The 69,814-nt window shown below is 50.9% G+C and overlaps 7 protein-coding genes, 2 non-coding genes and 1 pseudogene across 9 annotated transcripts; 5 read left to right on the top strand and 5 right to left on the bottom strand.

Annotated features, from left to right (window-relative positions):
• Window positions 1-2,644, top strand: part of LOC142183176 (E3 ubiquitin-protein ligase Mdm2-like) — a 3,844-nt pseudogene extending 1,200 nt beyond the window's left edge.
• Window positions 2,645-8,257: 5,613 nt separating this feature from the next.
• On the bottom strand, window positions 8,258-8,363 carry LOC142183623 (U6 spliceosomal RNA). Its single transcript, XR_012711784.1, has one exon. It is a non-coding gene; the product is annotated as a U6 spliceosomal RNA (small nuclear RNA).
• A 4,188-nt stretch (window positions 8,364-12,551) lies between these two features.
• LOC142183565 (histone H3) lies at window positions 12,552-13,099 on the top strand. Its single transcript, XM_075258693.1, has one exon. It carries the CDS (start codon window positions 12,609-12,611, stop codon window positions 13,017-13,019), a length of 411 nt encoding a protein of 136 aa, XP_075114794.1. The 5' UTR covers window positions 12,552-12,608; the 3' UTR covers window positions 13,020-13,099.
• Window positions 13,100-13,743: 644 nt separating this feature from the next.
• LOC142183279 (histone H2A type 2-B) lies at window positions 13,744-14,231 on the bottom strand. The gene has a single exon (XM_075258307.1). It carries the CDS (start codon window positions 14,225-14,227, stop codon window positions 13,835-13,837), a length of 393 nt encoding a protein of 130 aa, XP_075114408.1. The 5' UTR covers window positions 14,228-14,231; the 3' UTR covers window positions 13,744-13,834.
• Window positions 14,232-22,224: 7,993 nt separating this feature from the next.
• LOC142183395 (histone H2B type 1-O-like) lies at window positions 22,225-22,691 on the bottom strand. Its single transcript, XM_075258472.1, has one exon. The coding sequence runs from the start codon at window positions 22,660-22,662 to the stop codon at window positions 22,282-22,284; it is 381 nt and encodes a 126-aa protein (XP_075114573.1). The 5' UTR covers window positions 22,663-22,691; the 3' UTR covers window positions 22,225-22,281.
• A 271-nt stretch (window positions 22,692-22,962) lies between these two features.
• Window positions 22,963-23,493, top strand: LOC142183249 (histone H2A type 2-B). Its single transcript, XM_075258275.1, has one exon. It carries the CDS (start codon window positions 22,991-22,993, stop codon window positions 23,381-23,383), a length of 393 nt encoding a protein of 130 aa, XP_075114376.1. The 5' UTR covers window positions 22,963-22,990; the 3' UTR covers window positions 23,384-23,493.
• Window positions 23,494-24,821: 1,328 nt separating this feature from the next.
• Window positions 24,822-25,321, bottom strand: LOC142183540 (histone H3). Its single transcript, XM_075258663.1, has one exon. The coding sequence runs from the start codon at window positions 25,319-25,321 to the stop codon at window positions 24,911-24,913; it is 411 nt and encodes a 136-aa protein (XP_075114764.1). The 3' UTR covers window positions 24,822-24,910.
• A 479-nt stretch (window positions 25,322-25,800) lies between these two features.
• Window positions 25,801-26,233, top strand: LOC142183424 (histone H2B type 1-O). The gene has a single exon (XM_075258507.1). It carries the CDS (start codon window positions 25,827-25,829, stop codon window positions 26,205-26,207), a length of 381 nt encoding a protein of 126 aa, XP_075114608.1. The 5' UTR covers window positions 25,801-25,826; the 3' UTR covers window positions 26,208-26,233.
• A 1,968-nt stretch (window positions 26,234-28,201) lies between these two features.
• Window positions 28,202-28,854, bottom strand: LOC142183367 (uncharacterized). The gene has a single exon (XM_075258431.1). It carries the CDS (start codon window positions 28,852-28,854, stop codon window positions 28,204-28,206), a length of 651 nt encoding a protein of 216 aa, XP_075114532.1. The 3' UTR covers window positions 28,202-28,203.
• Window positions 28,855-31,648: 2,794 nt separating this feature from the next.
• On the top strand, window positions 31,649-31,730 carry TRNAS-CGA (transfer RNA serine (anticodon CGA)). Its single transcript has one exon. It is a non-coding gene; the product is annotated as a tRNA-Ser (tRNA).
• The last annotated feature ends 38,084 nt before the right edge of the window (window positions 31,731-69,814 follow it).

The following is a 69,814-nucleotide window of genomic DNA, read 5'->3' as shown; positions in this document are numbered from 1 at the left end:
AAAAGCGCAGATAGAAAGCCCTAAGCAATGAGCATGAGTGGCCAATAGACCCTGGGGCCGAGGCCTAGCCCCGATACAGTCAGCATTAACCCCTAATAGCCCCGGAGATGTGAGCCAGGCCTTAGTGCACACTTCTCATAGTAACTAGATATCAGGCCACTAGTTTTTTGCATTGCTTACCAAAGTAAATGATGGTAAAGTGCAAGAGACAAGTAGCCATTCCCGACTTCTCTCCCTTTAGAAGAACAGACGGGGCCACTTGTTTGTCAGTGTGGGGGGAGGGGGAGCTGGGACACCTCTATACACATTAGATAATTGCTCCTTCTGGCTGACACTCATATGGCAGACATCACTTTTGTTGTCCACAACTATGGAATCGCTTTCTATGTGTATTGACTTGCATGCAGAGGAGGGAAACCATGAAGGTGACAAAGCTGGGCATCTGCATAAAGGGAAGGGAGTGTTCTCAGCCAGATATTGGTAGGGATTTCCTATTGGCAGATATTTGTGCCGCCACAGCTTTACTGCTGCTGTATTTTGGGCCACAATATTTCCATAGGGCAGTACAGCTAAGGCAGCTTTTACCTCTGACCTGATCCTAGAAATCCTCTTCCCATTGGTAACATGGAGGTTTTCTTCTCTGCTCTTGGCTTTATCAGGTGACCATATACCAAGCTGAAGAATCCGGAGACTCGTGTGATGAGGATACGGACATTTCTGACATTGCTGTAAGTGTGACTATGCCGAGCTCCCTCACAAAAAGAAGGACATTCCGTTTTAACCCTTTTTTATTCTGCGGCCATTTTCTTCTAACAACCATAACCTTTCCTTTTTTTCTCTCTGTGTAGACGGCTTGTTTGGGAGAGTTGTATTTCATTTCTCTCATTTTGGGGTCCATGCAGTGGATTAGAAAGCTCTCTTTTCATTACTGGGAGTGGAGCTGAAAATGCAGAACCACTAGAGATGAGCGAGTAGTATTCCATCGAGTAGGTATTGGATGGATTACTACGGGATTCCAAATACTCCTACTCCATCCAATACTATGAGCTATTCGCAGTAAATATTCCATTCAGAACCAGCGTTGATTGGCCGAATGCTATACAGTATATACAGTGTGTAGCATTCAGCAAATCAACACTGGTTCTGCAGCCGGCTCGTCTGTGAGGAGGCGGAGTCTGAGGTCGGACCACAGCAGTCTCCATTGTGGCCGATCTTAGACTCCGCCTCCTCACAGACGAGCCTCCGGCAGAACCAGCGTTGATTGGCCGAATGCTGTACACTGGCTAATCAACGCTGGCCAATTCATTCCTATGAGAAAAAGTAAGCTCCCTCGTAACAGCAAGCTGCCAGCTCTCCTGACTAGCAAGGACGAGCCTGCTGCTGAACCAGCGTTGATTTGTCGCAGGTTTATCTTTGCTAGTTGGTAGAGCTGGCAGCTTGCGGTTACGAGGGAGATTTCCTTTTGTCAGCGCAACGCAAGCGCTGAGCAGGTAAAGCGCACGGACCCCATAGACTATAATGAAGTCCGTGCGCTTTACCTGCACAGCGCTCCTCCTAAACACTCTCCTCCTGCTACTCCTGGACTTGGTGACTCTCCTTTAGTCGAATAGTGGATTCCCCTGAAACAGACATTTTCCCCATAGACTATAATGGGATTCGATATTCGATCGAGAAGTCGAATATTGAGGCTCTACTGGAAACGAATATCGAATCTCAAATATTTCACTGTTGGCTCATCTGTAATAACCACTGCACAGTGTATAGCAGCATCTGCTTCTAGCGCCCACCATTATCCGTGTGCCTGCTGGATGTTGGACCCCCGACCTATCTGATACTGTAGCGCCATCCTAAGGTTAGGCCAGAAATAGAAAATCATGGACACCCCCTTTACCCCATGTGTTTGTCAAGGAGGGGATGGGGGACAAATCTGCAATTCTTTCCTTGTTTTTTGGGCTTTGTTTTACAGCACAATCTTTATTGGGTGGGTTAGTAGGATTACACCAATCTCCTATTTATAAGGAATTCCTGTTTTGCAGGAATATTGTAACTTCAATATGTTTTTCTAAATGTCATTACAAGATTCCTGGAAATGTTCACAATGTGATGAGATGAATCCTCCTATTGCAAGACATTGTAAAAGATGTCGGTCTCTTGGTAAAGATCGGCTTCCAGACAAAACTGAGAAGACTAAGGCTTTAAAAAGAAAAGAGATGGAGGATTCCCAAGATGAAGGCATTGATGTCCCAGATGGCAAAAAAAACCAAACACACACAAGAGCTGCAAGATTGTGATGTCACTAAAAAACAGGATGAGCCAATAGAAAGCTGTGAATCCCGGGAAACGGAGGACTTCTCTCAGCCTTCCACATCTGGGAGCGTTGCATCTTGTAGTCAGGAAGAATACAGAGAAGTGGAAGCAGCTCACAATGAACGTTCAGAACAGAGTCTCCCACTTTCTAGCATTGCACCATGTGTAATCTGCCTGACTAGGCCAAAGAATGGATGCATTGTACATGGCAGAAGCGGGCATCTCATGGCATGTTTTCCATGTGCAACAAAACTGAAGAAGAGAAACAAACCTTGCCCTGTTTGCAGGCAGCCAATTCAGATGATCGTATTAACCTATGTCAGCTAAAAGTCAGGCCAATTCACGTCCAAGGACCCTTCATGAAAATGCAAGAAAAAAGAATTGAACTGCTTGGTCTCTAGGTGGATGGTGGGGAAAGGACGATCCGAATCTTAAGTTCTCACTTGACTTGAAGGAAGCCAAAATGTCTTCCCAAATGTTTCTACTACACTGGCTTATTGAAGCATTTGCACATCTGTAAATAGGTAACATGTATATAGGGCAGACATTACTATCTGATCTCCAGTAGACCAATGGCTTCAGTGTGTAGGAGTCACCGGCACCAGTCTAGGCCCTCATAGACTTTAGTAGAAAGTTCTAGGTACATGAAGGCTCAAACCAGACCTTGTCCAAATGCAGTTTTCTTTTTCGTTGTGGACACATAATGGCAAAACAAATGCTGTATTTTACTGTCCCAACAAAGTGCTGGAGATTATATTTCATCTCATCCCCACTTCGCTGAAATAAAATGTTGCGTTTTCCCCCTAGACTTATGAGGGTAGGCACAAATGCAAAACACAGCAGAAAAGTAGTGAAAGGCGCAGGCATCTTTGGGATTGTTTTTGCTGCTTTTATTCCATGGCGTTTTTTGGGCTACATTTTGCTGTGTGCTGCCTTAGCCAAAGGGCTCGTTCACATCTGCGCCCGGGACTCCGTTTTGCAGGTTTCTGTTTCCTGCGCAAAACAGGGCAGGAGACAGAAAAGACATTCAAAAGTGTCCGGCCGTGAGCGTTTTATGCTCTCCGTGGCGTTTCCGACCCGTGGGGCCCCGGCCTTAATGAGTCTTTTTTCCTAAAGCTAACTTAGTGTCTATCCTTACAATGTGTGATCAGCACTGGTGTGACCATAGGAACACCAAGTGCCAGGCAGAAGGGGGCAGCTGCTCTTTAGGGGGCTGTGTATTAGGCCCCCTCCCCCACGTGTGTGAATGCACTGCTGGTCCTGGGTGAACATTGGGGATACATTGCTTTCCTATTAGGGGGATACATAGAAACACTGCATACAGCCATCACAAAGCAGATCTCATCATTGGGCTTCAGCCATCGGCAAAGGTGTCTAATTCATGCCTGCAAATGTTTGTGACCCCGCTATAAGCAGGTTGTTATACTTCACATTGGTAAAGGTTGCTGAGACAACTGAGTGCCCTAAAAATCAATAAAAGCTGACTGAAAATGTTTGCCAGTAGCTGAAGTCTAGGCCAGGGGTGCTGACACTTTGTGAGCATGTGAGTTACTTTAGAAACTTACCAATGGATAAGATCTACTCTCCATTTCTTGTGGGCAGGGCGGAGCGTGAGAGCAGGAGACAGCTCTCCGGTGTCTGCTTTCTGACAGCGCAGGCGGAGAATCCTCTCCGGACACCGGCAGGCGGGGGCGCCCCAGCCCTGACTTCCAACGAGTGCAAGGCCCCGGCCTGCCAGTGTCCCGAGACCATTCTCAGCCTGCACTGTCAGAAAGCAGACACTGATCCCGCCATCGACCCATATGTCCTTCGCGATCGACTGATAGATGGCGATCGACGTATTGGGCACCCCTGGTCCTAGGCTCATTGGCTACCTGGTTTCTAGGATTTGTTCTGGCTAGTTTTCACAGTTTTGATGATGTCTTCTGTGTCAGTATATGAGTGTGTGTGTGTGTGTGTGTGTGTGTGTGTGTGTGAATGTGCACATACATACATACATACATACACTCATACATATACACATAAACATACACACAAAAAAAAAACAACAACATGAAAGTGAAGACAAAAATACGCCACCTGTTGGGCTGCTTCTGCATTTCAGGGCTTGTTCCCCTTACTAATAGCAGGAAAAGTTTTATAGAATTGTTGGTTTCTTTTGTGTTGCTGAAAATATTCTTTTTGTTTTCCCATTTCGTTCGCTCCTAGCCGAGGAGGTTTTCCGGGCACACATAGATTCCTGTCTATGGCCACTGCTTGAGCTGTGAGGCAATTTTGCTTTTTTTGGTTCCAAAATAAATAAAATGTTGTGACAAAATGCAGAATCCGCCTTTTATTTCCCTCCCAGCTGAACTGTTCTTGGTACAAAGTAACGGCGAATCTTCCCGCCACACACTATCATATCAATACGCCATGATCCCCCGGCACAAAAACAAATAAAATCACTCTGCCAACTCATCAAAATAAAGCTCCTTTAAAAGTAGAAAAAATATCTTACCAAGGTAAAAAAACAAGGAGGATGTTGCGTTCACACCGTGCAGTAACGCACAGCCCGGCTTCAATGTTATGGAGCAGTTTTAGAAATCTATTATTTGCTGGGCAGCAGAAACCAGATGAAAATCACAGCTTGAAGATTTTTGTGTCCATGATGGCCAAGACCAGTGCCCATCTACATTGGCAGAGACTGGGTGACCCTTAATACCTTAAATAAAGGATAAAACAAGTAAAATCTTTTCTCTTCTTCTTGTTCCCCTGACATGATGATGGAGACAAAACAAACGTAACTATAATGGCTTGTAAGTCTTCTATTCAATAAAGTCCTGAAAGAAAGGAAATGAGAATTGGATCTTATTTCTAGGCCATGAAGACATAATGGGGTCCTGGTAAATCTGCATGTAATAAATAGGCGGCCCTTTATAGGAGGAGGACATCCTCATAGAATCCGGTAAGGGGGCGCTATCATTCCGACTAAGCACATCCTTGCATAGCCTTTAGAAATGCTGGTCCACACCTACCTTTTGTATGTAAATCGCCTCAGTGGCTTTTGTATACGTCCGTTGTTATTCATATGCTAATTAGCTTCCAGCCAGAACAGGAAGTTCCCAGCAGCCTCCTCTCTGCTATTCTCTCCTATCTGTGTGTGCAAGCAGGAGGTCAGCGGCAGCAGCCTGTGCTATACATATAGATAGGAAAGAATAGGCCGAGGGTGCACAATGAGACTTCCGGGGTGCACCAAGAGGCTAATTAGCATATGAATAAAAATCACTGAGGCAATTTACATACAAAAGGTAGGTATGGAATAGCCTTTCTAAAGCCTATGCAAGGAAGTGCTTAGTTAAAACATGACTTTTCCCAATGATAGAGCCCCTTTAAGAGTGTTTATCCACACTTTGATATTGAGGACCTATCCTAAGGTATCAGATGGAGGTGTAATGTCCCGGTACTGCTCGTCCCATTCCCTTTAATAGTCCTTGCAGACCGAGATGGTATGGACATTTGCATATAAGGTAAAGAGTTTCCTCCCCCTTCATTCCTTCTATATATTACCAGAGCCAGCACACAGGGGGTCTATTAATGCGCCATCTTGTGGATGTTTTTGTGAACTACACCTGCCTATACTTGCCATTGTAATTTGAGTTGCCAATGTGAAGGTGTGTCCATTATGAGCAGGTGACCTTCAGGACCAATCAAGCTCCCTTGACTGGCCTGGAGGAGGAGGAGTTACAGCCCCCTCTAGGGGGGTTGGGGACCTTTTGGCTGGGTCTTGGTATGGAGCCATCGAACACATGGGAAGCTGAAAATGTCAGCCAAGTCTCAGGGCACTCCAAACAGAAATGTCTTTTCCTCTGTACTAAAGACTCTCCTCAGAGAGTGTTTTCCTCTGGAGCTCCAAGCCTACAAGCACTAAAGCTTACGGACCTGCTTATCCATACATCTGGGAACCTCACACGTATCTCTCTATTCAAGTAAGTCTTTGGGACAAATTTATATTTAAGAAGCCCATAGCTAGTCTGGCAGAATTCAAGGGTCTCCCGCTGCTGACAAATTGTAATTGCTCTTCTACATACGTGTACCCAGTTTGTTGAGGACTAACCCCCTGGATACAGGCCATCTTTACAAGTATATACAAGTTTAAGAGAGTTGAGATTTTGTGCACATTTGGGACCCAGGGACCCCCTGAAAGCCGGCCACATCTGATATATTACCCGTGATACCAGCCCTGGCCCTCCTGAGTGTCACAGAGGTTCCACACAATTCACTCTTTGAAGCGAACATGGACTTTTGGATGAGCACTAGGGCTTCTTACACAAATACTAGGCAGTGCTGTACTTTGGGACTGAGTTGCAATACCGGGCAATGTCACTATACATACACATGAATGGGGCAGAGCTTCAAGCAGGCCATGTAACATATGTGATCGCAACGTCACATGTCTTACAAATAGATCATAGATATCAAACTCCCAAAAAGAGGAACTCTTGTACTCACTGTAAAATCCTTTTCTCAACGTTTTCACCGGAGGACACAGTGGGCATTAGCCTGGTTAATGGGAGACTTCACACAAGGGGAATAGAAAGTCTGCTGGCTCCGCCTCCGGGCAATACCGCTCTCACAGACACTGTGCTAAGTAGTTGTACCGCAGCAGTAATGGAACAGCAACAAACATGTCCTGAACCCAAAAAGAACCAATCTGACTGGAACAAATGTTATAACCTGGGTGGGATCTGTGTGCCCCGGTGAAAACGTTGAGAAAAGGATTTTACGGCGAGTACAAAAATCCCTCTCTCTCGCCTAATTTTCAGTGGGGGACACAGTGGGGTGTCACAAAGCAGTCCCAGAGGGTGGGAAATACACAGCCATGCGAAATAGCTAGCACACAGCTGCTTGCAAAAACTGTCACCCAGCATTGGCACAAGCCAGAGAGCGGATCTTGTAAAAATTTTGAAAAGGTATGTATGGAAAAAAAAACAGGTGACAGCCTTGCAGATGTGGACAGCAGTAGCCTGATGCCAAACAGCCCAGGGAACTCCAACAGCTCTCATGGAATGTGCTGTAGCGTGGAAGGGCAGAGCTTTACCCAATAAGCTTCTCTAATGACAGACCAAATCCATAGAAAAAGGAAACCTTGGAAACAGGCAAACCCTTCTGAGGACCCTCAAGGAGGGCAAACAAAGCATTTGAACTTCAGAAGGATGGGTGCGAGACAAATAGACCTCAATTTGCCTGGACAAGAGCCAGGCAGGAAGGGGACATTCACGTGGAAGAGGAGACTTCCTTAGATAGGAAAACTGTGGTGGACGGAGGATAAAATTATCCCTGTGGATAACCAGAAGGGGAGGATGCCATAAAAAGAGACAGCCAGCCCACAGACCCTACAAATAGAGAAAATAGCCACCAGGAAAGCACCTTCCCAAACAGGAGGTGGAGAGGAATATCCACAAAGGGGGGAGCCTGAACTACCTTGAGGACGAGGTTAAGATCCCATGGTTCCAAGAGAACAGAACACTGTCCTTAAGGAAAGACGACCCAGACCAGATTGGAGGGAAGGCCAGGATCCTGGGAAAAAAAGAATGGAGAAATTCCTGCAGAGGAAGAAGCCAAGGAGCGTCTGCCAGCAGGTACATGAGATCTGCATATCAGGGCCAATCTAGCACCACCAGGATGGCTGGAACCTCCTCGGTCTTGAGTCTCGAGGACACGAGGGAGAAGAGGAAGAGAATGGAACAGGTACAGAAGGCAAAAGTCTGACCAGGGAATGATGGGAGTGTCGGTGGCAATGGATGAGGATCAGAGACCTGGCAGCATAGCAGGGTAATCTTGTGGTTTAGACTGGAGGCGAAGGTCACAGCGGTGGGCATACCCCAACAGAAACACAGATGATTTAAAAAACAACAAAATAAAAACACACAAAAAAAACCTGCCTATTGTCCACGTCTGGAAAGTGGACCACTGAGTTATGGAACGCTCCGCAAAATTTTGAGTCATCCTAACAAAGGGCCAAGATAATCTTCTCTGTATCATTCCAATTTTAGTTAATGTGCTGACGAAAGGAGCATGAGAGTTGGAACGTGGCATTCTGCCCAAAGACAATGGGAGGCCTCCATAACAAAACTATCCGGCTTCTGGTGCCCCCTTGAAGGTTCAAGTAGACCACCACGGTGGAGAAGTCAGACTGGACTAACTGGATATCCTTGGAGGAGATAGGTCCATTGACATAGGGCTAAGAAGATGGCCCTCAGCTCTAGCAGGTTGATTTGGTGGGAGGACTCTGCCTAGGACCACAGGCCATGAATGGTCAAGGCACCAAGGATTGCTCCACAGCCTAAGAGGCTAGCATCTGTGAAAAATCACCTACAAACGGAAGGGCTTTCCCTGAGATATTCCTTTGGAGGAAAGCCACTAAAAGAGCTTTCATGAACCTGAAAAAGCAGAAGAATCAGGTGGACTGGAGAGGCCGAAGAACTGTCCCAGCGCCCAGAAATCGCCAACTACAGAGGACACGAATGGAACTGAGTGAAAGGAATGACCATGAAGGTCGAGATTATCGTGCCCTGGACCCACATGCAGAATAGAAGCGTGCATGTACACTTCCTCCGAAAGCTGAACACACCGGACCAAAGAGAGAATCTTGGAGGAGGACCTTGCCCTGGTTCATGTAGAGGATCATGCCCAGGAACTCCTTATGTTCAGAATGCTTGAAACAAGGCTTTCCACATTGATAAGCCAGCTGAATCTGCAAAGAAAGGTCCAAGGTAATGCGCAAGCTGGTCAGTTTGTCTGACTTGGAGGCGGCTTTCACCAGCAGGCCATCCTAGAATGGAATCATGGTGCCACCTGTGAAACAGAGGAGGGCCATGAGAACTGCCATCACTTTGGTAAATACTGAGGGGGACAGAGGCTAGTCTGAAGGAAAGAAGTGGGAACGGGGACGATGACTCCCTGCTATGGTAGAATGAAGACGGCCTAGAGAAACAACGGCCGCTCGAGCGGGGGGAAGGAGACAAATTGAACTATGGTATAACCGTATATACCATTTCTCGGACACAGGCACTGTCTACGCTGCCAAGCCAAAAGCTCTAGGAAGGAGAGCAAGAGATGGCAAGGAAGTGGAGGGCCTGGAGAACTAGCTGCAGGAACTGCCAGGCAGCTCCTAATGAAATGAGCTTTCATTAGCTAATAGCTAATTTGATCAAGAGTCCCGGGAAGCCTGTCCTCCAGAGCGAGAGGTGGAACCACAAAAGTAGGGAAAAAATGCTGAAAACGGCAGGAAGATGAGGCCTGGTGCTCCAGACACCTCCAGGAAAGGAGAGTTTTTTTCTGCCCGTGACTTCAGAGTTTTAGGCCTAGCTAAAAAGGTCAGCCCAGATAGTCCCAGCAAAGAGGAAAGGGCCACTACCGCCTCCTGGAGAAGATCTAAGTGTTCAGTGAGCGTATCCAAAAACTTGTGGCAAATAGCCACTGTAAGGATTGGAGTCGGGGTCAGGCAGTGCAAAACGACACAGCTGGGAAAGCAACACTGTGCAGCTAAGGACAAAAGGGGTCGCAGGCCCTGCAGCTATAACTATGCTGTAATATCTGAGATGAGGCAGACCAATGCACTTCCTAATTGAAGTGCGCCTACCACGGCTCCTAACCTTCTATCCGGCGGCTAGGATAAGGGGAGAGGAGTCCCTGAAAGTCCTAGGGACTGGAGTTACAGGGGTCACCCCTAAACAGAAAGCACAGTGTAACTGCAATGCAAAACAAAAGACTAAACAGCATGGAACCAGGGAGGACCACAAGTCCCAGCAAGACACAGAAGAGAAGGCGAGGTCAGACGAGCAAGAGGTCAAGCCAGGAGATATAATAAAGGTACCGAATCAAAAGACAAGGGATAGTCAAAAATACAAGCCAGGTAAATAAACCAAGAGAACAGACCGAATACAAACAGACAGGGAAACAGACTGAGCAGGGGGACCAGGAAACCCAAAGTGAATGGCTGGCAAGGATCCATGCCTGGGTGGGGTTTAAATAGCAGCAGACAACACACCTGATGGCTAATGACATGGAGACTGAAGGCAAGGAAAAGATTAACCCTTAATGACCTAAGCACACCCAATAGAACTCCTAACACGTCTCCCAGGGAGACGCCGCGCAGCAAGGAGACCGCCGCGACTCCGTATCCTGACAGTATGGCATTCGGCCAATCAACGCTGGCCAATGCATTCCTATGGGAAAAAGTCAGCTCGTGCATATCGCATGCTGACATGGATCCCAGACTACCTAGCGTATCCTGCAATAGAAGAAATAGAAGCAGCCTGATATTCGATTGAATGCTGTTCGCTCATCTCTAATGCTAATGCATTGCAAAATACCGGCTCTTCTATTGCAGACTACCTAGCGTAGCCTGCAATAGAAGAAATAGAATGATGGGCCGGGAGCCTTCACAAGGCCAATGTGACATCAGTCCATTAAATGCAAAGTGACCTTACTTGTATTTGCAAAGGGAAAATCATTATTATTGCCCCCAGTTTAATATCCCAAACCAGCTGTCCCCGGATTAATGTCACTGTCCCAGCATGATCTGACCCCCCCTCCCTGTTTAATGTTCCACTTCATCTCCCTCAATTTAATGGCCACTTAATCTTCCCCGAGTTTAATGCCCCCTTCATCTGCCCCCAGTCTAACATAATAAGACACTGATAGTTTCCTCTCCTCGCTCCCCTGCCGCTCTGTGCAGTCTCTTCTCATGGACTGTTCAGGGAGCTGCAAGTGCGATGTGAGTGATGTCATCACATTGCGCCCACAGCTCCCGGGGAAGGAGCACAAAGCTCTCTGCCCTGTCACGGGCTCCATCCACAGCAGTGTCTTTCATGGAATTAGGATACTACAGAGGATCAGACATCTTCAGGGGGCGAGCTGGAGGTTTTTTCTTCAATAGTTTTTGCCTTGAGGTTTCAATGATTTGAGTGTTGAGGGCAGATCAGAGCTTTTATTCCCTCCTATCTTCCCATCCTATCACAGGTATGTATGTGAAAGGTTGTCAATAGGGCACCGAGGGTCGGGCTGTGAATAAGGCAATTGGCCAGGATCTTCTTCTGAGTGAGTGGGAGAGCAACAGCAAGTCAGGGGAGTCCTGTGTCAGGAGGACAAGAGTCTCCCAGTGCAGCGCTCAGCCGAAAGCCTTCAGCCTGCAATAACACTGCCCCACCACAGCGCCATGTGAGCAGCCTCTCCCCTCAGCCACTGGATCTCTCCCCTTCCTTCATACATTGGAAGCTCTTGTGGGCTCTTCTAGCCCTCTGCTCCAGTCAGTCACTGTTAGGCTATATTCACACAGAGGAGCCACATTCCGCCTAGAAGAGAGCGGCCCCGCGCTGCGGCAGGATAGGGCATCTCGCTAGCCTAGAAAAAAAGCAATTGGCTCCCATTGAAGTCAGAGGCAGCCTGCAAAAAAAACTCTGTGTGAACTCGCCCTTTAGCCCGAAGTCTTTTCAGACTCCAGTCAAGGCCAGAGCTGCAATACAAATGTGCTGCTGTGAGCCTGTGCTATGGCTCTGAGGACCCACTAGAAACCAATAGAAGGCTGAGGCGCCACCTTGTGTATGAAAGCACAACAGCAACATATACAAGAAAAAAAACTACAGAACCCCCCCCCCCACACACACACACACGGTAACCGTCCTATGTAGTATCTGTGCGCCACCTGCTGGCTGGGATCCGTATATACAGGGTCTCCCGAGCTGTGCCGTTTGTTCCCCGCGCCCCCATCTGGATCAGCGTGGAACTGCACAGCCCGCACCCGGGGTTCACTATTCATAGACTGCTGCAGTCCACATGACAGAAGCGGCAGCCTCGCGGCTATTACCAGCGTGCAGACCAGGGCGTTACCCCAAAGCGGTTCTAGCCATGCAATGCCGCTGTTCCGCATTGGGATCGTGTTTCCCTCTTGTTCAGCAGTTGGATCCGGTTGCGGTTCTTATTCGGAGTGTGCGGTTCTCTGCAGTGGCCACACGGGGGTGATATGGCGCCACTTATTGGCCGCACTGACTGGTCACATAGCCAGCGGTACCGCACACACATACACACCAGGATACAAGCTGCGGCTGTGATGCGATGTGAGGCCGGCAGTGCAGAGGTGACTCCCCGGCACAGGATCAGGGCTCGGGCAGGGGGAGGGGCATGAGAGCTAATCCTGGGCCAATGGGATGGAGGGGGCGGGCTTTCCATGAGCCAATGAGGACGAGCCCCGGCTGTATAAATATGTCGCTCTTTCCGCTCCTCAGCTCATATCACCGCTGTGTAACGTCTATACAGAAGCGATGGCCAGAACCAAGCAGACCGCCCGCAAATCCACCGGAGGGAAAGCTCCCCGCAAGCAGCTGGCCACTAAGGCCGCCAGGAAGAGCGCTCCCGCCACCGGCGGAGTGAAGAAGCCTCACCGCTACCGCCCTGGTACAGTCGCTCTGCGTGAAATCCGCCGCTACCAGAAGTCCACTGAGCTGCTGATCCGTAAGCTTCCCTTCCAGCGCCTGGTCCGAGAGATCGCCCAGGACTTCAAGACGGATCTCCGCTTCCAGAGCTCCGCCGTCATGGCCCTGCAGGAAGCTAGCGAGGCTTACCTGGTCGGGCTCTTTGAGGACACCAACCTGTGCGCCATCCACGCCAAGAGGGTCACCATCATGCCCAAAGACATCCAGCTGGCCCGCAGGATTCGTGGGGAGAGGGCTTAAATCTGCCCAGGCACCGTCTGACAACACAAAGGCTCTTCTCAGAGCCACCAAATCCTCCCTCAGACGAGCTGTAGCCGTTGTCTTTCTCCTCTCGGGAGGGGAGAAGAGAAGCCTTCACTGGCTGCTAATAGAGAGGTTACCCTTTCCCTTACAGTCACTGAGTAGCGGCACCGGGTCTCGCTCCCTCCCTCCCTTATATATAATGATACATATCTATCTGCAGCGCCCTCTACAGTAACCTCACCGCTGCTGCCCCGATGTGTTGCTGACTCTTCCGCTCAGTCTCCCTTCTGAGGAGCGGAGGATGTAACTGACAGTGTCATGAGGGGAAATGCTGAGCGTTATTGAGTGTTTGAAATTCGCGCGCTTTCTCCCTCTGCACCACGTGACGCTGCCGGCTCTCGCGCTGCTTGTAACGGTCACAGAATAGAAATCGGCGATTTTCAAAATCACCAACCGTGTGAGAGGAGATAAAGCGGAGGTGAGCGCCGGATCCTGCGGTAGAAGCTTTGTATCAGCCCTTCACATACCGTTTCATCGCAGCTTCTCCTAAACCTGCCCCGGCGGAGAGTATTACCACCAGCCCGACCTGACACAAAACCCCGCGCCCGCACCACATCTCCCTACAGAGTGAATCCTCCTCCCGCTCAGTCACCCCACGGTGCTTCCCTGTAAGGGCCGCCGGTCTGGCCAGGAGTTGGCTTCAGAATAGACGGACAGCCCGTATTGTAGACAGGAGGCAGCTCTGCTGTAGACAAGGTGGTGGCTCTTAGAAGAGCCTTTGCTTGTATAGACGGATGGGGTGGGAGCGGCGCTCACTTGCTCTTGCTGGGCTTGCTGCTCTCGGTCTTCTTGGGCAGCAGCACGGCCTGGATGTTGGGCAGGACGCCTCCCTGGGCGATGGTCACGCCACCCAGCAGTTTGTTCAGCTCCTCGTCATTGCGCACGGCCAGCTGCAGGTGACGGGGGATGATGCGGGTCTTCTTGTTGTCCCGTGCAGCATTACCAGCCAACTCCAGGATCTCAGCGGTCAGATACTCCAGTACGGCCGCCAGGTAGACGGGAGCACCAGCACCAACCCTCTCGGCGTAGTTGCCCTTGCGGAGAAGCCTGTGCACACGACCGACGGGGAACTGAAGCCCCGCCCGGGATGAGCGGGTCTTGGCCTTAGCACGAGCTTTGCCTCCTTGCTTGCCGCGTCCAGACATCCTTCTTCTTACGAGTGAATCTCCGTGAAGCTCCAGCGCTTAGGCCGCCTCCTCATTTATACCCGCAAGGACAAGCAGCCGGCGCCAGTGATTGGTTGTTATCCAAGCCAATCAATGAGGCTCTATGGCATTGAAATAGCACCAATCAGGAGGAACATCGTTGTTGTGACGTAATCGCCGAGCACTTACAGGATTGGACATTTAGGATCAGCTGGCTCCGCCTTCATGAAGACGCCGGTGACGTCATTGCGTTGTCTATTTGAAATTCCATTGAATGAATGGTGAGGGGATCCCGCCAGAACTCCCGCTTGTGTTTCGGCGCCTCTAGTCCAGATTTATCCGGTATTTACTGCTCGTTATAGTGACCGAGGCTACAGATCTATGGCCTAATTCACACTGAGCTGTATGTGGCCGCCAAAGCTGACAATCTGCATCAGTGACATGCGCAAACCTATCACAATATATCGGGATAAGACACGCGCTGTACGATTGTTACGTGTGTGAGCCGGTCACGTACAATAAGCGGGACATTCCAAATGCCGAACAGTTGTGAGGTCAGCCAATCAGCGCCGAGATAGATGGCTTCAGCCAATAGGAGACGACTCCACTGTCCTTGTTCTCTTTCAGGTCCGCTAGTGTATAGAATGAGGATTGTCAGATTTAGGCGCCAACAGGACTGGCCCAGCTAGTGTATACACGCAGGGAGCGTAACGGGATCGGCCCAGCTAGTGTATACACACAGGGAATATAACAGGACTGGCCCAGCTAGTGTATACACGCAGGGAGCGCGACGGGACCGGCCCAGCTAGTGTATACACACAGGGAATATAACAGGACTGGCCCAGCTAGTGTATACACGCAGGGAGCGTAACGGGACCGGCCCAGCTAGTGTATACACACAGGGAATATAACGGGACTGGCCCAGCTAGTGTATACACACGGGGAGCGTAACGGGACCGGCCCAGCTAGTGTATACACACGGGGAGCGTAACGGGACCGGCCCAGCTAGTGTGTACACGCAGGGAGCGTAACGGGACCGGCCCAGCTAGTGTATACACGCAGGGAGCTTAACGGGACCGGCCCAGCTAGTGTATACACACAGGGAATATAACGGGACTGGCCCAGCTAGTGTATACACGCAGGGAGCGCGACGGGACCGGCCCAGCTAGTGTATACACGCAGGGAGCGTAACGGGACCGGTCCAGCTAGTGTATACACGCAGGGAGCGCGACGGGACCGGCCCAGCTAGTGTATACACGCAGGGAGCGTGACGGGACCGGCCCAGCTAGTGTATACACGCAGGGAGCGTAACGGGACCGGTCCAGCTAGTGTATACACGCAGGGAGCGTAACGGGACCGGCCCAGCTAGTGTATACACGCAGGGAGCGTGACGGGACCGGCCCAGCTAGTGTGTACACGCAGGGAGCGTAACGGGACCGGCCCAGCTAGTGTATACACGCAGGCAGTATAACGGGACTGGCCCAGCTAGTGTATACACGCGGGGAGTGTGACGGGACTGGCCCAGCTAGTGTATACACGCGGGGAGTGTGACGGGACTGGCCTAGCTAGTGTATACACGCAGGGAGCGTAACGGGACTGGCCCAGCTAGTGTATACACGCAGGCAGTATAACGGGACTGGCCCAGCTAGTGTATACACGCGGGGAGTGTGACGGGACTGGCCTAGCTAGTGTATACACGCAGGGAGCGTAACGGGACTGGCCCAGCTAGTGTATACACGCAGGCAGTATAACGGGACTGGCCCAGCTAGTGTATACACGCGGGGAGTGTGACGGGACTGGCCTAGCTAGTGTATACACGCAGGGAGCGTAACGGGACTGGCCCAGCTAGTGTATACACGCGGGGAGTGTGACGGGACTGGCCCAGCTAGTGTATACACGCAGGGAGTGTGACGGGACCGACCCAGCTAGTGTATACACACAGGGAGCGTAACGGGACTGGCCCAGCTAGTGTATACACGCAGGGAGCGTAACGGGACCGGCCCAGCTAGTGTATACACACGGGGAGCGTGACGGGACCGGCCCAGCTAGTGTATACACACGGGGAGCGTAACGGGACCGGCCCAGCTAGTGTATACACGCAGGGAGCGTAACGGGACTGGCCCAGCTAGTGTATACACACGGGGAGCGTAACGGGACTGGCCCAGCTAGTGTATACACACGGGGAGCGTGACGGGACCGGCCCAGCTAGTGTATACACGTGGGGAGTGTGACGGGACTGGCCCAGCTAATGTATACACGCGGGGAGCGTAACGGGACCGGCCCAGCTAGTGTATACACACAGGGAGCGTAACGGGACCGGCCCAGCTAGTGTATACACACGGGGAGCGTGACGGGACCGGCCCAGCTAGTGTATACACACAGGGAGTATAACGGGACTGGCCCAGCTAGTGTATACACACAGGGAGTATAACGGGACTGGCCTAGCTAGTGTATACACACAGGGAGTATAACGGGACTGGCCTAGCTAGTGTATACACGCGGGGAGTATAACGGGACCGGCCCAGCTAGTGTATACACGCGGGGAGTATAACGGGACTGGCCCAGCTAGTGTATACACACGGGGAGCGTAACGGGACCGGCCCAGCTAGTGTGTACACGCAGGGAGCGTAACGGGACCGGCCCAGCTAGTGTATACACGCAGGGAGCTTAACGGGACCGGCCCAGCTAGTGTATACACACAGGGAATATAACGGGACTGGCCCAGCTAGTGTATACACGCAGGGAGCGCGACGGGACCGGCCCAGCTAGTGTATACACGCAGGGAGCGTAACGGGACCGGCCCAGCTAGTGTATACACGCAGGGAGCGCGACGGGACCGGCCCAGCTAGTGTATACACGCAGGGAGCGTAACGGGACCGGTCCAGCTAGTGTATACACGCAGGGAGCGCGACGGGACCGGCCCAGCTAGTGTATACACGCAGGGAGCGTGACGGGACCGGCCCAGCTAGTGTGTACACGCAGGGAGCGTAACGGGACCGGCCCAGCTAGTGTATACACGCAGGCAGTATAACGGGACTGGCCCAGCTAGTGTATACACGCGGGGAGTGTGACGGGACTGGCCCAGCTAGTGTATACACGCGGGGAGTGTGACGGGACTGGCCTAGCTAGTGTATACACGCAGGGAGCGTAACGGGACTGGCCCAGCTAGTGTATACACGCGGGGAGTGTGACGGGACTGGCCCAGCTAGTGTATACACGCAGGGAGTGTGACGGGACCGACCCAGCTAGTGTATACACACAGGGAGCGTAACGGGACTGGCCCAGCTAGTGTATACACGCAGGGAGCGTAACGGGACCGGCCCAGCTAGTGTATACACACGGGGAGCGTGACGGGACCGGCCCAGCTAGTGTATACACGCAGGGAGCGTAACGGGACTGGCCCAGCTAGTGTATACACACGGGGAGCGTAACGGGACTGGCCCAGCTAGTGTATACACACGGGGAGCGTAACGGGACTGGCCCAGCTAGTGTATACACACGGGGAGCGTGACGGGACCGGCCCAGCTAGTGTATACACGCAGGGAGTATAACAGGACTGCAAACAAATATGGTATGCATTCAGCCCCTTAATAGTAAGATAGTTTTTGAGCAGTGTCCAAAATGAAAAGAGAAAAATTGTTGCCTTCCAGTTCCATATTTCCGGTGTTCTCCTGGAGAGTCCTCACGGATTGTCAGGTAAAAGACTCCCTCCGGTCGGAGCCGCAATGATGCAGTAAAGAAAAAAGGATCCAGCAGCCAGAACTCTTGTGTCGGGAGATTAGATTAAAACTTCGCTTTTATTTTTCACATTAAAAATTCGGACATCTCAGAGTAATGTAGTCCATGTACAGAGGTGGTAGTGTTTAACGCCGACGCGTTTCAGTGCCGAAGCACCTTAATCATGGCATGTTGGCAACTCTTCAATGAGAACTTATATACTAAAAGAACTAGGATGTGCATATGTCCGGAAGTACCTGCCTACTGCATAATAGCGGAAGTGGTCACCAGTCAGAGAAAAGAAGATAAAGAACAAACAGAAATAAAGTTTTCAATAACAAAATTGCTTATCTTTCTTTCCTAATTATATATCCTAATTTATCTCTTTCCAGGATGCAAAATTTGCCAGAAGAGTTCATAAGTCAATATGGTCATATTACATGCGTGTGCGGAGAGACGACACCGACACGGAGCAAGAATCCAGCCACTCTACATTGTCACATTTCCCATCCAGAAAAACACAAAACAAACATATAATAAAGTAATAGCAATAATGATCACAATCAAATAGTCAGAAACAATAATAAAAGAATGACATTTTACTGAAAACATGGCCGGCAGCATTTGTAATTAAAATGTTTAAAATGATACTGAAATGATCAATGTGTAATGAATAAGTTATGTTTCTGTATATATATATATATATATATATATATATATATATATATATATATATATATATAGTGGCTAGTTTATAAAATAGGGATGTATGTTAATAGAAAAATACTGTATAGATGTGGCCGTGTGCTTTTAAAGTTTGGAGCCAATCAGAATAGAGCGGCCCATCTTAAGCTCCGCCCCTATTTTATATCGATGGCGGACTTGAAAGAAAACATGTGGACAAATATGATTGGTCACTCAGACATCTTCTATAACCACGGCACATATGTGAGCCTACATATCCCACTATAGTCTATGAAGGTCCTAACAGCCAATAGGGGGACTGCCTACTATTTAAGTGACATGGGAAATGGCATCGGACCTGAAGGAGAACTTATGTATCCAAGAGCAAGATCGATCATGTGTTGTTATATAGCCAATCCCAAGACAGCCTACTTTTGTCCATAGTGTATATAGGAGTGACTGTAGCCAATCACAGAGTTGCCTATTTTCTATGGATTTTTACTATAGAAGGGTGCTTGTGCTTAGTTTGCAAAAGATCACATGTTGTTATGTGGCCAATAGCAGACTGGCCTACCTTAGCCCATAGTGTATATAGAGTTGAACCAGCCAATCACAGATTTGCCTACTTCCTATGAGTCTTGCCATAGTGGAATGCCCACTACTAGATTGTCAGAGGGTCACATGTTGTTATGTAGCCAATCCCATGACAGCCTCCTTTTGTCCACGTTGTATATGAAGATGACTGTAGCCAATCACAGGGTCGCCTATTCCCTATGGGTTTTTACTGTGGATGGCCACTAAGTAGTTTAACAAAGGTCACATGATATCATATGGCCAATCATGGAGTGGCCTACTTTCATCCATGATGTATATAGAGATAAACTGGCCAATCACAGAGATGCCTACTTCTTATGGGTTTTAAGATGATGGAATTATCTACTGCTTCATTATCAAAAAGTCACGTGTTAAGATGTGGCCAATCACAAAGCGGCCTACTTTATCTATAATAAATAGATTGAATGTAGCCAATCACAAAAATGCCTACTTCTTATGGGTTTTAACATAGTATGTTGTCGACTACTTCATTGTCGGAAGGTCACGTGTTGAAATATAGCCAATCACGGAACGGCCTACTCTGTCTATTGTAAGTAAAGGGCAGAATACAGATACTCACAGAAATACCTGTATCTTGTGGATTATATAATAAGGACTATAACAGGACTGGCCTAGCTAGTGTATACACACAGGGAGTATAAGATAAGATAAGAGATAAGATAATCCTTTAATAGTCCCACAGTGGGGAAATTTCAGTATGTTTCAGCTGCATAGTAATACAGATACAGGATAATACACAGTAATATATTACAGAAGTAGACACACATATGCTGAGAAAGATATACTAGGAGTCCATGGCAGCTAAGGAACAGAGAAGAAAGAAGGAGGACATTCATAGTCATTTAGTTCTCTGCGCAGAGTGCTCTTCGCTTGGTTTGATGTAGATTATACAGCCTGGTCGCGGTCGGAAGGAAGGACCTGCGATAGCTTCTTCTCACACTTGGGGTGAAGCAGACGGTCAATTACAGTGCTTCCAAGTCCCATCAAGGTCCCATGCATGGGGTGGGATTCTGATAAAAATTTGAATAAAAAGTGATCAAAGCAATAACATTTCCCGAAAATGGTAGAACTAAAGAGTACACCCGACCCCGCAAAAAAAGACGCCCTACACATCCCTGTACACGGACGTATAAAAAAGTTACGGCTGTCGGAATATGGCGACTTTTAGAAAAAACAAAATAAAACACAGTCTTGGATTTTTTTTTTAAGGGGTCGAAATTTAAATAAAACCGTATAAATTTGGTATCCCTGGAACCGTACCGAAACACAGAATACAGGGGACAGATCATTTTGGCTGCACAGTGAACGCCGTAAAACCAAAGCCCGTAAGAAAGTCACAGAAATGCATTTTTTCTTCAAATCCACCCCATTCTGATGGTTTTTCCTGCTTCCCAGTATATTATATAGAATAATTAATGGTGGCATCAGGAAGAAACATTTGTCCCACAAAAATTAAGACCTCATATGGCTCTGGGAGCGGAGAAATAAAATAGTTATGGGGTTTAGAAGGAGGGGAGTCAAAAACGAAAAAAACAAAAAATGCCATTGGCGGGAAAGGGTTAAAGACGATCGTCTAACGACAGAATTAGAGCCCCGGTAACCGTCCTATGTAGTATCTGTGCGCCACCTGCTGGCTGGGATCCGTATATACAGGGTCTCCCGAGCTGTGCCGTTTGTTCCCCGCGCCCCCATCTGGATCAGCGTGGAACTGCACAGCCCGCACCCGGGGTTCACTATAACTGCAGCCTCGCGGCGATTACACAAGGATGCCCATAGGGGGCAGAGAGGAGATACCGCAGCCGGGAGAAGAATTAGATCCGGGGAGGAGGGGGTGCGGCTCCGGAATACAATAGTCCTATTGACAGAGAAGAAGGTCTGGAGCAGTGAGAACAGCGCCCTGCATGTTATCTAGTAGGCCGGCTAGAAGGAGCCGCTGACCGCTGACCCTCGGCAATGGGAGAATGAGCGGGAAATTCAAAGTGATCCATTGTCTTATGTCAGCCAATCTGCGCGAGACAGAGGAGGGGCTTGTAGGAGTCACGCCGAAGAATTACGTCATCAAAGCAGGGTTCTCCTTCTGGTCCGACCACTCTCTATATAAAAAGGCGGCTGTGCGGAGGGACGCTTATTCTAGTCTGTCAGCAGCACAGAAGATGTCCGGTCGCGGTAAAGGAGGGAAAGGTCTCGGCAAGGGCGGTGCCAAGCGGCACAGGAAGGTGCTCCGGGATAACATCCAGGGCATCACCAAGCCTGCCATCCGCCGTCTAGCTCGCAGAGGAGGCGTCAAGCGCATCTCCGGTCTCATCTATGAGGAAACTCGCGGTGTCCTGAAAGTCTTCCTGGAGAACGTCATCCGTGACGCCGTCACCTACACCGAGCACGCCAAGAGGAAGACCGTCACCGCCATGGACGTGGTGTACGCGCTCAAGCGCCAGGGCCGCACTCTCTACGGCTTCGGAGGCTAATTCCGCCGCTCCCCGACTCTCTACTTCATAACCCAAAGGCTCTTCTCAGAGCCGCCACATCCTCCTGAGAACAGAGCTGTCCCCGCCACCCACCTCTCCTCTGCCTTGTAGGGCTGGGGCTGCAGACGCCTCCTGTAGGCTGTAATGTCATCACTGCTGGAATACTGGAGAGAGTAGAAGAAGAAAACGCTCCAAACCTTCGGAATCTAAGCTTTGTGAACAGGTCCCTAGAAGTAGTCCTACTGCGGCTCTGCAGTGTAACCCCCCCTGCCGGCAGCTCGGGCCGATAAGTAGCAGCTTAGTTTAACCCTCCAATCGCAGGTGCGTGCAGAGAGCACTGCACCTCGTAGAGATGTCAATGTAGCAAGCCGGAGATTAGAGCTTCTCTTTGGGTGTATAGTAAGTCTAGCAAGTACAAGAAAATAGCTGGAAAGAAAGGTTCTGGGTAGAAACACGTGCAGCAGCAGCAGCAAGAAGCCAGAAATGGAGGGCTCAGCAGCTCTAGTGTGGAAGGGGTGGGGGGCTCTTAGAAGAGCCTTTGGGGTGATAGTACAGAGCAGGTGATGGAGCCGATTACTTGGCGCTGGTGTACTTGGTGACGGCCTTGGTGCCCTCGGACACGGCGTGCTTGGCCAACTCTCCGGGCAGCAGCAGGCGCACGGCGGTCTGGATCTCCCGGGAGGTGATGGTGGAGCGCTTGTTGTAGTGAGCCAGGCGGGAGGCTTCTCCTGCGATGCGCTCGAAGATGTCGTTGACGAAGGAATTCATGACGACCATGGCCTTGGAGGAGATACCGGTGTCGGGGTGGACCTGCTTCAGCACCTTGTACACGTAGATGGCATAGCTCTCCTTCCTGGCCCTCTTACGCTTCTTGCCGTCCTTCTTCTGGGCCTTGGTCACGGCTTTCTTGGAGCCCTTCTTGGGCGCTGGGGCAGACTTGGCGGGATCAGGCATGGTATAACACGGAGATCTCTTTCACACGAGAATGAGAGAAAGTAATGTCTGTGCTCCTCCCAGCGCAGCCCTATTTATAGGCGGGCTATGCAAATGAGCGCCGCTGTCTGTGCGCTGTTCTACTGGACCAGCAAATCATGTGACTTTTGCAAGCCCCGCCTGCTGAAGCTTATTGGTGGTTCCACAAATCTGGCCTCTATTGGCGGCTTGAGATGTGTCCAATGAGAGTTGCAGGAGGGCGGGGCAGAACTATATATATAAGGCAGGAGGAGCCGGTACAGGGCAGGATATTCTCTGTTACATTACAGTAACTGACGATCCACGAACCATGTCTGGACGCGGCAAGCAAGGAGGCAAAGCTCGTGCTAAGGCCAAGACCCGCTCATCCCGGGCGGGGCTTCAGTTCCCCGTCGGTCGTGTGCACAGGCTTCTCCGCAAGGGCAACTACGCCGAGAGGGTTGGTGCCGGTGCTCCCGTCTACCTGGCGGCCGTACTGGAGTATCTGACCGCTGAGATCCTGGAGTTGGCTGGTAATGCTGCACGGGACAACAAGAAGACCCGCATCATCCCCCGTCACCTGCAGCTGGCCGTGCGCAATGACGAGGAGCTGAACAAACTGCTGGGTGGCGTGACCATCGCCCAGGGAGGCGTCCTGCCCAACATCCAGGCCGTGCTGCTGCCCAAGAAGACCGAGAGCAGCAAGCCCAGCAAGAGCAAGTGAGCGCCGCTCCCACCCCATCCGTCTATACAAGCAAAGGCTCTTCTAAGAGCCACCACCTTGTCTACAGCAGAGCTGCCTCCTGTCTACAATACGGGCTGTCCGTCTATTCTGAAGCCAACTCCTGGCCCGACCGGCGGCCCTTACAGGGAAGCACCGTGGGGTGACTGAGCGGGAGGAGGATTCACTCTGTAGGGAGATGTGGTGCGGGCGCGGGGTTTTGTGTCAGGTCGGGCTGGTGGTAATCTGCTAATGCTCTCTTCCCAGGCAGGTAGTATAAGCGGAGCTTAGATATAACGGACGGGCGCTGATACAAAGCTGAGGTGAGCGCCGGCTCCTCCGGGTGACGCTTTGTCTTTTCTCCCCGCTCACACGGTTGGTGGTTTTGAAATTCCCGCTCAGTCGCAGTGACCGTTACAACCCGCGCGAGAGCCGGCAGCGTCACGTGGCGCAGAGAGAAGGGGCGCGAATTTCAAAACCTCCCCAGAGCTGAGCCCTCTCCAACTGAAGAAGATTCAGCAGCGGACTGGGGCGGCGCTCAGGTTATTGTAGAAGGATGTGCGGAGTAGGCATATACTAGGTACGGAGAGGAGGGAGGGAGGGAGATGTGGTTGCGGGCGCAGGGTCTTGTCAGTTAGGGATAGTAATGGCTGTGCTCATCCTAATCCTCTCTCCCCGCCAGGGCACAGCCCACGGTGGCAGGCTTAGAAGTGCCGATGAAACGGGCTGATCCGGGTGAACCTTTGTCTATCTCCCCGCTCACACGGTTGGTGGTTTTGCAATTCCCATTCAGTGACCGTTACAACCCGCGCGAGAGCCGGCAGCGTCACGTGGTGCAGAGAGAATGGGCGCGAATTTCAAACCCTCCCCAACTGAAGAAGATTCAGCGGCGCTCAGGTCATTGTAGAAGGCGCTAGGGAGAGATGCGCGGAGTAGGCACATACTAGCGACGGAGAGGAGGGAGGGAGGGAGATGTGGTGCGGGCGCAGGGTCAGTTAGGGATAGTAATGGCTGTGCTCATCCTAATCCTCTCTCCCCGCCAGGGCACAGCCCACGGTGGCAGGTTTAGAAGTACCGATGAAACGGGCGTTAAAGGGCTGATCCGGGCGAACCTTTGTCTATCTTCCCGCTCAATCGTAGATTCCCATTCATTCAGTGACCGCGAAAACCGGCAACGTCAGGTGGTGCAAAGGGAGAAAGGACACGAATTTCAAGCCTCCGCCTGTCTATTACATCCTCCACTGCTGCTGATGCGAAGTAAGATTGAGTCAGCAGTCAGTGGGGGCGGCGCTCAGGTTACTGTAGAGGGCGCTGCAGTTACATATGTGCCTGTTATACATACAAAGGAGGGAGACGAGGTATCGCTAACTCAGTGACTGTAAGGGAAAGGGTAACCTCTCTATTAGCAGCCAGTGAAGGCTTCTCTTCTCCCCTCCCGAGAGGAGAAAGACAACGGCTACAGCTCGTCTGAGGGAGGATTTGGTGGCTCTGAGAAGAGCCTTTGTGTTGTCAGACGGTGCCTGGGCAGATTTAAGCCCTCTCCCCACGAATCCTGCGGGCCAGCTGGATGTCTTTGGGCATGATGGTGACCCTCTTGGCGTGGATGGCGCACAGGTTGGTGTCCTCAAAGAGCCCGACCAGGTAAGCCTCGCTAGCTTCCTGCAGGGCCATGACGGCGGAGCTCTGGAAGCGGAGATCCGTCTTGAAGTCCTGGGCGATCTCTCGGACCAGGCGCTGGAAGGGAAGCTTACGGATCAGCAGCTCGGTGGACTTCTGGTAGCGGCGGATTTCACGCAGAGCGACTGTACCAGGGCGGTAGCGGTGAGGCTTCTTCACTCCGCCGGTGGCGGGAGCGCTCTTCCTGGCGGCCTTAGTGGCCAGCTGCTTGCGGGGAGCTTTCCCTCCGGTGGATTTGCGGGCGGTCTGCTTGGTTCTTGCCATCGCTTCTGTATAGACGTTACACAGCGGTGATATGAGCTGAGGAGCGGAAAGAGCGACATATTTATACAGCCGGGGCTCGTCCTCATTGGCTCATGGAAAGCCCGCCCCCTCCATCTCATTGGTTTATTTCTACAGTCCAGCATTAGCGCTCATGCCCCTCCCCCAGACCCCGTGCAGCACGGCGCTGTACAGCCCCCGCCGGCATGCATCAGGCTACACAGGGGACAATCTGTGGCGTTCCCCCCCGCAACATAACGAGGCGATTAGAACCTGTAAACCTGAGGAGAGAAACGGAGGGAAATTCAAACCTGGTGGAAGCGCCAATCAGCTGCGGAGGGCGGGGATTATGATGCTGGCACTGGTCACATGACTTGCTGGTCCAGTAGAACAGAGCGCAGACAGCGGCGCTCATTTGCATAGCCCGCCTATAAATAGGGCTGCGCTGGGAGGAGCACAGACATTACTTTCTCTCATTCTCGTGTGAAAGAGATCTCCGTGTTATACCATGCCTGATCCCGCCAAGTCTGCCCCAGCGCCCAAGAAGGGCTCCAAGAAAGCCGTGACCAAGGCCCAGAAGAAGGACGGCAAGAAGCGTAAGAGGGCCAGGAAGGAGAGCTATGCCATCTACGTGTACAAGGTGCTGAAGCAGGTCCACCCCGACACCGGCATTTCTTCCAAGGCCATGAGCATCATGAATTCCTTCGTCAACGACGTCTTTGAGCGCATCGCAGGAGAAGCCTCCCGCCTGGCTCACTACAACAAGCGCTCCACCATCACCTCCCGTGAGATCCAGACCGCCGTGCGCCTGCTGCTGCCCGGAGAGTTGGCCAAGCACGCCGTGTCCGAGGGCACCAAGGCCGTCACCAAGTACACCAGCGCCAAGTAATCGGCTCCATCACCTGCTCTGTACTATCACCCCAAAGGCTCTTCTAAGAGCCCCCCACCCCTTCCACACTAGAGCTGCTGAGCCCTTCATTTCTGGTGTTTATTCCCCGGACCAGAGGCTTTATTTATCCCGATCCGTTTTGTCATTGTATTTATGGACGTTACACCGCACTGTTTGTATTATCCTCAAGGCGAAGGAACTTATCCGCCTGATAACCTCGTATCTATCTCGTGTGTGTGTGTATATCTGCGCACACCGGCAAAGTAAAGGAGAAACTTTAGGCAGTGCACACTGTACAGCGACGGGAACGCTCTAAGATTTATGCATTTGTTCACACGTTCCCTGAAGCTTAGGAGCGTTTATCTCAACGCTCTCCGGTATTCCTACAGTAGCCGCAGCGACAGCTCCAGCCCTAGAGGGCAGAGGAGAGGTGGGTGGCGGGGACAGCTCTGTTCTCAGGAGGATGTGGCGGCTCTGAGAAGAGCCTTTGGGTTATGAAGTAGAGAGTCGGGGAGCGGCGGAATTAACCTCCGAAGCCGTAGAGAGTGCGGCCCTGGCGCTTGAGCGCGTACACCACGTCCATGGCGGTGACGGTCTTCCTCTTGGCGTGCTCGGTGTAGGTGACGGCGTCACGGATGACGTTCTCCAGGAAGACTTTCAGGACACCGCGAGTTTCTTCATAGATGAGACCGGAGATGCGCTTGACGCCTCCTCTGCGAGCTAGACGGCGGATGGCAGGCTTGGTGATGCCCTGGATGTTATCCCGGAGCACCTTCCTGTGCCGCTTGGCACCGCCCTTGCCGAGACCTTTCCCTCCTTTACCGCGACCGGACATCTTCTGTGCTGCTGCTGACAGACTAGAATAAGCGTCCCTCCGCACAGCCGCCTTTTTATATAGAGAGTGGTCGGACCAGAAGGAGAACCCTGCTATGATGACGCAATTCTGGGGCGTGTCCTGAAGCCACTCCCCCTCCCACGCTTTCCTCCTCTGATTGGCAGAACTTTCACCCGTTAGTGATTCGGAGCTTTCCCGCTCATATCCTACAGTTCTCGCCGCCTCTCCCTGTCCCTGCTGCCGCTCTCAGCTCGGCCCCGGAGACAATGGACGTCTGCCGGCCTTCTCCACCCGCCCCAGTGTCATCACAAACCTACTGCTGGGAGCCGGAGCTCCCCCAGACAAGTCATTCAGCTGCAGCACAGACAGTGCGTTATAAATACAAGAGAACACGCTGAACAGGAGGCAGCAAAGATCCGAGTTTCTGGGTCCAGAAGTGACCCCGAAATAACGGTGTGCGCTCTCAGGGGAGAACGAGCCTGGACGCCGGGAGGTTGTACTGGGGGAGAAGGGGGATGAGGCTGGGTGACAAGAGCTCTCAGGGGAGCCCCCTCCTCAGCCTGTGTAGGAACGAGTAGTGTCAGGCGGGGGCTCCCCTGAGAGCGCTTGTCACCCAGCCTCATCCCCTTCTCTCCCAGTACAACCTCCCGGGCGTCCAGGCTCGTTCCCCGCTGATCTGATACAGACCTGGGAGTATGTATCGTTTGTCCCCCTACCACAAGCACGCACACAGCCGCCCGCCGTACACCGCAGCGACCCCCGGCATCAGGCTGCATTCGGGACTGCAGGGATTGTGTAGCTCAGACATACTGACAATTCCTCCTCCTCCTCCCCCCTTATCCAGACAGAGGCCCCCGCCAGTAACGAGGAGGATGCGCGGCCAATCTACTGGATTACTGCCCCTATAAACCCTCAGCGGCCTCAGCTTTTAGTCCTCATTACTACCCCGCTGGACCGGTCACCTGGAGAAACCTGCGGGGATGTTACCCTGTAGTGACCGCTCATGTGTCGGTGCGGATACGGGAATGGAGCCCTGGTCATAGGATTGCCGTTAATATGACGCCCCCGCTGGCTGGGGAGATAGCGATGATACAGCTCTGCCGGGACAAGGTGGTGGCTCTGAGAAGAGCCTTTGTGGGACAAGTACAGGGCTGCTCGGGCTTATTTCTTAGCCGCGGGCTTCTTGGCTTTAGCAGCCTTCTTAGCCGGACTCTTGGCAGCTTTGGGCTTGGCCGCCTTCTTAGCCGGGCTCTTCGTCACCTTCTTGGCTTTAGGAGCCGCCTTCGGCTTCTTGGGGCTCTTGGCCGCTTTCTTGGCGGCCGCGGCAGGCTTCTTGGCTTTCTTCGGGCTCTTGGCCGCGGTCGGCGCCTTCTTAGGAGACTTAGCCGCGGGCTTCTTGGCGGCAGCTTTCTTGGGCTTGGCCGCTGCAGGCTTCTTCTTGGCCGCCTTGTCCTTACTCTCCGCCTGCTTCTTGTTCAGCTTGAAGGAGCCGGAGGCGCCGCTGCCTTTCACCTGGATCAGGGTTCCCTTGGTCACCAGAGCCTTAAGGCCCAGCTTGACACGGCTGCGGTTCTTGTCTGTATCGTAGCCGCCAGCAGCCAGCACCTTCTTCAGGGCGGCCACAGACACCCCACTGCGCTCCTTGGAGGCGGACACGGCTTTGACGATCAGCTCGGACACGGTGGGACCGGAGGATTTCTTGCTCTTCTTGGCGCCCCCTGCGGCTGCTTTCTTCGGCTGCTTCTTGGATTTGGCGGCCGGTTCGGCGGGAGGGGGAGCGGCGGCGGCGGCGGCGGGCGCGGTTTCTGCCATGATACGAATCGAGCTCTAATTCCTTTCCTAGACGGGAAAACACTGGGGCCGGAGCAGCCGCCGCCTCTTATATGCACAGCGGTGCGCACTGATTGGCTGCTGAGCGGCCTCGGCCTCACCTCCTATTGGCTGTCACTCAGCACAGGGCCAGAGTCAAGCTCCGCTCTCCCCGTGTGCTTCCCTGCCCGGGATCAGAGCCCATTACCGGCTAGAACCGGACAGGAGAGCTTCCATTCTTCGTGTCTCCCCACTCCCCGACATCCTCCCTAACAGTCCCTGGCCGTCACTGGCGGAGGTGCGGGGGTGGTGCGGAGAGGAGGCCCCGGGATTTCCGCCATAGCACCCCCACATCTGTCCATCACTATCTATGCAGGAAGATGAAACCGCTGCGGGAGCTGCCCCCTTCTATTCCCGGCGCTTGTCACCATCCCCGGGATCTTTACCACAAGCTCTATGCTACAGGAAGCTGATTGTACGATGCGGGGACAAGCTGGAGCTGCTGAGAGCCGGGGAGGGTAACACAGGCGGCGGCTCCGCTCACTGCCGGCTCCCTGTCCTCACATCAGATAGATACATATATATATATATATATATATATATATATATATATATATATATATATATATATATATATATATATATATATATATATATATATATATATATATATATACACTGCAGACAGGGGGGCCGCTTCTCATGGGGCTCTGCCCTGCAGCAATGTCTATACACCGGGCAGAATAGAAAAGCGGGGACATTGTGTATATACAGCTGTCTGCACAGAGGCGTGTAGGATGGGATGATGGCTGGAGGTGATTTCAGTCTCCTGCAGTTACACGTATTATATAGGATGGGATGCATACAAGGTGATAGTGATCCAAACCTGACAATCACTACCATCATGAACTATTGAAAAGTTTGTCTTTGCTTCAATGTGTCAGTTTAGACCCTGTGCGATCTGTATGGCAATTACAATCCACAACCAACAGCACAGTAAGACACATTACAGATAGACACACGGCCATACAGCAAGTCGTTGTGTGGGGATTGCAGTCAGAAGTAGCAGCTCCAGGTGTCAGTGTGAAAGCGTGACTGCCCAAAAACTGGAAATAAAATATGATGACATCAATGACATTTCCGCCATATTTATGTTTTTATGACCATCCAGACGCCAGCAGATGATCCAGAAACCCTAACTATGTAGGAACCCTAAAATATGCTGGATATTGGCCAAGTGTCCCCAAGGGTTGCATCTGGGAATGGAGTATCATTGAAGCTGCAGGTCTGGCGTACCCCGACTTCTCAAAGCATTTGGGATCTCTTGTTAGGCACATTACACCGATATGTTTTATTCCCGGGAGTTATGGCGTATTCACAAAAGATGTATGATTTCTCTCTCTCTGGGCTTAATGCGGGACATTAGGTGGTCGGGTCAGTGGTGGAAGATTCCAGGAAGAGGGCAGAGCTGAGAGCCCTTTATAAACTGATGAGGTCCATGATTTCAGGGTCAGATGGATCGGAGGGGCGGCTTATTAGCCTGGAGATCGATAGAACTACATCCTGCTGACAATCTCTGCCAGGCTAGAAAAAGGTCTGATTGATTTTATTTCCATATTCAGACAGATATGATCTTTGCTCCTGTCTATCTTATTGTGCCACATGTGGTCACAGCTCCCAGCACTGCCCCTACTCAGCCAGACATGCCCTGAAACTAGTGGACATAAAACAGTGACAGGATGTATCATTCGCAGTGGCAGGGCTGTTGGGTACCATCACATGGTGCAGGAGGATTCAATGGTATGGGCTGTATCCTGTGATACTCCTTAGGACAATGTGATATTCTCTACATAGTTCATACCATCACCAATAGACAGATAAGCCAAAGTGGACAGCAAGAGCCCCGGGGACAGGCACCAATTCCAACATGGCAGCAGACTAGTGGTTATAAGCCAAGTTCCCTGTCGTCCTCAACAGCGGCACAATGTGGGGTATTTCTGCCCCTGTGTGCTGGTAGGACAGGCGGATATTTAATTAGCCAATCAAATGCGTGGCAGGCCCTATAAGAGGGCACAAGAACCTCCCCTCTGCGTGTTTTTTTCTGTCCTGTGTGGATAGAGGACAGGTGGGAGGACTTGTGTCCTCTTTGAGAAGCTCAGCAGGATCACTCACCTCCTGAGCGGTTGTTTTCTTCTTGTCACCTTCTGTGCCCTGCGGGGAGAAGGTGCTTGTTAGCCATGTGTGGCTACCCCCCTCTATCCCCCCTGCCCCCCCTCTCCTCCGCTTCCCCTGCTCCTTGTGACTTACCTGACATTTTGGTGAGAGTCCGGGGACTCCGCATGCCGCCTCTGGTGGCCGCGTGGACTGCCGGCGGGTGGAACCACACTGTTGTGTATCCTGTTCCCCGCCGGCCGCTGTAAGCGCGCATTTCCGGTTTCGCCGGAAGTATCATAGCGCCATGGCAACGGCCTGGCGCTGGCGGCCGCTCACTCAGGGAAGATTCAGGCCTTATTAAAGGCCGGAAAAGACGGGGAGATGTGGGGGTAAGTGCCCGTGTTAAGGGCCTCTTGGTGGGGGGGAATGTATATCTTTGCAGACCCCTGATTACAGGGTTAGTTGTCTGGGCAGGTTGCCTCACCTGCTTTGATTGTGGCTCCGCCCACTTCCAGCCGGCCAGAATTAAGAGGCTGGCTGGCCTGGTGTCAGAGACCTCCCTGCAGTATCTGCTGAAGGCGTGCGATTGTGGTGTTCATTGATCTTGAACTCTTTTCCAGTTTGCAAACTTTATTGGGAACCGGCTGTGATGGCCGAGTGGTTAAGGTTTTGGACTCGAAATCCAATGGGGTCTCCCCGCACAGGTTCAGATCCTGTTCACAGCGCCAGCCCGGCTAGCTCAGTCGGTAGAGCATGAGACTCTTAATCTCAAGGTCGTGGGTTTGGGTCGCACGTTGGGCGCCAAGTCACCTCTCTGTCCGGTCTACAGGACCTGGTAAGATTTACCCTTTTTTTTAAAAGCTGGTATGATGTCATGGTGACAGTGTTGCATGGTCTATTATCTCTCTCTGTAGGATATGTCATCCTCTACTACCCCTCCTGGGGATGGTAGGAGGAAAACCTCTTCCAAGAGGAAACATCTTTCCTGCTTCGATTGCGACACACCGCTCCCTGATGGTAGGTAGCGGCTTGAAAGGTTGTGCCCTGCGGGGTACTACTGGTCCTATAACTTGCCTATTTTCAGGCTATGAGTGGGCCCGTTGTCGCGGGTGCAGAGGTCCTCCACCTGTGGAGCCCTCTCCCAGAGATATGATGGCATGGGTCAAGGAGATGGTGAGGTTGGGCATCGCTTGGGTAAATAGTTTTTCCCTTGCTTGTACTCTCCTTTTTGTTTTGCAGGATGATTCCCTCAAAGGGATACATTGCACCTTGTCTCAGCTCACCAGGAGACCATGCTCTGAGCTCCGTTCCTCGTCTCTCCCCCCCCCCCCCTTGTAACACCTGCGGGTGGCAGAGGATGATTCCTCCGAGGACGACTCAGTTATTCCAGCAGAACTGCGTTCCATTATGAACAAACGGGCAGGCTGCTGAAGTCCATCCGGTCTACAGTGGGCCGAGATGTTGACGGGGAAGCCTCCACGTCTGCCTCTGGGGGACATATTGCCTTCCATGCGGACGCCACGCTGACCGACCTTATGGCGCAGCAGTGGAAACAGCCAGAGAAAGGACATTCGCTTTCCAGGATCTTCAAGAGTTTGTTTCCTATTAACACTACCCAGTGGGATTCCTGGGGGCCTCCCCCGAAGGTGGATTTGGCCGTAGCAAAGCTGTCCCGCAGAACCCTGGTGCCCTTGGAAGATGGTTCAAATCTTCAGGACCCTCTGGATCGTAGGGCGGACTCCGTTCTGAAGAAGGTCTACTCAGCTTCCTCCGCGCAAGCCTCTGTGGCCATAGCCTCCTCTATGGTTGGTGACTTTTTGCGCAACCGCTTAGCCGCCTTGGAGCGGGATATAGACTTGGGCGTAGACAGAGATGAGATTCTGGCCTCTATGAAAAGAGTTCATAGGGCTGCAGATTATTTGGCGGAATCCTCCTGCCATCAATTAAAAATCTCCGCCAAATCTATGGCGTTGTCTACTGCGGCCCGTAGACCCCTTTGGCTAAAGCCTTGGCGGGCAGATTTTGCGTCTAAAGCAGCACTCTGTGCTCTCCCCTTTGAGCCGGGAAGGGTGTCTGGCCAAAGCTTAGATGCCATTATGGAGGGATTAGCTGAAGGTAGGGGAAGGTCCCTACCTCAAGCATCCAGGGGCAGACGTGCTCCCTCTAGAGGCAGAGGTTCTTCCTCTAATTATAGACGCCCTTCCCAACAACGGCGTTTTAGATATCGCCCTAGGGGAGCTGGTCGTGGCGCTTCCAAGGAGGACACCAAGAGGAAGCCTGAGTTTTGACGTGGGGCAGCTCCCTGTGGCCCCCCTTCCTGGGAGGACGTCTTTCCTCCTTTTCCAGAGCATGGTTCACCCATATCCAAGACCCATGGGTGTTGAAGATCATACAACACGGGTATCACATCGACTTTCATCTTCCACCTCCAGATCGGTTCGTTTCCACCCAAACTCTTCCACCTTCTCAGCAGGCCAGTCTAGAAGCCTTGGTTGCCGAATATGTTACCAAGGGCGCCCTGGAGAAGGTACCAGCCTCAGACCTCGGTCTGGGAGTCTACTCCCCCGTCTTTCTGGTCCCCAAGGTCACCGGGGGCTGGAGAATGATAATAGATCTGAGGTACCTCAATCGGTTTATCAGGAAGAGGTCATTTCGAATGGAAACCGTGGATTCCGTGGCTGTGTTTCTTCAGCCAGGAGAGGTGATGGTTAACCTCGATTTGAAGGACGCCTATCTACATGTCCCCATTGCTCATTTCCACAGGAAGTTCCTCAGGATTGCCGTCGCTATGGCCGGCCACAGGGAGCACTATCAATTCACAGCTCTGCCATTCGGCACATCCGCCCCACTGGTATTCACCAAGGTGATTTCTCCGGTCGCCGCGGCCCTCAGACTTCAGGGTCTTTTCATCGTCCCTTATCTAGACGACTGGCTACTGAAAGCTCAGTCTCCTGCTGCTCTCCTCTAGCAGCTCAACCTTGCCATCAACTTCCTACAGGAGTTAGGATTATCAATTGGGAGAAGTCCGAAATCGTTCCATCCACCTGAAGAAAATTCCTCGGATTTATAGTGGATTCAGAAGCGATGCAGATCTTCCTCTCCAGTCCAAGGAAGGAAAGAATCCAAGCCAGTGCACGATTCCTATTGCGCACTCGGCAGGTAACCATCCGGAACGCCATGAGAGTCCTGGGCCTGATGTCATCCTCGGCCAGGGCGGTGCCTTGGACTTTATGGCATTTGCGTCCCCTGCAGATGGAAGTGTTGAGAACCTGGAACAGGTCTCCACGGGGATTGCACAAGAAGATCTGCCTTTCTCCCGCTACCCGTCTTTCCCTCAGATGGTGGATACACCTGAAAGACGGAAGGTCCACGGTCCCGACAGTGTGGACCCTGTTGACAACAGATGCATCCCAGTGGGGATGGGGAGCCCATTGTCAAGACAAAACTGTACAAGGATGATGGAGATGTCCGGAGCTGGGGTCATCCAATCTCAAGGAACTCAGAGCAGTGTACCTGGCCCTAGTACACTTTGCCCCAGAATTGAAAGGCAAGTCTGTCAAAAACCGGTCAGACAATATGACGGTGGTAGTCTATATAAACAAACAAGGGGGCACCAGGTCACCAACCTTGCTGAGAGAGACAAATCTCATATTTGCCTAGGCGGAGAAGAATCTGGTCCAGTTATCCGCTGTTCACATAAAGGGCTCCCTGAACATAGTAGCGGATCAGCTGAGTCAGGGTATTACCGTATCAGGAGAATGGTCTCTCAATCCAGACGTATTTCAACAGATCGTCCAGAGATGGGGTCTCCCGGAGGTCGATCTTATGGCTACCCGACTCAACGCCAAGGTGGGGACCTTCTGCTCTCTGTACCAGGAGGACAATCCCTTGGCGGTGGATGCCCTGTCCATCCCATGGAGGTTCAGGCTGTTTTACATATTCCCTCCAATTCCAATCATACCGAAGGTATTGATAAAAATAAGACAGGACCAAGCCTCGGGAATAGCCATAATCCCGTTCTGGCCAAAAAGGGCTTGGTTTGCTCAGCTCATACAAATGAGTCAGGGCATATATTGGAGGCTTCCCCCACTCCCAGACCTGGTAACCCAAGGAGAGCTGAGATGCCAGGATCTGAGGAGACTCAACCTGACAGCCTGGAGGTTGACCAGTCCCTATTGAGAAATAGAGGACTGTCACAAGCCGTCTTGAAGACCCTATCCAGCGCCAGAGCAGATTCGACTAACAGGAACTACCGTCGAATAGGTAACATCTTTAATGCCTGGTGTCTGCAGCATCAAGTGGACTCCACCGATCCCCCTACGGAGGCGATCCTGGACTTCCTTCAAGACGGACTAGACAGAGGTCTTGCTGCGGCCACACTCAAGGTACACGTAGCGGCCCTGTCCGCCTATCTGGGGAGGCGTTTGTCTCAGGATCCTTTAGTGAGCACCTTTATTAAAGGGGCAACTAGGCTGAGACCGGTGGTAAACACCCCTGTCCACCAATGGGACCTTATTCCGGTCCTGAACGCCCTATGTGGCCAGCCATTTGAACCTCTGGAAGAGGTCTCCCTCAAGTCGCTAACCGGCAAAATGGCGCTGCTATTGGCAGTCACACCTGCCAAACGCGTTAGTGAACTACAAGCTTTGTCCGCTGAGGAGCCATATACCACCTTTTTCTCTGACCATGTACAGCTTAGGTTCCTCCCTGGGTTTCGTCCCAAGGTGCCATCTGCTGTAAACAGGAACCAACTGATTTCCCTTCCAGTATTTTTTCCGTTCCCTTCTTCTGCTGAAGAAGAAAGATGGCACAAGCTGGATGTGGTTAGATGCCTGCAGATCTACTTGCAGCGCACTCGCCCCTTTAGGTGGACTGAAAACCTGTTGGTCAGCTACACGGGGAAAAACAAGGGCGCCAAAGCCGCCAAAGCTACAATATCCCAGCCCAAGGGCTGTCGGCTCCATCTTTCCTTCATGCCCATTCAACCAGGGCAGTGTCCACTTCTCGGGGAAAGAAGTGCTTTGTCTGTGGACCAAATATATGCAGCTGCCTCTTGGGCATCTGAATCCACCTTCATTCGGCATTACCGACTGAAGGACCAAGTGGCAGATTCCACTGCCTTTGCCCAGACCAGTTTAAGATCGGTCATGGGTTTGTCCCACCCATCTTGGGGACCTGCTTGCTATATCCCCACATTGTGCCGCTGTTGAGGACGACAGGGAACGAGTGATTATGAAGATAATCTTGTTTCCCTTAGTCCTAACAGCGGCACAAGATTTCCCACCCTGGGAATCATATCTTATGTATAAAACTGTATATAAATGTAATGGAGGTACTTTTGTATTTACACGCAGAGGGGAGGTTCTTGTGCCCTCTTATAGGGCCTGCCACACATTTGATTGGCTAATTAAATATCCGCCTGTCCTACCAGCACACAGGGGCAGAAATACCCCACATTGTGCCGCTGTTAGGACTAAGGGAAACAAGATTATCTTCATAATCACTCGTTGTTCATCTGAAGAGTCTGACTTTCCCTATGCCTATCCCGAAACACGCCATCAGGTATATTCTGTTACCCTAGACCATCCAGACTTCAGGGCTACTGGGTGTCAGATTAGCAGAACGCACTGTACTGTCATTTATGTGAGGCTTGTACTATAACTAGAACAGCCATAGCGACCCCTCGCTCCACCTTACTTAAGTCTATGCAAAGGAAACGGGTACCTCATGGGAGCTAAAGAGGAAATGAAGGTGGAGGAGTCAGTACTGCAAAAGTGTTATAACCTGAGCTGTGCCTACCAGGCAATAAGGCAATCGTTAGAAATCATGACAGATAACAGATTTATGACCGGAGCAGCCATTGACTCAGGCAAGCCAAATCAGATCATTTAGAGCTCCTTCTAACGCTTGGGGTGAAGCAGACGGTCACTTACAGTGCTGCTAAGTGCCATTAAGGTCCCATACATGGGGTGGGAGTTGTTCTCCAGCATGGAGCTCGCCACGGACAGTGTCCTTCTGTCACCCACTACCTGTACTAGGTCGAGGGGGGCGCCCCAGGACAGAGCTGGCCTTTCTGATCAGCCTGTGAAGTCTATTTCTGTCCCTGGCTGATATACTGCTCTCCCAGCAGGCCACACCGAAAAAGATGGCTGAAGCAACCACAGAGTCAAAGAAGGCCCTAAGTAGTGTCCCCTGGACTCCGAAGGCCGTCGGCCTCCTGAGCAGGTAGAGCCTGCTGTGACCCTTTCTGTGCAGCGCCTCCAGGTGATCAGCCCAATCGAGTTTATTATTGAGGAGCTCACCCAGGTACGTATAGGTCCTGACTATCTCAATGCCTGTCCCTTGGATCTCCACCGGGGATCTGAGCATTTCTCTGCTTACTAAAGTCCGCCACCATCTTCTTGGTCTTTCCAGCATTAATCCTGAGGTGGTTGTGCTGGCACCAGTCTAAAAAGTCCTGATTTAAGGACTTGGGCCCTGGCGCCGCCTTTAGTGGCTGCCTCGATTACAGAGCTCCAAGCTGACAGCAACCTTTATCTTTCCATTTTCACTCTTTTTCTCTGTATCTTCAAGAATCCTCTAACTAAGCAAACTAGGACTATGAATTAGCAACTATAAATCAAATGGAATGTCCTGTGGCGTTCACACAGAGAACTAAATGATCCTGCAGTGTGCCTGTGTTTCTTTTTTTTTTAGTTGCTATGATTCCTAGTATTTCTCTATCTGTCATGAGCTTGAATGTGTTTTTCTCTCTTGTTATATACTACTGTGCCATCTTTGAAACTTCTATCACTGAAATTTCCCCATTGTGGGACTATTAAAGGATTATATTTAAAGAGGACCTTTTACCACTTTTGGGCACATGCAGTGTCATATACTGCCAGAAAGCCGACAGTGCGCTGAGTTACGGTGCCGGTACCGTAGTGCTCTATGGTCAGAAGGGCGTTTCTGACCATTAGCCAGAGACGTCCTTCTGCCTCGCGGCGCCAATCGCGCTGTACTGTGGAGCGGGGAGGAACGCCCCCTCCCTCTCCTGATAATGCTCGTCTATGGACGAGCTGTGTGAGCAGAGGGAGGGGGCGTTCCTCCCTGCTCCACAGTACAGCGCGATTGGCGCCGCCAGGCAGAAGGACGTCTCTGGCTAATGGTCAGAAACGCCCTTCTGACCATAGAGCACTACAGTACCGGCACCGTAAGCTCTTTACACCGGGCACAGATCGGGAAAGCTGACAGTGCGCTGAACTCAGCGCACTGTCGGCTTTCTGGCAGTATATGACACTGCATGTGCCCAAAAGTGGTGAAAGGTCCTCTTTAAGTCTCTGTATTCCCTATCGCCGCCATCAGTGATAAGGCCGACTATAGCAGAGTCATCGGAGTACTTCTGTAAGTAACAGCTGGATGAGTTGAGCCTAAAGTCAGCAGTGTACAGTGTGAAGAGAAATGGGGCGAGAACTGTACCTTGTGGTGGCCCCGTACTACAGATCACATTATAGTTAACGGCTAGCCCAAACGGATAAAGCCATGCGTATTGGATACTCTTGGACCTCAGACATTCCAGAAGAGGGCGCACCGTGCACCGTTTGGCCAGGATTGACGGAGCCGGGTCCTGATATATAGAGACCTCCCCCTCCCTTAGTTGAATAGAAGGACAACTTCTAGCTGCTGCAAAAATAGCCGCTGCGTCGGGATACGCTAAAAGTCCATCTCTGGGCGGTTCACCCTGTTGGGGTTTGGGCCATAATGCTCTGTGGATGCGTTCGATGCGAATGGATGAGGTTCTTTTCGGGCCAAGGAATTCTTCAAAGAGATCAGCTGCCATTTTTAGCAAAGATAAGATAAGATAATCCTTTGATAGTCCCACAGTGGGGAAATGTCAGTATGTTACAGCTGCAAAGTAATACAGATACAGGATAATACACAGTAATATATTACACAAGTAGACACACATATGCTGAGAAAGATATACTAGGAGTCAGGGGTGAACCTGCCCCTTTCACCGCCCGAGGCGAAGGACAGGACAGCTTGTCCTGGACTGGTTTAGGTAAGGCAAAATGCTGCCCTCCCTGGGGCCCTGACATAGCGCCGCCTGAAGCGGTCGCTTCAGGTCGCCTCATGGGAGGTGCGGCGCTGCTAGGAGTCCATAGCAGCTAAGGAACAGAGAAGAAAGAAGGAGGACATTCATAGTCATTTAGTTGTCTGTGCGGAGTGTCTTCGCTTGGTTTGATGTAGATTATACAGCCTGGTCGCGGTTGGAAGGAAGGACCTGCAATAGGGGTGAAGCAGACGGTCAATTACAGTGCTGCCAAGTCCCATCAAGGTCCCATACATGGGGTGGGATTTGTTCTCCCGCATGTAGGTCACCACAGACAGTATCCTTCTGTCACCCACCACCTGTACTGGGTCCAGGGGGCTCCCCAGGACAGAGTTGGCCCTCCTGATCAGCCTGTCACGTCTGTTTCTGTCCCTGGTTGATGGACTGCACCCCCAGCAGGCCACACCGAAAAAGATGGCTGAAGCAACCACAGAGTTGAAGAAAGCCCTAAGAAGTGGCCCCTGGACTCCCGGCCCTCAGCCTCCTGAGCAGGTGGAGTCTGCTGTGGCCCTTTCTGTGCAGCGCCTCCAGGTGATCAGCCCAGTCTAGTTTATTATTGAGGAGCACACCCAGATACTTATAGGTCCTGACTATCTCAATGCATGTCCCCTGGATCTCCACCGGGGTCGGAGCACTCCTCCGTTTCCCAAAGTCCACCACCATCTCCTTGGTCTTCCCAGCATTAATCCTGAGCTGGTTCCGCTGGCACCATTCAACAAAGTCCAGGTTTAAGTCTCTGTATTCCGTATCGTCGCCATCAGTGATAAGGCCGACTATAGCAGAGTCATCGGAGGACTTCTGTAAGTAACAGCTGGATGAGTTGTGCCTGAAGTCAGCAGTGTACCGTGCGAAGAGAAATGGGGCAAGAACTGGACCTTGTGGTGCCCCCGTACTACAGATCACAGTGTCAGACACACAGTCCCGGGCTCTCACATACTGAGGGCAGGTTGTCAGGTAGTCTAGGGTCCAGTTGGACAGGTGATTGTCCACACCAGCAAGGTTCAACTTCTCCCTCAGTAGCCCTGGCTGAATGGTGTTGAACGCACTGGAGAAATCAAAGAACAATATTCTCACAGTGTCCCCGGGTTTCTCCAGGTGAGAGAGAGCTTTGTGAAGAAGGTGGATGATGGCGTCATCTACCCCAGTGCCTGGCCGATAGGCAAACTGGAGAGGGTCCACAGCGGAGCACACTAGGGGGCGTAGGTGTGTCAGGACCAGTCTCTCTAGGACCTTCATCAATTGGGATGTCAGTGCTACAGGTCGGTAGTCATTGTAGACCATTGGGTTGGGTTTCTTTGGGACTGGTACCACACAAGATGTTTTCCACCGTTGAGGTACCACTCCCAGCTTTAGACTCATATTGTACATATTGCGTAATAATACCACACAGCTGGTCACTGCACATTTTAAGAACTCTTGTGCTTATCCCATCGGATCCTCCAGCCTTGTCTGCCTTAATCCTCTTGAATAATAATAATAATAATAATAATAATAATAATAATAATAATAATAATAATAATAATAATAATAAATAATAATAATAAATTTTATTTATATATCGCCAACATATTCCGCAGCACTGTACATTTTGTAGGGTTCAAATACAGACAGATACATAACAAAGAACGTCATTTCACACAATGGGACTGAGGGCCCTGCTCACAAGAGCTTACAATCTATGAGGTAGAGGGGGTGACACAAGAGGTAGCAGGGGCGGCATTGCTTATACAGTATTCAGACACTTTTGTAATAGAGGTTACTGTCATTACACAAACAAAACCTTATGAGCCATCACTAGAGATGAGCGAACACTAAAATGTTCGAGGTTCGAAATTCGATTCGAACAGCCGCTCACTGTTCGTGTGTTCGAATGGGTTTCGAACCCCATTATAGTCTATGGGGAACATATACTCGTTAAGGGGGAAACCCAAATCCGTGTCTGGAGGGTCACCAAGTCCACTATGACACCCCAGGAAATGATGCCAACACCTCTGGAATGACACTGGGACAGCAGGGGAAGCATGTCTGGGGGCATCTAACACAACAAAGACCCTCTATTTCTCCAACATCACAGTCCATCACATAACAACTACACACTTTCCACATTCCAAAAAACCTCTATCAAAGTGGGAAAATACCTGGAAACCTTCTTTACTCCCCAAATGGATGAACACAAACCCCAATTTAAGCTCAACAAACAGTAACAACCACCCCTTTAAATCACGTTACCCATGACAACCACGGATGGAATAGACAATGGAAAATCCAAAAGCCCTCACCCTTAACTGTCATTTTGAGTGTGTGTGTGTGTGTGTGTGTGTGTGTGTGTGTGATGTGGTAAGACCTTCCAAAATTCACTTTTCTAGCCCTTAACATGAGCCCTTCCAAACAAAGTTACAGGACCTTAAGCTGAGCTACCAGCAGAGATTGAGGCCCTTGGCATGAGTAGAGCCTTGCACCAGCAGTGTTTTTGGCACTTAGGGTGAGTTGAGCCTTGTACCAGCGTGTGTCCCTTAACATCAGGCGAGCCCTAAGTTCTGCACTTTGCACAAAAGTTCAACATTAACCTTAGTAGCCTTAGTAGGCCCGAGAACCAGGAACAGGTCTTGCAATGGCTGTCGGATAACGCTTAAAGCACATTGTCCACCAGCCAGTCAGCCTCTACCTCCTCTTACCCAACAGTCTTGTCCTCCTTCCACCCAAAATTATCAATCTTCCCAGAACAATAACCCCAACTGTCCCTGCTCCCCAGAGCTGTTCTCCCTTCCTTTGACTGTACCGCAACCTGCCCCTCCATTTCGCGATTCCACGGACCTAACAGACGAGTATCTGTGTCCAGATGCTCAAACACTAGAGTCTCCTCCATCTCCGGTTGATTTGGTGGCGGATGACCAGCAACCCACCCTCATCGACGACGATGAGATGCAGTTGCTGTCAGGGCAGCCAGTTGACATGCGCATTGTGCAGGAGGAGGAGGCGAGACAGGAGTTGGAAGAGGAGGTGGTGGACGACGAGGACACCGACCCCACCTGGACAAGGCGGATGTCAAGCTGGGAAAGTAGTGTGGATGTTGAGGCAGGTGCAGCACCAAAAAGGGTAGCTAGAGGCAGAGGTCAACAGCTTTGCCGAAGCCAGGCCAGACCCGGAATGTCCGAAGATGTTCCCTTTTGTACCCAGCCCAGAAAAACTCCCCCATCGAGGGCACGTTTCTCGAAGGTGTAGAGTTTTTTCAAGGAATGCGCCGAGGACAGATATAGTGTCGTCTACACAATTTGCCTCTCGAAATCGAGTAGGGGCCCTGAGAAGAGCAACCTGTCCACCACTTCAATGCACCGTCATTTGGAATCCAAGCACTGGACTCAGTGGCAGGCAGCAACGGCAGGACAAACGTCGCCCGCCGTTCATGCCACTGCCTCTGCTCACAGTGCTGGCGATGCACTCCAGAGGACGAGCCAGGACATCACTTCATTTGCCTCCGCCACTTTGTTGACTTCTCCTTCATCCTCTCCTGTTTCTGTCTTATCTCCTTCTCCTGCACCATCAAAGGCACCATCAGGCGCTTCTTTACAACAACCCACCATCTCTCAGACATTGGAGCGCCGGCAGAAATACACCGCTAACCACCCACCCACGCAAGCCTAGAACGCCAACATCGCTAAACTGCTGGCCCAGGAGAGGTTGGCGTTCCGGCTTGTTGAAACTCCCGCCTTCCCGGACCTGATGGCAACTGTGGCACCTCACTATGCCGTCCCTAGCCGTCACAACTTCTCCCGGTGTGGCGTCCCCGCCTTGCACCAGCACGTGTCACTCAACATCAGGTGGGTCCTTAGTTCCGCGCTTTGCTGCAAGGTCCACTTGACCACCGACACTTGGACAAGCGCCTGTGGTCAGGGATGCTGCTTATCTTTAAGGACAGGCAGGGTGAATGTGGTGGAGTCTGGTCCCGGGGTGCAAACTGAGGTACCCTATCTCCTCTCCCAGGCCAAAATTCATGGCAGGAGTAGACTGAAACCCTACGACGCTGCAACCTCCACCCTAGCTACTAGCGGCAAACGCTAAAACACTGGTGTGGGGAGACGTCAGCAGGCAGTGCTGAAGCTCATCAGCTTGGGGAACAGACAGCACAGTGCCTCCGAGGTCAGGGTTGCCATCCTGGCTGAGATGGCATTTTTTTTCCCCTGCTACACCTGGGGCCTGGCATTTTTACGCCTGTGATAATGGCTGGAACCTGGTAGCGGCTCTGGAGCTTGCCAGCCTCCAACACGTTCCATGTTTGGCCCACGTCTAACCTAGTGGTGCAACGTTTTTTGAAAACATACCCAAATGTACCGAAGCTACTGTTGAAAATGCGGCGCTTCTGCGCCCACTTTTGCAAGTGTACAGGAGTCGCTGCTAGCCTAAAAACACTCTAGCAAGGCCTACATCTGTCCAAACACAGGCTGTTGTCCGTCATTCACACACGCTGAAACCCTACAATACCATATCTTGAGCAGGGTGTGTGAGCTGCACAGACCTTTGATGGAGTTCCATCTACAAAACCCAAGGGTTCCTCAAAGTCAGCTCCCAAAGTTTCTGCACCATGAGTTTCCAGGGGTGGCAGAGTTTTGGCTAGGGGAAGAGGCATGGATAGGGATGATGTCTAGGGGCAAAAGCAGTGTGGATGTGGAGGCAAGCTAAGCAGCAAAAACTGGGGGTACAAGCTAAGGCATGGACTGGGGTGATGTCTAGGGGCAAAAGCAGTGTGGATGTGGAGGCAAGCTAAGCAGCAAAAACTGGGGGTACAAGCTAAGGCATGGACTGGGGTGATGTCTAGGGGCAAAAGCAGTGTGGATGTGGAGGCAAGCTAAGCAGGGAAAAAGGTGGCTAGAGGCAAAGGGATGTCCAGAGGCAGAAGACAGCTGCATGACAGAAGCTAGACCTGAGCCAGCAAGGCCCAAGATGCCCTCTTTTCTAGCTTCCTTAGAAAAATTCCCCCATCGAGGCCACGTTCCTCGCTGGGGGAGATCATTTCTAAATGTATAGGTCGAGGACAAACTGAGTGTGGTTTACACACTTTGCAATGCGACTCCCCATCTCCCAGGCCTTTCATTCCAGGCTAAAGTACAGCACAACCCACCCACATGCCCAAGGCTTCAACGGCCTCATCTCAAAAATTCTGGCCCAGGAGATGTTGGGGTCCCGGCTTGTGGACACTCTGCCCTTTTTGGGCCTGCTGGCTACTGCGCCACCTCACTGTGCCGTCCACACCAGCACTTTTCCCCAAACATGAGGCGGTCCCTAAGTTCAGCGCTTTGCCCAAAAGTTCCACGTGACCAGCTATGAATGGACAAGTGCATGCGGACAGGGACGCTAACTTTTAATTTTGGCACAGTGGTTGAATGTAGTTGAGGCGTGGACCGGGTCACAAAATGTGGTGGACTGACTTGTCTCCCCACACAACATTCCTGGGAGGAGGGCTGAAACACCACCCTCTTCCTCCGCTGTTAGATTGACCCCAGCTACGAGCTGGAAACGCAGCAACACTGGTGTGGGGAGACATCAGCAGGCCGGGCTGAAGCTCATCAGCTTTTGGGACGGACAGCACACTGCCTCTGAGGTCAGGGATGCCATCCTGGATGAGATGGCAATTTGTTTATCCCCGCTGCCCCTGGGGCCAGGCTTTTTTGTCTTGTTGGAGGGCTCTGGAGCTTGCCAGCCTCCAACACGTTCCATGCCTGGCCCACGTGTTCAATCTAGTGGTGCAACGATTTTTAAAAACATACCCCAAATTAGCAGAGATAAGGGTGAAAGTGGGGCACTTGGACACCCACTTTCCCAAGTCTACAGTACCTGGAGCTAGCCGCAATACACTCCAGCAAGGCCTACATCTGCCTGAAGCACCTACTGTTGTGCGAGGTCACCACACGCTCAAACCCTAGATACCGTATGTTGAGCAGGGTGTGTGAGCAGCAGAGACCTTTGATGGAGTACCAGCTACAAAACCCAAGGGTTCCTCAGAGTCAGCTCCCTCACTTTCTGCACCATGAGTTTCCATGGGTGGCAGAGTTATGGCTAGAGGCACAGGCATGGATAGGGGTAATGTGTAGGGGCAAAAGCAGTGTGGATGTGGAGGCAAGCTAAGCATAAAAAACTGGGGGTAAAAGCAGAGGCATGGACTGGGGTGATGTCTAGGGGCAAAAGCAGTGTGGATGTGGAGGCAAGCAAAACAGGGAAAATGGTGGCTAGAGGCAAAGGGATGTCCATAGGCAGCAAGGGCAAAGATGCAAAACTCTCCCCTGTTTCAAGAATTTTCCTGACTTGTCTCCCCACAAAACATTCCTGGGAGGAGGGCTGAAACCCCACCATCCTCCTCCTCCGCTGTTAGATTGACCCCAGCTACGAGCTGGAAACGCTGCAACACTGGTGTGGGGAGACGTCAGCGGGCCGTGCTGAAGCTCATCAGCTTGGGGGCCAGACAGCACACTGCCTACAAAGTGAGTCATGCCATCCTCGATGAGACGGCAATGTGGTTTTGGCCACTGCACCTGGGCCCAGGCATGTTGTCATGTGTGATAATGGCCGTAACCTGGGATCGGCTCTGTAGCTTGGCAGCCTGCAACATATTCCATGCCTGGGCCACGATTTTAACTCATTGCTGCTAATCTTTTTGAAAAGGTACCCCAATGTTCCTGAGCTACTGGTGAAAGTGTGGCGCTTGTGCGGATAGTTTTTAAAGTCTATAGTTGCCGCTGCTAGCCTCTATGCACTCCTACAACGCCTGTACCTGCTGGAACAATGGCTGTTGTGCGACGTCTCCACACTGCTGGCACTAAACATATCATGTGTTGAGCAGAGTGTGTGAGCAGCACAGACCTTTGATGTAGTTCCAACTCCAAAACCCTCGGGTTCGTCAAAGTCAACTCCCTCAGTTGCTCAACCATGAATGGCCATGGGTGGCAGACTTATGTGAAATCCCATCCCATCCATTGCACTGGACACGAAACATTAGCATGCGCTCAGCACAACTCCGGATATGGTAGCTGCGTTAAGCAGGGTGCAGGGTACAACACAGACCAGGCCCGAGCACCAGGAACAGGTGTTAGAAATACTGCAGCATCCGCCATTTCCTTCCAATTTTGGGGTTTTGGACCCGCCACCGACTTGTCTGGACCTCAGTGGGGATCATGAGACACAGTTGCCATCAGGGCAAGCTGTGGTCATGTGCGGTTTGCAGTAAGGGGGCAGTGCGCAATTGGAAGAGGAGTTGGTGGATGACGAGGCCACCGACCCCACATGGACAGGGGTGATGTCTAGGGGCTAAAGCAGTGTAGATGTGGAGGGAAGCTAAATCAACAAAAAACCTGGGTAGAAGCAAAGGCATAAACTGGGGTGATGTTTAGGGGCTAAAGCAGTGTAGATGTGGAGGGAAGCTAAGCAGCAAGACCAGGCGGAATGTGGTACAACTACAAAAGGGGGACCTCCTCCAACGGCAGTTAACCCCAACGTACAATAAAACTCTGACACACTCTTGGATGGTAAAATAGTGGGGGTCGGCCACAGCTTTATTAAACCATAAACATATCGGCAGGCCCTGCTATCCCCCTCCCCTTTACTCTTTGACCAAGCGCGTCACCGGAATGCCCCGCCACCGCCTGCGGTGTGCATGTGTATGATGTTCAACGGGTGACGCGCTCCATCTTCTACCACCGATGACCAGAAGGGGAAGGGAGGGGAAAGGCGCAAGGTCCCGCCAACATGCAAGCTGTGACACCTGAAAAAACAAACCGGAATAAATAACAAGGCAAAGAAACAACGAAAACAATAAATAATAAACAACCATAATAACGGAAAGAGAACAAACAAGAGTGGGGAGGGCGGGAGGGAGCACGTCTTGTTCCGACGCTGGCGGGGATCCGAAAGGAAGTCCCCGCCCAGCGCCAGAAATTACATCAGACGCGTAAACATCGCCTCCTCCGAAAACCCCGCCCCGGTCAGCAACAGCCGCCGGGAGGGGAAAAAGGAGGAAGGGGGGGGAGCCACACGCCCGGTCAAGACCCGGACAGCTTAGGCAGCCGTCCGGGTCACAAAACAGTGGGTAGAAGCAAAGGCATGCAAAACTCTACCCTGTTGGAAGACTTATTCCTAGGTCTGGAACACGTTAATGCCCCCCCCCCTGGACAAATTACTGCCACTCAGGGGCCTAGTGTCACCAGGAGGGACAAGTATAGGCGCATGTTGTGGGAATACCTGGCCGACACCAGCTCTGTCCTCTCCGATCCCTCTGTGCTCTACTGCCTACACTTATTTTTTCATCTTTTTTTTCTGCACTGCACATCTCTTGCCTACTTCCTTTGGGATCTTAGAAGTGGTGGTCCACTTCCAAAGGTGGTAATTTCAGGGCTGGAGTTGTCAATAGACAGTGTAACGGGAGTAGCTGAGGTATTGCTGTCTTAACCACTTTTTGGCACAAAATTAACTTCCAAAGCCAAGTATGGTGCAAGTATATGATGCAAGGACACCTACACACCTATCTCTGACACATTGGGGAGTTCACCCTCATGCGCCCTTTTGGCCTGCACCATCATACGCCTCTTCCCAGCCACTCCACATCTCCCAAGCTTTTCATTGCAGGCAGAAGTACAACACAACCCACCCCCATGCCCAAGCCTTTAACGGCCTCATTGATAAACTGCTGGCCCTGGAGATGTTGGTGTTTGTTTATGCTTCTGGACACCCAGGCCTTCCGTCAGCAGATGGCAGCTGGGGCACCTCCCTATGCTGGGCCTAGCCGTTACTACTTCTCTTAGTGTGCTGTCCCTGCCTTGCGCCTGCATGTGTCCCATAACATCAGTCGGGCCCAGAGCTCTGCGCTTTGCTGCAAGGTCCACTTGACCACCGACACATAGACAAGCGCCTGTGGTCAGGGATGCTGCAGTGCTTATCTTTAATGACAGGCAGGGTGAATGTGGTGGAGTCTGGTCCCCGGGTGCAAACTGGGGTGGCCTATCTCCTCTCCCAGGCCAAAATTCATGGCAGGAGTAGACTGAAACCCTACGATGCTGCAACCTCCACCCCAGCTACTAGCGGCAAACACTGTAACACTGGCGTGGGGAGATGTCAGCAGGCCGTGCTGAAACTGATCAGCTTGGGGGATAGATAGCACAGTGCCTCCGATGTCAGGGATGCCATCCTGGCTGAGATGGCATTTTTTTTCCCTGCTACACCTGGGGCCTGGCATTTTTGCGCCTGTGATAATGGCTGGAACCTGGTAGCAGATCTGGAGCTTGCCATACTCAAACACGGTCCACGCATGGCCCACGTTTTTCAACTTGTTGGTGCCATGTTTCTTTGAAACCTACACCATTGTGCCTGATATACAGGTCAAAGTGGGGCCATTTTCGTAAGTGAGAACTAGCCTCTGCTAGGCAGAAAACATTCAGAGCACACTCCTCTCATCTTCGCACCGTTGGCTGGCGGAGGAAGACGAGGGGGTTGGAGTGGCATCTGATGTCCCTGTCCCACACGAGGCTAGAGGGTGCACTTCAGTGCATCCCATTGCTTCACTACAAATGGTGTGAAGGGGAGTGGAAAATGGAGGAAATGGAGAGTGACCCTTACAGTTGGTGCCAGCAAAGGCATGCCAAGTAACACACTGGCACACATGGCTGACTTCATCTTGGGTTGCTTTTCAACACATATTTCACATCATGAAGAACAAATAATACTGGATTTTTACAAGCCTCGAAACCCGGTCTAGGTCTAATGTCTGTTCCTTTCTTATATTAGGGGAGAGGGAAAAAAAATTACTTCAGTGATACGTTTAGCGTACATAGACTGACTATTAATGTGTATCCCACTTAGTGTTGTTAGGGTTACACACCGTCACAACCTGGCTAAAGCTTCTATAGCTGTTAATAAAGTCAACATAACTTTACGGTATCCAAAAAGACAGCTGGTACCGAGAGAGAGCAAGACAAATGTCAACCAAAGCTGTGAGCTCTGAACACCCACAGTGACTTTGGCGTCATCATCATTATAAGGGAGCGGGTGGTAATAAATAACTTGGCAGTGCCTAAAACCCAAAAAGCTTATACAACTATATTAACATTAAGATACACAAATGACACTTTTCAGTAGCATGTCATGAGACAAGCTGATAAGATCTTCCTTTGTGCAGTGCTATTTGAAAGTTAAACGCTGCCTTTATTTTAATTCTGGAGAAGGTGCAGACATTAGATTTAGAACATGTTGTCTTCATTGTCCAAATCCTCTATATAGGTAATGTGTTTTTCGGGCCGAGCTGTCTGGGAACGAGCTGGTGCAGCACTGACAACCTGGGTGAATATGGCAAGAGCCTGAGATGTAGGGTGAATGAATCCCCAAATTATTTGGGGAATTTCCACTCAGAAACTGGCACTATATACCAGTAGCAAAAATTGGGGGTGCACGTAACCCCAATATATTCTTTGAATTCCCAGTCAGACAATGGCACTATATGGCAGTGGCAGGACTTGAAGGTATTTATAACCCCAATTTATTATTTGAATTCCCAGTGAGAAACTGGCACTATATGGCAGTGGCAGGACTTGAAGGTATTTATAACCCCAATATATTCTTTGAATTCCCAGTCAGACAATGGCACTATATGGCAGTAGCAAAAATAGTGGGTGTATATAGCCCCAATTCTATTGCTAGGGGACTTGCATGGTATTTCTGGGGTGAAGGTGGGGGGGGGGGGCACACCGTTGGAACGGGGATTTGGGGTGTATATATGGGGTATACGGGAATACACTGTCAGTGTATTCCATTCAGGATCCTGGGAAAGCTGGGTTGCGGCGATTGAGCCCGTCAGTGCCACGTTACACTGACAAGATTCTCCCTGGAATTTAGCTCTTACAAGAGCTGTTGGTTGTCTTCTCCTTCCTATCCTAGCCTGTCCCTGCCTACCCAGAATCTAAGCCCTAGCTAACTGGACGGAAACCTCCGTCCCCGGTGAATTGCAAGCTCAGAATGACGCGAACCTGGGCGTCGCTGTTCTTTTAAATTAGAGGTCACATGTTTTCGGCAGCCAATGGGTTTTGCCTACTTTTCTCAACGTCACCGGTGTCGTAGTTCCTGTCCCACCTACCCTGCGCTGTTATTGGAGCAAAAAAGGCGCCAGGGAAGGTGGGAGGGGAATCGAGTAATGGCGCACTTTACCACGCGGTGTTCGATTCGATTCGAACATGCCGAACAGCCTAATATCCGATCGAACATGAGTTCGATAGAACACTGTTCGCTCATCTCTAGCCATCACTAGTGGTGTCCTGTAACATGTGGATGGAGCTTGGACAAATAAAGTTAGCCTGAAAAGAGATCATATCATGTGGGGTAATATGGGAGCGGGGACAGAGGAGGGTTAAAATTTGGGGATTCTAATTATAGTATGGAAGGGTTTACATTAGAAATTGTGATAGGCCTGTCTGAAAAGATGTGTCGTTAGTTTGCATTTGAAACTGTAGAAATTGGGAGTTGATCAGATTGTCCGGGGTAGAGCATTCCAGAGAAGTGGTGCAGCTCGGGAGAAGTCTTGTGTACGAGCGTGGGAGGTTCTGATAATAGGGGATGTAAGTGTTAGGTCATTGAGTGAGCGGAGAGCACGGGTTGGGCGGTAGACAGAGATGAGGGAGGAAATGTAGGGAGGTGCGGCATTATGGAGAGCCTTGTGGGGGAGGGGGATAACTTTATATTTTATTCTATAATGAATAGGCAGCCAATGTAGCGACTGGCACAGACCGGAGGCCTTGCTGTAGTGTCTAGCCTGATAGATGAGCCTGGCCGCTGCATTCAGAATAGATTGTAGAGGGGAGAGTTTAGTGAGGGGAAGACCGATTAGTAAGGCGTTACAGTAGTCAAGGCGAGAATGAATCAGAGCGACAATAAGTGTCTTTAATGTATCTCTGGTGAGGAAAGGGCGTATTCTGGAGATGTTTTTGAGGTGGAGGTGACATGAACGTGCGAGTGATTCAATATGAGGGGTGAAGGAAAAGTCTGCGTCAAACATGACCCCGAGGCAGCGGGCATACTGCCTAGGAGTTATAGTAAGGCCTGAGACTGCAATGGATATATCAGGGACAGATCTATTAGATGGTGGAAACAGTAGTAGTTCAGTCTTAGAGAGATTTAGTTTCAGATAGAGCGAGGACATGATATTAGAGACAGCAGAAAGACAGTCACTAGTATTCTGTATGAGTGCAGGGGTGATGTCACGGGAAAATGTGAATAATTGGGTGTCATCAGCATAAAGATGGTACCTGAAGCCAAATCTGGCGATGGTTTGTCCAATGGGGGCTGTGTAGAGAGCAAAGAGCAGGGGGCCTAGGACCGAGCCCTGGGGAACCCCAACAGCAAGGGAAAGAGGGGAAGAAACAGAGCCCGCAAATGATACACTGGAAGTGCGGTCTGAGAGATAAGAGGAGAACCAGGAGAGCGCAGTGTTATTGAGGCCGACTGAGCGGAGCATAGGGAGCAGGAGATGATGATCAATAGTGTCAAAAGCTGCAGAGAGGTCCAGAAGAATAAGAAGAGAAAAGTCGCCATTGGATTTAGCCATTAGGAGATAATTGGAGACTTTTGCGAGAGCCGTTTCAGTAGAGTGCAGAGCGCGGAAACCAGATTGTAAGGGGTCAAGCAGAGAGTTAGCAGAGAGATAACGGATTAACCGAGAATAAACCAGGCGTTCCAAAAGTTTAGAGATGAAGGGCAGGTTAGAGAAGGGTCGATAGTTAGCAGCACAGGACGGGACCAAGGAGGGTTTTTTCAATAGCGGAGTTATAACAGCATGCTTGAAGGAGGATGGGAGGATTCCAGAAGAGAGAGAAAGAGAGAGGTTAAATATTTTAGTAAGGCAAGTCGTGACAGCAGGCGACAGAGGTTGGAGAAGGTGCGAGGGGAAGGGGTCACTACTGCAGGTTGTGGGGGAGATGAAGAAAGTAGCTGAGAGACTTCCTCTTCTGTAACAGGTTGAAAAGATGAGAAAAGACAGTCTGAAGTGCGGTTGGTGAGGGGATCAGTACTATGGTAGGTGATGGGATCAATGCCACCTGGGGCTTTGGCAGTTATTTCCTGATGGATCTTATCAATTTTATCATGGAAATACGTGGCCAGGTCATCAGCACTAAGGACTGTGAATGGCGTCTGCACCTTGGCTGTGAGTAAGGAGTGAAAAGTTTCAAAAATCCTTTTAGGGTTGCTGGAGAGAGAGAAGAGATGAGGGCGGTGAAGTAGAGTAAGAGAACAATCGATGTAATCTTTGTGCAGGGCCAGCTGAGACGTAGTGAGGTCATTATGAGATTTAATTGAAGGATATGCGCTTTCTAGAGTAGAGACTCGACTGTCTATATGATGAAGTTCCGCTCTAATATCCTCAAGTTGCTGAAGAACTGGGTCTAGGGCGGCTGACAGAGCTTGTTGTAGAAATGTTCTTAAGAAGGTGCTATCCTCCAGGCGGTCCTGGTCAATATTACTCTCAGCATCCGAGTCATCACCTGTGTCAGGCTCCCTATTGTGGTCAGGCGCCATTTTCAGCGATCCGGCGGGAGATTGTCGATTTTTCTTTCTAAGATACTTTTGCAAGTCACTTTGGAGTTTAGTTTGATTGGGAGTACCAGCGAGGTCTGTGCCTTTGTCTTTATTTGGTTTAACCATCTTGATGGATGCAATATAAGTGAGGGAGAGGGACGAGGTCAAGACTATAACATCTAGCAAATAGAGAGCATCAGTCTAAATGACAACATAGACAAGAGTGTTCTTGGAGATTCACTTAGGTACAGGGAGGGGAGAGGTCCCCAAATATCAATAGGTAAGGTTGACAATCTCAGCGTCTAGGCAGACAGTCGTCCTCTGCAAGCGAGGTATCAGGTATAATTGGGTTCTACGTCTCTTAGTGCAGTAGTGGGGATGATATTCCTGTAGGTAAGACAGCCTTTCCCAATCTTAACTGCTACGACTAATCCACAGGGGAGGTTCGGATGAGACCCTGTTAGAGAAGGCGGCAGGGGGCTGCAGGGGAGGGCAAGAAAGCCCAGGTGTGGGAGTGCGGAAAGAATGTAGAATAACTCTAGCCGAGGACCGTAGATATCGAGGGTCAGGGACACCACTTATGGGATATGAATGTAAAACTTTCCGGAGAGGAGATATAGGGGAGGAGGGTAGCAGAAGGGTTTATTAAAGCAGACAAGGCCGGAGGACCTGATGGTATAAGCGCAAGAGTTCTTAAAATGTGCAGTGACCAGCTGTGTGGTATTATTACGCACATGTACAATACGAGTCTAAAGCTGGGAGTGGTACCTCGACTGTGGAAAACATCTTGTGTGGTGCCAGTCCCAAAGATACCCAACCCGGTGGGCTACAATGACTACCGACCCGTAGCACTGACATCTCACCTGATGAAGGTCCCAGAGAGACTGGTCCTGACACACCTACACCCCCTAGTGAGCTCCGCTCTGGACCCCCTCCAGTTTGCCTATCGGCCGGGCATTGGGGTAGATGACGCCATCATCCACCTTCTTCATAGAGTTCTCTCTCACCTAGAGAAACCCGGGAACACTGTGAGAATATTGTTCTTTGACTTCTCCAGTGCGTTCAACACCATTCAGCAAGGGCTACTGAGGGAAAAGCTGAACCTTGGTGGAGTGGACCATCACCTGTCCAACTGGACCCTAGACTACCTGACAACCCGCCCTCAGTATGTGAGAGCCCGGGACTGTGTGTCTGACACTGTGATCTGTAGTACGGGGGCACCAAAAGGTCCAGTTCTTGCCCCATTTCTCTTCACACTGTACACTGCTGACTTCAGGCACAACTCATCCAGCTGTTACTTACAGAAGTCCTCCGATGACTCTGCTATAGTCGGCCTTATCACTGATGGCGACGATAGGGAATACAGAGACTTAAACCTGGACTTTGTTGAATGGTGCCAGCGGAACCAGCTCAGTATTAATGCTGGGAAGACCAAGGAGATGGTGGTGGACTTTAGTAAACGGAGAGGTGCTCCGACCCCGGTGGAGATCCAGGGAATATGTATTGAGATAGTCAGGACCTGTAAGTACCTGGGCGTGCTCCTCACTAATAAACTAGACTGGGCTGATCACCTGGAGGCGCTGCACAGAAAGGGCCACAGCAGACTCTACCTGCTCAGGTGGCTGAGGGCCTTCGGAGTCCAGGGGACACTTCTTAGGGCCTTCTTCAACTCTGTGGTTGCCTCAGCCATCTTTTTCGGTGTGGCCTGCTGGGGGTGCAGTCCGTCAACCAGAGAAAGATACAGACGTGACAGGCTGATCAGGAGGGCCAGCTCTGTCCTGGGGAGCCCCCTGGACCCAGTACAGGTGGTGGGTGACAGAAGGATACTGTCTGTGGTGACCTCCATGTGGGAGAACAAATCCCACCCCATGTATGGGACCTTGATGGGACTTGGCAGCACTGTAAGTGACCGTCTGCTTCACCCCAAGTGTGAGAAGAAGCTATCGCAGGTCCTTCCTTCCAACCGCGACCGGGCTGTATAATTTACATCAGACCAAGCGAAGACACTCCGCACAGACAACTAAATGACTATGACGATGACCATGAAGTCTTCCTTCTTTCTCTTCCGTTCCTTAGCTGCCATGGACTCCTAGTATATCTTCTCTTCTCAGCATATGTGTGTCTGCGTCTGTATTATATTACTGTGTATTATCCTGTATTACTAGGCTGCTGTAACATGCTGGAATTTCCCCAATGTAGGACTATTAAAGGATTATCTTATCTTATCATAGGTCCTCAAGTGCAGATTAATGTGGCCTGCTACTGTTTCCAACTCCAGGGGAAGGGAGAAATGCAGATTCGGCTCACCTCCATGTCAGGATACGAGTGGGTTAAACTGAAGGGCAGCTGCAGGCGTCTCAGTGTAGTTGGTCTGTAGCTGCTGCTTCATGCAGAGAGGCAGGCTGCGCTCCAAGATGGGTAGGTCTGGAGCTGGGCGCAAATCACAGCCGGATAGCTGTCCGGCAAGTCACACCCCTTCTTCCGGATCTGGGTTCTGCGTAGAAGTCACATCAGGGGCCGGCCCTTACACTTTAGGCTAGGGATCCTAGTGAGGCCTACTCAAAATGGCTGCTGGGTCTGGGAGAAGAGATCCAGAATCTGAGTTCCGTACCTCGAAATACCTCCTCTCCAGGCTGCTCCAGAACCAGAAGCAGCTGTGATGTCGCGGGAGATGTCTCCTGCGCTCCGCAGGCCGTGGTGACTCCAGAAGAAGGCAGGCCGCAAAAAAACAAAATGGCGGTCGTGACTCCTATGATCAGCTGCCCGGTAAAGTAAGAGAGCTGGATGAAGGCAGTAAGTGGCTGGAACGCGCCAGAGGTCCTCTCCTGGGTCGGATGAGCGGTCCAGAGCTGCGAGGGACTACGCCGGGAGCTGGAACAAGTCGGCAGCAGGTAAGTCCAAAAACAAGATGGCGGCCGGGTCCTGTGGGACAGAAGGCCGCAACAGTTTATATCCTCAGGAGCGCTGTAAAAGTGTGAAATAACACCCCAAAATAGCAGACAGAGGCTTGGAGGAGAGCCTCGGGGTTGTTATCTGTATGGATGGCTGAGATCACCGCCGGTAAGCAACGGATGAAAGTGTCCAAGTCAAGAGCTCACAGCAGATGCGACCGCTCTGGTTGCCGGCTAGCCATGCCCCCTCCCCCTCCCACAGTATATCTATCCCTGTCTCACAGTCACATAGTTCACAGTCTCATATGAACCGAATCTGAAATCCCCCATTCATATGAAGCGGAGGTCACCTGATTCAGCCAGCCAATTACTTTTTCTGACTTTTTTTTTTTCGATGCCGCGGTTGTCGTAGTTCCTGTCCCACCTCCCCTGCACAGTTATTGGTGCAAAAAAAAAAAAAAAAAGAAAAGAAAGAAAAAGCGCCAGGGAAGGTGGGAGGGGATACAAATTTTTAGTGCGTTTGCCGCGTGGTATTCAATTGGAATGGAATATCTTGAGCAGCCTGAATACCAATTCGATGGAACGCTGTTGGCTGATCTCTAATCCCTACTGATCCCTTAGACTGTTAGGACCCCACAGATCAACTGTTTCTCGGAGCAGGCAAATCCCATTATTGTTTAAATGTGGGGCGCTGCTTATTCGCTGTGTTCTTACAACCGCAGTTGTGGGTACTGTAGTTGTACCCTGTTCAAGTGTATGAGATGCCGCTGCAGCACCCATAACCATTTCAAACAAGAATATGTTGTAGGGAGGGGCCCCAGTCAGTAGAACATCCCGTCAGAGGGCCCCCACATAATATAGTGCCATGCTTAAGTGATATGCAGGTTATTTGGGAGCCACCGCCAAAGGACTGTGAGACAGCACCTGGAATTTGGGACTGTTCTGCTGTATTCAGGAGGGCCGAGAGGGCTCCCTCGCTGCCATAGGGTACAGTTCGGGTTCACTAGTTGTCCTATATTTAAAGTAGTTCTGTGCACAATCCTTTTGGGTGATGTTATTCAGCTCCTGCATATGATGTACAGCATTACCTAGAATCGAACAGGAGGGCTGGTGGAGGATGGAGCAATTGGGGAATATATCATTGCCTGTCAGCCATTGCCTGTTGGAATAATCCAATCGGTATTGGCCTAATGGTCATCAGTCTTTGGGGACGGCATTATGTGGTGCGGAACAGGTCTGTGTAAAATGTAGAGGGGTGCAGCATAAGGCGCGGGGCGCCGTACCAGGCGAGACGACGTAGCAGCATACTGCACTATTTTGCCTTTTCTTTTTTTTTTCTCCCCTTATTCTGCAGATGACACCTTCTGTACGTAAACCTGAGCTGTAAAGCCGGAGGAGATATAGGCAGTGACGGTGACGGCTCCTACAGGTTTATGTTTGTGTAAAGACAGTCACCACTATTACAATATTGTCTGACCCCTGTATAAGCAATGCCGCCCCTGCTACCTCTTGTGCCACCCCCTTTACCTCACAGATTGTAAGCTCTTGCGAGCAGGGCCCTCAGTCCCATTGTGTGACGTGACTATTTCTTTGTAATGCATTTTTCTCTCTGTATTTGAACCCTACAAGTTGTACAGCGCTGCAGAATACGTTGGCACTATAAAAATAAAATGTATTATTCTATTATTATTCATCATCTGTTTTCCCTTAGTCCTAACAACAGCACAAGCTCCTTTTAGTTCATTCTGTTCATGCCCCTCTTCATGGGGCGTGTAGCACAGCGTCGGATGAGTACGCAAGGCAGAGTGTCAGGAGATGAATATGAAGAGGGGCGTGAAGAGAATTAAGAACTAAGGGGCGGCGAGAGGTTATGACGTGGGGGTGCTCGGAGCAAGAGGGGCAATCCCCCTGAGTTCCATGAGCGGGATTTGCATACTGCAATAAACAGATTTTGACAGAAACAGCAAAGAGGAGAAGAAGAGACTGGAAGGTGGGAGTAGAATGGCCTTTTTAACCCCTTCCCGACATGCGCCGTAATAGTACCCCCGCGTCCAAAATTGCCCGCTCTAAAAATCTATAAAAATATCTTTCCTGTTCGGTAAGTGCTGTAGCGGGAAAAATAGTCAAAAGTGCCAAAGTGCCGTTTTTTTTTTTTTTTTTCAGTGTTTTGATTCTGATATAAATTGGAATAAAAAGTGATCAAAGCAATAACATTTCCCGAAAATGGTAGAACTAAAGAGTACACCCGGCCCCGCAAAAAAAGACGCCCTACACATCTCTGTACACGGACGTATAAAAAAGTTACGGCTGTCGGAATATGGCGACTTTTAGAAAAAAACAAAACAAAACAGTTTTGGAATTTTTTTTAAGGGGTCGAAATTTAAATAAAACCATAGAAATGTGGTATCCCTGGAACCGTACCGAAACACAGAATACAGGGGACATGTCATTTTGGCTGCACAGTGAACGCCGTAAAACCAAAGCCTGTAAGAATGTCGCAGAAATGCATTTTTTCTTCAAATCCACCCCATTCTGATGGTTTTTCCTGCTTCCCAGTACATTATATAGAATAATTAATGGTGGCATCAGGAAGAAAAATTTGTCCCGCAAAAATTAAGACCTCATATGACTCTGGGAGCGGAGAAATAAAAAAGTTATGGGGCTTAGAAGGAGGGGAGTAAAAAACGAAAAAAAAAAAAAAATGCCATTGGCGGGAAAGGGTTAAAGACGATCGTCTAACGACAGAATTAGAGCCCCGGTAACCGTCCTATGTAGTATCTGTGCGCCACCTGCTGGCTGGGATCCGTATATACAGGGTCTCCCGAGCTGTGACGTTTGTTCCCCACGCCCCCATCTGGATCAGCGTGGAACTGCACAGCCCGCACCCGGGGTTCACTATAGCTGCAGCCTCGCGGCTATTACACAAGGATGCCCATAGGGGGCAGAGCGGAGATACCGCAGCCGGGAGAAGAATTAGATCCGGGGAGGAGGGGGTGCGGCTCCGGAATACAATAGTCCTATTGACAGAGAAGAAGGTCTGGAGCAGTGAGAACAGCGCCCTACATGTTATCTAGTAGGCCGGCTAGAAGGAGCCGCTGACCGCTGACCCTCGGCAATGGGAGAATGAGCGGGAAATTCAAAGTGATCCATTGTCTTATGTCAGCCAATCAGCGCGAGACAGAGGAGGGGCTTGTAGGAGTCACGCCGAAGAATTACGTCATCAAAGCAGGGTTCTCCTTCTGGTCCGACCACTCTCTATATAAAAAGGCGGCTGTGCGGAGGGACGCTTGATCTAGTCTGTCAGCAGCACAGAAGATGTCTGGTCGCGGTAAAGGAGGGAAAGGTCTCGGCAAGGGCGGTGCCAAGCGGCACAGGAAGGTGCTCCGGGATAACATCCAGGGCATCACCAAGCCTGCCATCCGCCGTCTAGCTCGCAGAGGAGGCGTCAAGCGCATCTCCGGTCTCATCTATGAGGAAACTCGCGGTGTCCTGAAAGTCTTCCTGGAGAACGTCATCCGTGACGCCGTCACCTACACCGAGCACGCCAAGAGGAAGACCGTCACCGCCATGGACGTGGTGTACGCGCTCAAGCGCCAGGGCCGCACTCTCTACGGCTTCGGAGGCTAATTCCGCCGCTCCCCGACTCTCTACTACATAACCCAAAGGCTCTTCTCAGAGCCGCCACATCCTCCTGAGAACAGAGCTGTCCCCGCCACCCACCTCTCCTCTGCCTTGTAGGTCTGGGGCTGCAGACGCCTCCTGTAGGCTGTAATGTCATCACTGCTGGAATACTGGAGAGAGTAGAAGAAGAAAACGCTCCAAACCTTCGGAATCTAAGCTTTGTGAACAGGTCCCTAGAAGTAGTCCTACTGCGGCTCTGCAGTGTAACCCCCGTGCCGGCAGCTCGGGCCGATAAGTAGCAGCTTAGTTTAACCCTCCAATCGCAGGTGCGTGCAGAGAGCACTGCACCTCGTAGAGATGTCAATGTAGCAAGCCGGAGATTAGAGCTTCTCTTTAGGTGTATAGTAAGTCTAGCAAGTACAAGAAAATAGCTGGAAAGAAAGGTTCTGGGTAGAAACACGTGCGGGAGCAGCAAGAAGCCAGAAATGGAGGGCTCAGCAGCTCTAGTGTGGAAGGGGTGGGGGGGCTCTTAGAAGAGCCTTTGGGGTGATAGTACAGAGCAGGTGATGGAGCCGATTACTTGGCGCTGGTGTACTTGGTGACGGCCTTGGTCTACTAAATATTAATGTCACTTTTCTGTTGAGGTGCCCATACTTTTGCACCGGTCAAATTTTGGTTTAATGCATATTGCACATTTTCTGTTAGTACAATAAACCTCATTTCAATCCTGAAATATTACTGTGTCCATCAGTTATTAGATATATCAAACTGAAATGGCTGTTATAAACACCAAAATATTTAGAACTAAAAATGATTAAGATTAATAGGGGTGCCCAAACTTTTTCATAGGACTGTATATAATTAGCATATACACATTTATGTACATTCATATACCATATATACTATATATACTCACATATATACATACACTCACATATTATTATAGAATGCTGTATATACACACACACATACCTGTATACAAACATACAGTCCTCACACAGTATACAAGACACATGCTTTAACCCTTAAAGAGGACCTTTCACCATATCCGGGCACATGCAGTTCTATATACTGCCGGAAAGCTGACAGTGCGCTGAGTTCAGCGCACTGTCGGCTTTCCCGATCTGTGCCCGGTGTGAAGAGCTTACGGCCCGGTACCGTAGCTCTTCTATGGTCAGAAGGGCGTTTCTGACCATTAGCCAGAGACGTCCTTCTGCCTCGCGGCGCCAATCGCGCTGTGCTGTGGAGCCGGGAGGAACGCCCCCTCCCTCTGGTCACACAGCTTGTCCGTAGACTAGCATTATCAGGAGAGGGAGGGGGCGTTCCTCCCGGCTCCACAGCACAGCGCGATTGGCGCCGCGAGGCAGAAGGACGTCTCTGGCTAATGGTCAGAAACGCCCTTCTGACTGTAAAGCGCTACGGTACCGGGACCGATAGCGCTTTACACCGGGCACGGATCGGGAAAGCCGACAGTGCGCTGAATTCAGCGCACTGTCAGCTTTCTGGCAGTATATAACACTGCCTGTGCCCAGATATGGTGAAAGGTCCTCTTTAAGTACTATCATGGTGTCTATCATAATGATATGTGTATGGTAGCGGTGTATGATAGACACCATGATAGGACTTAATGGTTAAACAAATGTACACATATACATATTAAACATTACATTTTACTAAAAAAAAGGAAAAAATATACTCACATTTGTGGATCATTGCAGCAGCAGACTCCTCTGTCCCCACACAGGCCGATGTAAGCGATGACTCACTGCTGGGAGGGGGAGGGGAAGGAAGTCCGGGCTGCAGAGAGATCGCTTCTAAAGATTGCAGGGAGAGCTGCTGCCCCTGGTGTGCTCTGTCCTCCGGATGTATACTTTCCTTATATTAATAGGAAAAGTATAGCATCGGCAGGAGGCCCCTCGGTGTAAGTGTCGGGGCCCTGGGAAACTGGCAGCCGGGCATCTTTAGTAATTACAGCGCTGCCGGCATCCTGGGGCCTCGAGCTTACCGATCGGGCCCCTGCCACTAGCAGTGCTCAGTTTATCAATGCAAATGCATTGGACAGGGGCCCGAACCAGCCCCTGACATCCCGATCGGGCCCCTGACCAGTGCTTCTGCATTGACGAAATGAGCACTGTCAGTCCAGGCTGGGGCCTACCGGGGGATTCCCCGGTACTCCGGCGGGCCAGTCCGACCCTGCTCCAGGAGAGAAGATAGAGCTGACACTTGAACCTTGAGGGTGGCAGGTGCTAGTCCTCTCTCCAGGCCGTTCTGTAAGAGCTCCAGGACTGCATATCTGTCTGGATCGCGGTGGCTGCCTGTACACCAATCTCGGAATATCCGGGCGATCCTTCGGTAGCTCTGATTGGTTGCCTCTGCTCTTGAATGGGCTAAGGTACTTAGCACTCCCTGGGACAATCCTCTGTCTGCGCGTATGGCGCGGTTAGCCTCCAGGCAGTGAGGTTGAATTTGTCTAGGCCCAGGCACGGCCGACTGTTCAGTGACACCAGGTTCCTGACTGGTGGAAGCCTCCAGTAGTTCCCCCGACTCATAAGGATAAGGTCGGTGAACCATGCCCTTTTTGGCCAGAACGGCATGATCACTATTGCCGAAGTCTGGTCCTGCCTGAGTTTCGCCAATACCTTCGGTATCATCGGGATGGGAGGGAACACGTATGCCAGTACGAACCTCCATGGTATTGACAGGGCATCCACAGCCAAAGGGTTGTCTTCCCGGTACAGGGAGCAAAACCTTTCTACTTTGGCATTGTGTTGGGTGGCCATCAGATCCACCTCGGGGAGACCACACCTCCTGGTCAGGTAGTGGAAGATGTCCTGATTCAGGGACCATTCGCCTGCGGTCGGCCGGCCTCTGCTGAGTTGGTCCGCTAGGATGTTCAGGCGGCCCTGGATATGTACCGCGGCCAGCTGGGAGAGGTTTCGTTCTGCCCAGGAGAAGATCAGGTTGGTGACTTGCATGAGCGAGGGGGACCTGGTTCCTCCCTGCTTGTTGATATAGTGGACTGTCGTCAGATTGTCTGATCTTACTTTGACCGCTTTCCCTCGTAGAAGTGGTGCAAATGACAGAAGGGCTCGATGAACTGCGGTAAGCTCGCGCCAGTTGGATGAGTGCATCCTCTCCCGCTGATTCCATGTACCTTGAACCGGGGTCTCCCCCAGATGAGCTCCCCAGCCTGTGAGGGAGGCATCTGTAGTCAACAGGGTCCAGGCGGGCTGGACCGAGGACTTCCCATCTCGCAGATGGGTCCACCAGGGCAAGGTTTGCCGGGTGCTGATGGTTAACTGGATTGGCTTCTGTAAACCTGAAGGACTGTGATTCCAGACTCTCAAGATCTCATTCTGTAGAGGGCGCATATACCATAGGGCCCAAGGAACTGCATCTAGGGCAGCGGACATCAATCCAAGGACCTTCATAGCCGTCCTGATGGTGACCTTCCGTGTAGAAGACAAATAATGTGCTGCTCGAGCAATTTTCCTTTTGCGAGGAGAGGGTAGAGAGACCGTCATGTTGAGAGAGTCTAGAATAAGTCCCAGGAACTGAACTCGTGTTGATGGCACCATCACTGACTTCTGCCAGTTTACCAGCCACCCCAGCTTGTCTAGTAGAGCTATGACGGTCTGCACCTGCGTGGTAAGAACCTCCTTTGAATGAGCCTTCAGAAGCCAGTCGTCCAGGTACGGGACTATGAATATGCCTTGAAGGCGCAGGGCGGCAGCGACCGGAGCTATAACCTTTGTGAAGGTGTGGGGGGCGGAGGATATGCCGAACGGGAGGGCTGCGAACTTGAAGTGCGCCTCTTTCCCTTGTATGTCTACGGCAATCCTTAGGAACTTTCGGTGTGCCAGAAAGATGGGTACGTGGAGGTAGGCGTCCTTCAGGTCCAGAGTGACAAAGTGATCTCCAGGGTGCATGAAAGGTAGTACTGACCTTATGGTTTCCATGCGAAACCGCAGCCTGCGGATGAAGTGATTCAGATACCTGAGATCGATGATCATACGCCACTTGCCTGATGGCTTGGGGACCAAGAAGACTGGAGAGTAGACGCCTGTGCCTTACTCTGCGCGAGGAACCATCTCCAGCGCGGCTTTGTCCACGTACTCCTGAATCAATCTCTCCAGATGAAGTTGTTTGGGGCCCTGAAGAGGGCGGGTTCTTACCATCTTCTCTGGCGGCTGGGAAACAAAATTAATTTTATAGCCTTCCTGGACCGTCTGGATGACCCAGGGGTCCCGAATATTCTGCCGCCAGGCCTCCACATAGTGGGAAAGACGACCGCCCACCCCGGGGGAGGGGGGGGTAGGAAGGGGGGGGGTATACTGAGAGGGAATTAGAAGGGGGCATTCTTACGGCCACGAGATGAGCCCCGACATCTTCCTCTCCCGGATCGCCGCTGGCCTCTGGTGCCTCTCCGGGTGCCTCTTCCTCAAAAGGAGGTACTCAGACCTTCAAGGGGCTGTGGCAGGTTCTTGCCCTTGGAGTCGGCCCAGCCTTCCATGATGTGGTCGAGCTCCCTTCCGAACAGTCGTCCGGGCTCAAAGGGGAGACCACAGAGGCTATTTTTGGAAGTAAGGTCAGCCTTCCAGGGCTTCAGCCATAGGGGTCGGCGAGCCACAGTAGCCAGTGCCATGGATCTAGCCGCCATGGGGTTCCTGAGGCCCGAGCCCTCCTCTGATGGAAGGATGGAGCGCCTTGATAACTTGGCCACGGCGACGTCCACCTTTGGTGGGGGACCCCACGCCTTTAGTTGACTTTCAGAGATGGGAAAAAGTGCCTTGAAGCGTGTGGATGGCGCAAAGGATCTCTCCGGGTGCCTCCATTCGCCCTCCATCAGGCGGAGCATCTCCGAAGAGGGCCTGAAGGTACGAGACCTACGGCTAGAGCCTTCCTCGCCTTCCCGGTCTCTGATTCTTAGGGTCTTGAATACTCTGGACCTTTTGTCCAGGGGAAAAATCTCCTTCTCCTCCTCCGTACTAGAAGACGACTCCACATCCCTGAGGCGCAGCTTTTCCAGAGGCGGCAGGGACAATTCACAATCCAGCCGTGGCCTCTTGGCCAGGGAGACGGCTTCCATCCTTTTCATGGAGTCCTGGACGTACCCCTTCACCCAGGAAACCATCTCTCGCATGGGAATTGTTTCAACAGAGGGGAACCTGCACCCCTGACAGAACCGATATTGGGAGTCATCAGGCAGCAGCACTCTACAGGAAGCGCACGCCAGATGCTTCCTTTTGGAAGAAAAGGATACACTAACTACTTACTGCCCCCAGGGATGCAACTCCCCAACCTCCCTCCCCCCCCCCCCTGGCCATGTCCACCAAACCTTAGTCAATGAAGACAGCTCTCCAGCAATGAAATGACCAGGGAGCTTCACCAACTGATGTGCTTGCAACCGGAGCGACAAGCACTAACTGAAGCTCTAGGGGGACTTAAATAGGCCAGGGGGCAGGGGCTACAACGGAGCCAGAATCTCCATGAGAAAAGGGGAGGGGGGAAGACAGGGTGGAGGGGGGGGGTGACCCGACTCAGGTATGGTCCTAAGGACCGGGCCCCCCCCCGAACTACCACGGCAATGCTCGTGTCTAGGGGTTATTCTCTTTCCGTCCGCCGCGAGACCCCCGCACTGCGCATGCGCGCCGGACCCTGCTAGACGGGGGACCCGAGGAACCTGAGAAAGGTTCCTAGGTCTAGCGTTCCTATACCCGGGGAAAGCCCCGACCCGGCGCCAGCCAGACAGGAGCGCGCACGAGCCGGCAGGGTCCCCGCCGGGAGAAGAGGACCCCTGCTGAAAAAAGAAGAGGATGTCCAAGAAAAAGATCTTCCGCCATCAGGTACGGATGGGGGAGAGTAGTGGACCCCTATAGGAGGTCAGAACACCTGCTCCCCCCTGACCACCTGTCCTGTCCCACAGGACAGAAAAAAACACAAGGGAGGAGCATGTCTTCCGGCCTCTTATAGGGGTCAAAAGCTGTTAGGTAATTAAAAATTCCACCTGTCCTAACAGCTCATTAGGGGCAGGAATACCCCAGTTGTGCTGCTGTTGGGCGTAGGGGGAAAGAAATATATTGGGGTTACAAATACACTCAAGTCCTGCCACTGCCATATAGTGCCAGTTTCTGACTGGGAATTCAAGGAATATATTGGGGTTACAAATACACTCAAGTCCTGCCACTGCCATATAGTGCCAGTTTCTGACTGGGAATTCAAAGAATATATTGGGGTTACATATAACTTCAATTCCAGGGAGAAGCTTGTCAGTGTAACGTGGCACTGACGGGCTCAATCGCCGCAACCCAGCTTTCCCCGGATCCTGGATGGAATACAATGACAGTGTATTCCCGTATACCCTATATATACACCCCCGATCCCCGTTCCAACGGTGTGCCCCCCCACCTTCACCCCAGAAATACACTGGAAGTACCCTAGCAATAGAATTGGGGCTATATACACCCACTATTTTTGCTACTGGTATATACTGCCATTGTCTGACTGGGAATTCAAAGAATATATTGGGGTTGTGTGCACCCACAATTTTTGCTACTGCCATATAGTGCCATTGTCTGACTGGGAATTCAAAGAATATATTGGGGTTACGTGCACCCACAATTTTTGCTACTGGTATATAGTGCCAGTTTCTGAGTGGAAATTCCCCAAATAATTTGGGGATACATTCACCCTACATCTCAGGCTCTTGCCATATTCACCCAGGTTGTCAGTGGTGCACCAGCTCGTTCCCAGACAGCTCGGCCCAAAAAACACATTACCTATATAGAGGATTTTGACAATGAAGAAAACATGTTCTAAATCTAATCTGTCTGCAACTTCTCCTGAATTAAAATGAAGGCAGCTATTAACTTTCAAATAGCACTGCACAAAGGAAGATCTTATCAGCTTGTCTCATGACATGCTACTAAAAAGTGTCATTTGTGTATCTTAATGTAAATATAGTTGTATAAGCTTGTTGGGTTTTAGGCACTGCCAAGTTATTTATTACCACCCGTTCCCTTATAATGATGATGACGCCAAAGTCACTGTGGGTGTTCAGAACTCACAGCTTTGGTTGACATTTCTCTTGCTCTCTGTCGGTACCAGCTGTATTTTTGGATACTGTAAAGTTATGTTGACTTTATTAACAGCTATGGAAGCTTTAGCCAGGTTGTGACGGTGTGTAACCCTAACAACACTAAGTGGGATACACATTAATAGTCAGTCTATGTACGCTAAACGCATCACTGAAGTAATTTTTTTTTCCCTCTCCCCTAATATAAGAAAGGAACAGACATTAGACCTAGACCGTGGTTCGAGGCTTGTAAAAATCCAGTATTATTTGTTCTCCATGATGTGAAGTATGCGTTAGACTCTTGAAAAGCAACCCAACATAAAGTCAGCCATGTGTGCCAGTGTGTTACTTGGCATGCCTTTGCTGGCCCCAACTGTAAGGGTCACTCTCCATGACTGGGATATTCCCATGTCATTGATGTAATGAACATTAACTAACATGTGTAACCCACACTCTCACCCACCCAATGGAAATAAAACAGTCACACACCAATATACGATGGGATAAGAGGGCCACAACAGCCAATTTATTGAAAACATAATAACAACAACAACATTTTGTTATTGGAAGGTCGAGCAGGGCCAGCATAGTGATAGGCAGCCCACGCGCAAATCTCCCAGCCGCAACGCGCCGACACGGGAGAGGACAAAAATCCTGGTACTGCCTTAACTCCCTTTACATGTTCATAACTTTATTATAGTGATACACAAAACACTCACAGAGGTACCCTTCACCATGGGTCCCCTGTATTTCGCTGGAACTTCGGCTTACAGCGTGCCCTGCCAGACCTTCCACCGCCGGCTGTCGTGACAGAAATGACGGGAAACCTGAAAAAGAAAACAGAAACAGCAAGAATGCAAAACCACAAAGCAAATGTATAAAGGGGGGAAATGGAAAAGAGGGAGGGCGGGCGGGAAAGGTCCAAGGTGAGGAATAACAGAGGGGGCAGAGAAAGGGATTATTAAATAGACCCCCGTATTGTAAACAAACCCACCCCTTGGCCCAGGACTAACCCTAAACAAAACCCAAATCCCCGCCATAAAATTAACCCTTGACAAGCTACTACCTCTGTTCATGACTATAGAAATCCCTGTCATGCCGGGCCTTTTGCTATATTTATGCTCCGGCCCTTTCTTGACTGGGATATTCCCATGTCATTGATGTAATGAACATTAACTAACATGTGTAACCCACACTCTCACCCACCCAATGGAAATAAAACAGTCACACACCAATATACGATGGGATAAGAGGGCCACAACAGCCAATTTATTGAAAACATAATAACAACAACAATATTTTGTTATTGGAAGGTCGAGCAGGACCAGCATAGTGATAGGCAGCCCACGCGCAAATCTCCCAGCCGCAACGCGCCGACACGGGAGAGGACAAAAATCCTGGTACTGCCTTAACTCCCTTTACATGTTCATAACTTTATTATAATGATACACAAAACACTCACAGAGGTACCCGTCACCATGGGTCCCCTGTATTTTGCTGGAACTTCGGCTTACAGCGTGCCCTGCCAGACCTTCCACCGCCAGCACTAACATGCGTGATTCCTTACGCATGGTAGTCCGCCCACACACGAACTGCTTTTTCAACACCCTCCTGCAACGCTAGCGACCAGATGTCATACCCAACATCATTGAGGTGAACCCCATCCCGGCTCATATGACCACTGTGTGGCACCTCCAAATGCCGGTGACGAACGACTATACCCCCATTACGAGCGACAAAGGCAGAAACTGTGGTATTAACTTTACGTCAGGCTTTATTTAGCTTAGCAACCGACCGGGCATGTCGCCAGGACAGCCTGGCAACTATTTCTGACCACACTAGTACAATTCCTGGGTACATAGACCAAATACGAAGAAGGTCGTACTTGATATCCCTCGCCAGCTCAAGAGACGTACGGACACCAAGGTCATTACCGCCCGCGTGAATGACCAGGACGTTTGGAGGCCTATCCATCTGGGAATGAAAATGTAACACCGGCAGCAATGCACTCCACAGCATCCCCCTCCTACCTATCCATCTCACTAAGGCTTGAGAACGGGACAAACCCAATTGCCTACCATTAGGCCTAACATCAGCTCTGATGGCTCCCCAGTGCACATACGAGTGCCCAATTATCCAAACGAGGCACAGGGTACAAAAAACACTGAAGAGCAAATTGGAAAAAAACGTAATATTAACAATATCAAAACAGTTACAGCATGAGTGGTTCTACAGCAGATTCGGACGAACATATATGCGATAACGTTTGGAAGCCCAATGACCGACGCGCATAACCGTGGACTCCGGCAATCCGCATCTCGTAGCCTCCGTTGCAGCCCCGATGCGAAATGAATGCGAATTATAGTGACTAGACGAAATGCCCAAACTGTCCAAGACTTTACGAAAAACCGCAACAAACTGGAAGCGAGAAAGAGCTTTACCCGACTCATGGATCAAAAAGGCCCCGCCGACAGCAGGCCGCATATGTAAAAACCTGCTAACAGCAGCAACCGGACAAGAAGACGCGCCAGGCACAGAGAACAGGCGAACCGTAAAACCTCTACCCCCTTGATCTGTCTTGCTATGCAGCACCCGGCAAGAAACCCCTCCCCCATCCATTGAAACATGGGACCTCAACAAACCATCATGGGAACTACAGGACGAACTGACTAACTCGCTGATACGGAATGCCCCAAAAAACGCAAGGGAGAATGCCACCCCAAACAACTGAGTCTCAAAAGCATTTTTACAGACCAATGGTAGCTTTGAAAACATGTCCTCCAATAAGGTAAATGACACCGGGCACCTAGGATCAGGCGTTGGGGGAGAACGGCTGAAACCCGCAAGGGCCTGACGGACCAAAAAATGCTTGGTGGTATCAGGTAACCCGTAAAATTTTAGCCAAAAAGAGAGGGCCGACAGGCTCCTGCGGGCAACAGACTTAGACCTACCCTGAGAAAAGCAAGAACCCAACCAAGAAAGAAGCAAGGAAACAGGAGCACTTGCGTAGCAATCATGCCCTACCGTACTACAATGACATGACCATTCCTGCCAGAACCGTGTATATGCCTTCCACGTAGATGCGCAAAGGGAGCGCCCAACCAAGGTCAGAGCTGTCCGAACGCCAGATCCCATAGGTGAGCCGGACAAGGAGTTCCGTGAAGTGCCGCCCCCAGCGCCAAGGCCCGAAATCGGTCCCACTGGAAGCGAGAAAGAGCATCCGCAATGGAATTAGTCACCCCTGGGACATGGCGTGCGGACAGCCAAACATTAAAAGACAAACAAGTAAGCACCAAATGACGTACAAGACGAATGACTGGAGGAGACGAGGAAGACAAGCTGCGTAATACATCAACAACCGACATATTATCACACAAAAACCTAACTCGTTTGTTTCTGAAAAGAGGACCCCAAACTTCCAGGGCTGCAACAATTGGAAAGAGCTCGAGTAAGGTGAGATTACGGGTGAAAGCAGCTTGTTTCCAAGAAAGGGGCCACTCGCCAGCAATCCACTGTCCCTGAAAATATGCACCAAACCCAAAACTGCCAGACGCATCTGTGTGCAAAGAGATGTCAACATTATCACACCAT

Source organism: Leptodactylus fuscus, chromosome 10, assembly GCF_031893055.1.
Source record: "Leptodactylus fuscus isolate aLepFus1 chromosome 10, aLepFus1.hap2, whole genome shotgun sequence".
NCBI classification, from domain to species: domain Eukaryota; kingdom Metazoa; phylum Chordata; class Amphibia; order Anura; family Leptodactylidae; genus Leptodactylus; species Leptodactylus fuscus.
Note: the sequence above shows the minus strand (reverse complement) of the source record. Positions and strands in the feature narration are given on the sequence as shown.

What these genes read in the sequence shown, in the direction of transcription:
- LOC142183565 (XM_075258693.1), top strand. Translation starts at nt 12,609, where the DNA reads ATGGCCAGAACCAAGCAGACCGCCCGCAAATCCACCGGAGGGAAAGCT.
- LOC142183279 (XM_075258307.1), bottom strand. Translation starts at nt 14,227, where the DNA reads ATGTCTGGACGCGGCAAGCAAGGAGGCAAAGCTCGTGCTAAGGCCAAG.
- LOC142183395 (XM_075258472.1), bottom strand. Translation starts at nt 22,662, where the DNA reads ATGCCTGATCCCGCCAAGTCTGCCCCAGCGCCCAAGAAGGGCTCCAAG.
- LOC142183249 (XM_075258275.1), top strand. Translation starts at nt 22,991, where the DNA reads ATGTCTGGACGCGGCAAGCAAGGAGGCAAAGCTCGTGCTAAGGCCAAG.
- LOC142183540 (XM_075258663.1), bottom strand. Translation starts at nt 25,321, where the DNA reads ATGGCAAGAACCAAGCAGACCGCCCGCAAATCCACCGGAGGGAAAGCT.
- LOC142183424 (XM_075258507.1), top strand. Translation starts at nt 25,827, where the DNA reads ATGCCTGATCCCGCCAAGTCTGCCCCAGCGCCCAAGAAGGGCTCCAAG.
- LOC142183367 (XM_075258431.1), bottom strand. Translation starts at nt 28,854, where the DNA reads ATGGCAGAAACCGCGCCCGCCGCCGCCGCCGCCGCTCCCCCTCCCGCC.